Genomic DNA, 72,089 nt, shown 5'->3' on the forward strand with positions numbered 1-72,089 from the left:
CGGCACCATGGGATCTTAACGTGGTGTTGCAGTTCCTCCAATCGGACTGGTTTGAGTCTCTACAGGAGGTTGAGGTCAAGTTTCTCTCGTGGAAAGCTGTCACTTTGTTGACCTTAGCTTCTGCTAGACGTGTGTCGGAGTTGGGGGCTTTGTCCTGTAAAAGCCCCTACTTGACCTTCCATGAAGATAGAGCTGAGCTCCGGATACGTCGGCAGTTCCTTCCGAAGGTTGTGTCGGCTTTTCATATCAACCAACCTATTGTGGTGCCAGTTGCTACTGACTCCTCAATTTCATCAAAGTTCTTAGATGTTGTAAGGGCTCTGAAGATCTATATGAAGAGGACTGCTCGTCACAGAAAATCGGACTCTTTGTTTGTCCTGTATGATCCCAAGAAAATTGGGTGTCCTGCTTCTAAGCAGATGATCTCTCGCTGGATCAGGTTCACTATCCAGCATGCGTATTCTACGGCAGGATTGCCGTGTCCTACATCTGTTAAGGCCCACTCTACTCGTAAGGTGGGTTCTTCCTGGGCGGCTGCTCAGCTTTGCCGAGCGGCTACTTGGTCAGGGTCGAACACGTTTGCTAAGTTCTACAAGTTCGATACTTTGGCCTCAATAAGTCCTGCAGGAGCCTTCGCGCTCTCCTTCCCATTCTGGGAGCTTTGGTACATCCCCATGGTACTAATGTGGACCCCAGCATCCTCTAGGACATAATAGAAAATAGGGTTTTAATTACCTACTGGAAAATCCTTTCCTCGTAGTCCGTAGAGGATGCTGGGCGCCCGCCCAGCACTACTTCGTTATCCTGCAGTGGTTACTTTATTCAGTATGGCTTTGTTCTTAGTTAAGTACTGTGTTGTTACTTGGTTAAGTTGTTTTTTCAGCTGTTGCTGAGTTTCAAGTAGATATGTGCAGCCTCGGTTATCAGAGAACTGAACCCTACCGAACTTCACATATCAGGCCCGGATCCGAGTCAGGCTCGGATTTTCCCGCCTGACTCGGAAACCCGAACACGGCAAAACGTCATCATCCCACTGTCGGATTCTCGCGGGATTTGGATTCCATATAAGGAGCTGCGCGTCACGGCCGTTTTCACTCCAGTCTCAGAGAGTGTATTGAGAAGACGTGTCCTCAGTGTTCAGGGTCTGCGTGGAGGTGGAAAAGTGGGGTGGCAAGTCTTGTGCTGTGTTGTGCTGCTCAGTCCAGTCCAGTTTAGTCAGTGTATTGTGCTGCATCAGTCCAGCCAGTCACAGTGTTGGTGTCCTCTGTTGCCATATATCCAGTGTAGCTGTATAAAGTGGTGTTGTGCTGCATCAGACCAGTGGTAGTGTCCTGTCCATCAGTAATTTCAGTGACGATATACACTGCTGCTATATGTCCACTGCTGCCGTATAATAATTATAACAACCACAAGTCCCTTACAGTGTTGTTGTGTTGTGCTGCATTAGATCAGTGGTAGTGTCCTATCCATAAGTCATTCCAGTCATTCCTGTGCTGCGTATTGTCTTATATAACTCCCAAAAAATAATGGAGAACAAAAATTTTGAGGATAAAATAGGGAAAGATCAAGAAGAACCACTTCCTCCTAGTGCTGAAGCTGCTACCACTAGCCATGACATAGACGATAAAATGCCATCAACGTTGTCTGCCAAGGCCGATGCCCAATGTGATAGTAGAGGGCATGTAAAATCCAAAAAGCCAAAGTTCAGTAAAAAGAACCCCCAAAAATGTAAAATCAGCGGAGGAGAAACATAAACTTGCCAATACGCCATTTACGACACGGAGTGGCAAGGAACGGCTGAGGCCCTGGCCTATGTTCATGGCTAGTAGTTCAGCTTCACATGACGATGGAAGCCCTCATCCTCCCGCTAGAAAAATTAAAAGAGTAAAGCTGGAAAGAGCACAGAAAAGAACTGTGCGTTCTGAGATGGTATCACAAATCCCCAAGGAGAGTCCAAGTGTGTCGGCGGTTGCGATGCCTGACCTTCCCAACATTGGACGGAAAGAGTTGGCTCCTTCCACCATTTGCACGCCCCCTGCAAGTGCTGGAAGGAGCACCCACAGTCCAGTTCCTGATATTGGAATTGAAGATGTCACTGTTGAAGTACACCAGGATGAGGATATGGGTGTTGCTGGCGCTGAGGAGGAAGTTGACGATGAGGATTCTGATTGTGATGTGGTTTGTTTAAGTCAGGCACCGGGGGAGACACCTGTTTTCATGGGATGAAGAAGCCCATTGTGATGCCTGGGCAAACTACCAAAAAAGTCACCTCTTTGGTGTGGAATTATTTCTCCACAAATCCGGACAACAGGTTTCAAGCCATCTGTTGCCTCTGTCAATCTGTAATAAGTAGGGGTAAGGATGTTAACCACCTAGGAACATCCTCCCTAATATGTCACCTGCTGCGCATTCATCAGAAGTTAGTGACAAGTTGTGAAACTTTGGGTAAGAGCGTAAGCAGTCCACTGACACCTAAATCCCTTCTTCCTCCTGTACCCAAGCTCCTGCAAGACACACCACCAACTCCCTCAATGTCAACATCCTCCTCAGTCAGGAACGTCAGTAGTCCTGCAGGTCATGTCACTGTCAAGACCGAGGAGTCCTCTCCATACCAGGATTCCTCCGTAGGATCCTTGAGTGGTACGCCTGCTGTTGCTGCTGCTGAGAGTCGATGGTCATCCCAGAGGGGAAGTCGGAAGACCACTTGTACTACTTCCAGTAAGCAACTGACTGTCCAACAGTCCTTTGTGAGGAAGATGAAATATGACAGCAGACATCCTTTTGCAAAGCGGATAACTGAGGCCTTGACAGCTATATTGGTATTAGACGTGCGGCCGGTATCCACCATTAGTTCAGTGGGACTTAGAGAATTGTTTGAGGTACTGTGTCCCTGGTATCAAATCCCATCTAGGTTCCACTTCTCTAGGCAGGCGATACCGAGAATGTACACAGAAGTCAGAAAAAGAGTCACCAGTGTCCTACAAAATGCGGTTGTATCCAGTGTACACTTAACCACGGACATGTGGACAAGTGGAACAGGGCAGACTAAGGACTATATGACTGTAACAGCCCACTGGGTAGATGTATGGCCTCCCGCAGCAATAACAGCAGCGGCACCAGTAGCAGCATCTCGCAAACGCCAACTCGTTCCTAGGCAGGCTACGCTTTATATCACCGCTTTCCATAAGAGACACACAGCTGACAACCTCTTACGGAAACTGAGGAACATAATCGCAGAATGACTTACCCCAACTGGACTGGGGATTTGTGATATCGGACAATGCCACCAATATTGTGCATGCATTACATCTGGGCAAATTCCAGCATTTCCCATGTTTTGCACATACAATTAATTTGGTGGCGCAGAATTTTTAGAAAAATGACAGGGGTGTGCAGGAGATGCTGTCGGTGGCCCGAAAAATTGCGGGCCACTTTCAGCATTCTGCCACTGCGTGCCGAATACTGGAGCGCCAGCAAACACTCCTGAACCTGCCCCGCCATCAACTGAAGCAAGAGGTGGTAACAAGGTGGAATTCAACACTCTATATGCTTCTGAGGTTGGAGGAGCATCAAAAGGCCATTCAAGCCTATACATCCACCTACGATATAGGCAAAGGAGGGGTAATGCACCTGACTCAAGCACAGTGGAGAATGATTTCAGTCTTGTGCAAGGTTCTCCAACCCTTCAAACTTGCCACACGTGAAGTCAGTTCAGACACTGCCAGCTTGAGTCAGGTCATTCCCCTCATCGGGTTTTTGCAGAAGCAGCTGGATAAACTGAAGGAGCAGCTAAGACGGAGCGATTCCGCAAAAGTATGTGGGACTTGTGGATGGAGCCCTTCATTCGCTTTGCCAGGATTCAAGGGTGGTCAATCTGTTGAAATCAGAGCACTACATTTTGGCCACCGTGCTCAATCCTAGGTTTAAAGCCTACGTTGTATCTCTCTTTCCAGCAGACACAAGTGTGCAGAGGTGCAAAGACCTACTGGTTAGTAAATTGTCAACTCAAGCGGAACATGGCCCGTCAACAGCTCGTCCTTCAATGTCTCCCGCCACTCGGGCTGCAAGGAAAAGGATAAAGATTTCCTAGCCCACCCGCTGGCGGTGATGCAGGGCAGCCAGGAGCGAAAGCTGACATCTGGTCCGGTCTGAAGGACCTGCCACCTGCGACCGGCGTAGGAGGTTACTTCCACTAAATGTGGAGATGATGTTCATCAAAATGAATTATAAATTCCTCTAGGAAGACCTTTACCAGCAATTGCCTCCAGAAAGTACACAGGGACCTGTGATAGTGGATTCCAGTGGGGACGAATTAATACTCTGTGAGGAGGATGTACACAGTGAAAGGGGTGATTAATCGGAGGATGTAGATGAGGTGGACATCTTGCCTCTGTAGAGCCAGTTTGTGCAAGGAGAGATTGATTGCTTCTTTTTTGGTGGGGGCCATCCTGTCTGTAACTGCGGTGCCACTCCTAGATGGGCCAGGTGTTTGTGCCGCACACTTGTGTCACTTAGTTTGGCCATCCAGCTACCTCATTGCACCTTTTTCTTCTTTGCATCATGTGTTGCTAGGGGACTAGTTTTTTTAAGTACAATCCTGTCTGTAACTGCAGTGCCACTCCTAGATTGGCCAGGTGTTTGTGCCGCACACTTGTGTCGCTTAGCTTAGTCATACAGCTACCTCATTGCACATCTTTTTCTTCTTTGCATCATGTGCTTTTTGGGGCCTATTTTTTAAATCTGCCATCCTGTCTGCCACTGCAGTGCCACTCCTAGATGTGCCAGGTGTTTGTGCCGCACACTTGTGTCGCTTAGCTTGGCCGTCCAGCTACCTAACTGCACCTCTTTTTCTTCTTTGCATCATGTGTCATTAGGGGACTAATTTTTTTAAGTGCCATCCTGTCTGTAACTGCAGTGCCACTCATAGATGGGCCAAGTGTTTGTGCCGCACACTTGTGTCGCTTAGCTTGGCCATCCAGCTACCTCATTGCACCTTTTTCTTCTTTGCATCATCTGCTGTTTGGGGCCTATTTTTTAAATCTGCCATCCTGTCTGTAACTGCAGTGCCACTCCTAGATGGGCCAGGTGTTTGTGCCGCACACTTGTGTCACTTAGTTTAGTCATACAGCTACCTCATTGCACCTCTTTTTCTTCTTTGCATCATGTGCTTTTTGGGGCCTATTTTTTAAATCTGCCATCCTGTCTGTAACTGCAGTGCCACTCCTAGATGGGCCAGGTGTTTGCGCCACACACTTGTGTCGCTTAGCTTGGCCATCCAGCTACCTTATTGCTCCTCTTTTTCTTCTTTGCATCATGTGCTGTTTGAGGACTATTTTTTTTAAGTGCCATCTTGTCTGCAACTGCAGTTCCACTCCTAGATGGGCCAGGTGTTTGTGCCGCACACTTGTGTCACTTAGCTTATACCCCTTTTCCATTAGCCCAAAAAACACAGGCAAATGCATGGGGGCGCGCATTTAACCGTGTTTTTTGTAAGTGGAAAAGGGTCCCCCAGCAAAAACCCGGACCAAGTGACCCGTGACTCCTACCCGGGTATCTACCTGGGTAGGACACGGGAATGATCCGGGTAGGGTTGCAGTGTAAACGGGAGCCGTGTTTCCTGTTTACACTGTATGGAAGGGCGGCGCTGGATCCTTGCCGCGTCACTAGCAGCGTCACCAACCCGGCAATATGCCGGCTTGGTGACTGCTGATGGGAAAGGGGCTAAGCACGGGTCGCAGCCGGGCAGCTACCGTGTCAGGCTCCCGGCTGCGACCCATGCTCGTAGGTGGAAAAGGTGTATTAGTCATACAGCCACCTTGGTGCAACTTTTAGGCCTAAAAACAATATTGTGAGGGGTTCAGAATAGACTGGAAATGAGTGGAAATGAATGTTATTGAGGTTAATAATACCGTAGGAGCAAAATTACCCCCAAATTCTATGATTTTAGCTGTTTTTATGGGTTTTTTTTTTTTAAATCATCCAGATCCAAAACACGAAAGTGGAATTAGAACCAAAACACGATAAGTGCCAGCCGCACATCTCTAATATATATATATATATATATATATATATATATACACAATAGTAACAGGCGGCACTCACAGCATTGTAGAAACTGATGAATAAACGGTCAGACTCCGTATAGATAAATCAATGTTTCAATTTCATTACAAATTGTCGTCAGGATACAAATAAGACATTAGTATTCTCACCTTATATCCCCACCGCTGTGTGCATTTCTCCCGCCCGCCGCCAGCGCTGGACGCCGGAGCGGGACACTGTCCGATGACGTAGCGGCTAAACGCCGTCACATCCGCTCTGAGCCCCATCACCATGGAAAACATAAACACCTCCAAGTGCTGCAGTAAATTACAAGAACATACCGATAGAATCCATACTAAAAACATGTATATATATATATCTATCAGCTGAACCAACAAGCACATATATTACTTAATAGTCACTGCGCTGCTCAAACATGCACGGGAGATCATAATGTGTCAACTCTCAACAATAATAATAAAGTCAGGTGGATATATATATTGCATAATCAGTAAAATAGAACTAAACATACATATCAAATGAATGACTAGTTGAATGGGATAAGATTAATCAGTAGATATAGATATAATCGCCCTCAACAATTCTTACTACAATTAGTACTACTCATGCAGCCTTCTAGAAGCATGATAGAGGAAGCTTCTCATTCAAGCCTCGTGGGGACAGTACATCAAGTCTGAAGATCCATCTGGCTTCACACCTCAGAAGGGCTGCACCCCTATCACCACCTCTCAGGGATAAAGGGATGTGATCTATCATGCGGTACTTGATGCTAGCTACACTGTGCTTTAATTCAGCGAAATGCCTAGCTACTGGCTGATCGCTTGTGCCAGCAGTAAGTGCCTGTCTGATGGCTGATCGATGTGCTGTCATCCTCTCCTTGAACTTTCTAATAGTTTTACCTTTATAGGAGAGCCCACAGGGGCATATAATCTGATATACAACGTAAATGCTCTCGCACGTTAAGCGATGATGAATTTTAATCTTGGTTCCAAGATGAGGATGACAGAAAGTGTCACCACTGATTAAATATTTACATGTAGTACACGGACATTTATGGCAACCTGCTCTACCTACCATCAAAATTTTTTTTGATGGTGGTAGCCCTTTCCCTGTGATGTCCGTGTTGACCAAAATATCTCGTAGATTACTAGACCTAGAGAAGCAAGGCATCAGGTCTACTTCACTCAATCCCAAATTTTCATCTGACTTAATGAGATGCCAGTGTTTTTTAGTAATTTTACTGACCATTTCCGATCGTGAATGAAATTGATTTACCCAAGGGAATTTAGAGTTTTCTGTGGCCCTATCTCTTTTGACTAGTAAATCCTTTCTGTCCATAGCCAATACTTTTTTCTTATCAAGAAGTAATTTGTGCAATTTGTACCCCCTAGCTACAAACTTGGAAATTAAATCATCAATTTGGATGGCTGCTGTATCAACATCATCGTTGATCCTTCTAACTCTAATCATCTGAGAGTATGGCAGGCCATATTTCAGACTTCTAGGGTGACAACTCGTCCAAGGTAGAAAAGTATTGCGGTCAGTAGGTTTAGTAAAGACCGTAGTGGTAATCCTACTCTCCATAAGAGAAATTCTAACATCAAGAAAATCAAGCTTTAAATCAATCATGGAACTACATAATAGTTCCACTAGTCCTGTTAAATTTACTTTTAAGATGGACAGACAGGTCATTGATTTTCTTGATGTTAGAATTTCTCTTATGGAGGGTAGGATTACCACTACGGTCTTTACTAAACCTACTGACCGCAATACTTTTCTACATTGGAAGAGTTGTCACCCTAGAAGTCTGAAATATGGCCTGCCATACTCTCAGATGATTAGAGTTAGAAGGATCAACGATGATGTTGATACAGCAGCCATCCAAATTGATGATTTAATTTCCAAGTTTGTAGCTAGGGGGTACAAATTGCACAAATTACTTCTTGATAAGAAAAAAGTATTGGCTATGGACAGAAAGGATTTACTAGTCAAAAGAGATAGGGCCACAGAAAACTCTAAATTCCTTTGGGTAAATCAATTTCATTCACGATCGGAAATGGTCAGTAAAATTACTAAAAAAACACTGGCATCTCATTAAGTCAGACGAAAATTTGGGATTGAGTGAAGTAGACCTGATGCCTTGCTTCTCTAGGTCTAGTAATCTACGAGATATTTTGGTCAAAACGGACATCACAGGGAAAGGGCTACCACCATCAAAAAAAATTTTGATGGTAGGTAGAGCAGGTTGCCATAAATGTCCGTGTACTACATGTAAATATTTAATCAGTGGTGACACTTTCTGTCATCCTCATCTTGGAACCAAGATTAAAATTCATCATCGCTTAACGTGCGAGAGCACTTACGTTGTATTTCTCTGACGTCCTAAGTGGATGCTGGGGACTCCGTCAGGACCATGGGGAATAGCGGCTCCGCAGGAGACAGGGCACAAAAGTAAAAGCTTTAGGATCAGGTGGTGTGCACTGGCTCCTCCCCCTATGACCCTCCTCCAAGCCTCAGTTAGGTTTTTGTGCCCGGCCGAGAAGGGTGCAATCTAGGTGGCTCTCCTAAAGAGCTGCTTAGAGTAAAAGTTTTATTAGGTTTTTTTTTATTTTCAGTGAGTCCTGCTGGCAACAGGCTCACTGCAACGAGGGACTTAGGGGAGAAGAAGTGAACTCACCAGCGTGCAGGATGGATTGGCTTCTTAGGCTACTGGACACTAGCTCCAGAGGGACGATCACAGGTACAGCCTGGATGGGTCACCGGAGCCGCGCCGCCGACCCCCTTGCAGATGCTGAAGAGAGAAGAGGTCCAGAAATCGGCGGCTGAAGACTTCTCAGTCTTCATGAGGTAGCGCACAGCACTGCAGCTGTGCGCCATTGCTCTCAGCACACTTCACACCAACGGTCACTGAGGGTGCAGGGCGCTGGGGGGGGCGCCCTGGGCAGCAATGTACATACCTATACTGGCTAAAAATACATCACATATAGCCTCTGGGGCTATATGGATGTATTTAACCCCTGCCAGATTGTCAGAAAAACGGGAGAAGAAGCCCGCCGAAAAGGGGGCGGGGCCTATTCTCCTCAGCACACAGCGCCATTTTCCCTCACAGAACTGCTGGTGGGAAGGCTCCCAGGCTCTCCCCTGCACTGCACTACAGAAACAGGGTTAAAACAGAGAGGGGGGGCACTTATTTGGCGATATGATTATATATTAAGATGCTATAAGGGAAAACACTTATATAAAGGTTGTCCCTGTATAATTATAGCGTTTTGGTGTGTGCTGGCAAACTCTCCCTCTGTCTCCCCAAAGGGCTAGTGGGGTCCTGTCCTCTATCAGAGCATTCCCTGTGTGTGTGCTGTGTGTCGGTACGTGTGTGTCGACATGTATGAGGACGATGTTGGTGAGGAGGCGGAGCAATTGCCTGTAATGGTGATGTCACTCTCTAGGGAGTCGACACCGGAATGGATGGCTTATTTAGGGAATTACGTGATAATGTCAACACGCTGCAAGGTCGGTTGACGACATAAGACGGCCGGCAAACAAATTAGTACCTGTCCAGGCGTCTCAAACACCGTCAGGGGCTTTAAAACGCCCATTTACCTCAGTCGGTCGACACAGACACAGACACGGACACTGACTCCAGTGTCGACGGTGAAGAAACAAACGTATTTTCCTTTAGGGCCACACGTTACATGTTAAGGGCAATGAAGGAGGTGTTACATATTTCTGATACTACAAGTACCACAAAAAAGGGTATTATGTGGGGTGTGAAAAAACTACCTGTAGTTTTTCCTGAATCAGATAAATTAAATGAAGTGTGTGATGATGCGTGGGTTTCCCCCGATAGAAAATTATTGGCGGTATACCCTTTCCCGCCAGAAGTTAGGGCGCGTTGGGAAACACCCCTTAGGGTGGATAAGGCGCTCACACGCTTATCAAAACAAGTGGCGTTACCGTCTCCAGATACGGCCGCCCTCAAGGAGCCAGCTGATAGGAGGCTGGAAAATATCCAAAAAAGTATATACACACATACTGGTGTTATACTGCGACCAGCGATCGCCTCAGCCTGGATGTGCAGCGCTGGGGTGGCTTGGTCGGATTCCCTGACTGAAAATATTGATACCCTTGACAGGGACAGTATTTTATTGACTATAGAGCATTTAAAGGATGCATTTCTATATATGCGAGATGCACAGAGGGATATTTACACTCTGGCATCAAGAGTAAGTGCGATGTCCATATCTGCCAGAAGAGGTTATGGCCACGACAGTGGTCAGGTGATGCAGATTCCAAACGGCACATGGAAATATTGCCGTATAAAGGGGAGGAGTTATTTGGGGTCGGTCCATCGGACCAGGTGGCCACGGCAACAGCTGGAAAATCCACCTTTTTTACCCCAAGTCACATCTCAGCAGAAAAAGACACCGTCTTTTCAGCCACAGTCCTTTCGTCCCCATAAGGGCAAGCGGGCAAAAGGCCAGTCATATCTGCCCAGGGATAGAGGAAAGGGAAGAAGACTGCAGCAGGCAGCCCATTCCCAGGAACAGAAGCCCTTCACCGCTTCTGCCAAGTCCTCAGCATGACGCTGGGGCCGCACATGCGGACTCAGGTGCGGTGGGGGGTCGTCTCAAGAGTTTCAGCACGCAGTGGGCTCACTCGCAAGTGGACCCCTGGATCCTACAAGTAGTATCCCAGGGGTGCAGATTGGAAATTCGAGACGTCTCCCCCTCGCAGGTTCCTGAAGTCTGCTTTACCAACGTCTCCCTCCGACAGGGAGGCAGTATTGGAAACAATTCACAAGCTGTATTTCCAGCAGGTGATAATCAAAGTACCCCTCCTACAACAAGGAAAGGGGTATTATTCCACACTATATTGTGGTACTGAAGCCAGACGGCTCGGTGAGACCTATTCTAAATCTGAAATATTTGAACACTTACATACAAAGGTTCAAATCAAGATGGAGTCACTCAGAGCAGTGATAGCGAACCAGGAAGAAGGGGACTATATGGTGTCCCTGGACATCAGGGATGCTTACCTCCATGTCCCAATTTGCCCTTCTCACCAAGGGTACCTCAGGTTCGTGGTACAGGACTGTCACTATCAGTTTCAGACGCTGCCGTTTGGATTGTCCACGGCACCCCGGGTCTTTACCAAGGTAATGGCCGAAATGATGATTCTTCTTCAAAGAAAATGGACGATCTCCTGATAAGGGCAAGGTCCAGAGAACAGTTGGAGGTCGGAGTAGCACTATCTCAAGTAGTTCTACGACAGCACGGGTGGATTCTAAATATTCCAAAATCGCAGCTGTTTCCGACGACACGTCTGCTGTTCCTAGGGATGATTCTGGACACAGTCCAGAAAAGGGTGTTTCTACCGGAGAAGAAAGCCAGGGAGTTATCCGAGCTAGTCAGGAACCTCCTAAAACCAGGAAAAGTGTCAGTGCATCATTGCACAAGGGTCCTGGGAAAAATGGTGGCTTCTTACGAAGCGATTCCATTCGGCAGATTTCAAGCAACCCTGTCTCCAAGGACAAGGGTGTTTCTTCTGCGGTGGCTGCAGAGTGCTCATCTACTAAAGGGCCGCAGATTCGGCATTCAGGACTGGGTCCTGGTGACCACGGATGCCAGCCTGAGAGGCTGGGGAGCAGTCACACAGGGAAAAAATTTCCAGGGAGTGTGATCAAGTCTGGAGACTTCTCTCCACATAAATATACTGGAGCTAAGGGCAATTTACAATGCTCTAAGCTTAGCAAGACCTCTGCTTCAAGGTCAGCCGGCATTGATCCAGTGGGACAACATCACGGCAGTCGCCCACGTAAACAGACAGGGCGGCACAAGAAGCAGGAGGGCAATGGCAGAAACTGCAAGGATTCTTCGCTGGGTGGAAAATCATGTGATAGCACTGTCAGCAGTGTTCATTCCGGGAGTGGACAACTGGGAAGCAGACTTCCTCAGCAGGCACGACCTCCACCCGGGAGAGTGGGGACTTCATCGGGAAGTCTTCCACATGATTGTGAACCATTGGGGAAGACCAAAGGTGGACATGATGGCGTCCCGCCTGAACAAAAAACTGGACAGGTATTGCGCCAGGTCAAGAGACCCTCAGGCAATAGCTGTGGACGTTCTGGTAACACCGTGGGTGTAGCAGTCGGTGTATGTGTTCCCTCCTCTGCTTCTAATACCCAAGGTACTGAGAATTATAAGACGGAGAGGAGTAAGAACTATACTCGTGGCTCCGGATTGGCCAAGAAGGACTTGGTACCCGGAACTTCAAGAAATGCTCACAGAGGACTTATGGCCTCTGCCGCTAAGAAGGGACTTGCTTCAGCAAGTACCATGTCTGTTCCAAGACTTACCGCGGCTGCGTTTGACGGCATGGCGGTGGAACGCCGGATCCTAAGGGAAAAAGGCATTCCGGAAGAGGTCATTCCTACCCTGGTCTAAACCAGGAAGGAGGTGACCGCACAACATTATCACCACATGTGGCGAAAATATGTTGCGTGGTGTAAGGCCAGGAAGGCCCCACGAAGAAAGAATTGGCTTCAGTTCCTGAAGTTCAGAAGTTTGTCAAGGGAGTACTGCATATACAACCCCCTTTTGTGCCTCCAGTGGCACTGTGGGATCTCAACGTAGTTCTGGGATTCCTCAAATCACAGTGGTTTAAACCGCTCAAGTCTGTGGATTTGAAATATCTCACATGAAAAGTGACCATGCTGTTGGCCCTGGCCTCGGCCAGGCGAGTGTCAGAATTGGCGGCTTTGTCTCACAAAGCCCATATCTGATTGTCCATTCGGACAGGGCAGAGCTGCGGACTCGTCCCCAGTTTCTCCCTAAGGTGGTGTCAGAGTTTCACCTGCACCAGCTTATTGTGGTACCTGCGGCTACTAGGGACTTGGAGGACTCCAAGTTGCTAGATGTTGTCAGGGCCCTGAAAATATAGGTTTCCAGGACGGCTGGAGTCAGGAAAACTGACTTGCTGTTATCCTGTAGGCACCCAAAAAACTGGGTGCTCTTGCTTCTAAGCAGACGATTGCTAGTTGGATGTGTAGTACAATTCAGCTTGCACATTCTGTGGCAGGCCTGCCACAGCCAAAATATATAAATGCCCATTCCACAAGGAAGGTGGGCTCATCTTGGGCGGCTGCCCGAGGGGTCTCGGCTTTACAACTTTGCCGAGCTGCTACTTGGTCAGGGGCACACCCTGGCTGAGGAGGACCTGGAGTTCTCTCATTCGGTGCTGCAGAGTCATCCGCACTCTCCCGCCCGTTTGGGAGCTTTGGTATAATCCCCATGGTCCTGACGGAGTCCCCAGCATCCACTTAGGACGTCAGAGAAAATAAGAATTTACTTACCGATAATTCTATTTCTCGTAGTCCGTAGTGGATGCTGGGCGCCCATCCCAAGTGCGGATTGTCTGCAATACTTGTACATAGTTATTGTTACAAAAATCGGGTTATTATTGTTGTGAGCCATCTTTTCAGAGGCTCCGCTGTTATCATGCTGTTAACTGGGTTCAGATCACAGGTTGTACAGTGTGATTGGTGTGGCTGGTATGAGTCTTACCCGGGATTCAAAATCCTTCCTTATTGTGTACGCTCGTCCGGGCACGGTATCCTAACTGAGGCTTGGAGGAGGGTCATAGGGGGAGGAGCCAGTGCACACCACCTAATCCTAAAGCTTTTACTTTTGTGCCCTGTCTCCTGCGGAGCCGCTATTCCCCATGGTCCTGACGGAGTCCCCAGCATCCACTACGGACTACGAGAAAATAAGATTTTACTTACCGATAAATCTATTTCTCGTAGTCCGTAGTGGATGCTGGGGACTCCGTCAGGACCATGGGGATTAGCGGCTCCGCAGGAGACAGGGCACAAAAATAAAGCTTTAGGATCAGGTGGTGTGCACTGGCTCCTCCCCCTATGACCCTCCTCCAAGCCTCAGTTAGGATACTGTGCCCGGACGAGCGTACACAATAAGGAAGGATTTTGAATCCCGGGTAAGACTCATACCAGCCACACCAATCACACCGTACAACTTGTGATCTGAACCCAGTTAACAGTATGACAACGTAGGAGCCTCTGAACAGACGGCTCACAACAAGAACAACCCGATTTTTTTGTAACAACAACTATGTACAAGTATTGCAGACAATCCGCACTTGGGATGGGCGCCCAGCATCCACTACGGACTACGAGAAATAGATTTATCGGTAAGTAAAATCTTATTTTCTCTAAACGTCCTAGTGGATGCTGGGGACTCCGTCAGGACCATGGGGATTATACCAAAGCTCCCAAACGGGCGGGAGAGTGTGGATGACTCTGCAGCACCGAATGAGAGAACTCCAGGTCCTCTTTAGCCAGGGTATCAAATTTGTAGAATTTTACAAACGTGTTCTCCCCCGACCACGTAGCTGCTCGGCAGAGTTGTAATGCCGAGACCCCTCGGGCAGCCGCCCAGGATGAGCCCACCTTCCTTGTGGAATGGGCCTTGACAGATTTAGGCTGTGGCAGGCCTGCCACAGAATGTGCAAGTTGAATTGTGCTACAAATCCAACGAGCAATCGTCTGCTTAGAAGCAGGAGCACCCAGCTTGTTGGGTGCATACAGTATAAACAGCGAGTCAGATTTTCTGACTCCAGCCGTCCTTGAAATATATATTTTCAATGCCCTGACAACGTCCAGCAACTTGGAATCCTCCAAATCGCTAGTAGCCGCAGGCACCACAATAGGCTGGTTCAGGTGAAACGCTGACACCACCTTAGGCAGAAAATGAGGACGCGTCCGCAGTTCTGCCCTGTCCGAATGGAAAATCAGATATGGGCTTTTATACGATAAAGCCGCCAATTCTGACACTCTCCTGGCTAAAGCCAGGGCCAGTAGCATGGTTACTTTCCATGTAAGATATTTCAAATCCGCCGATTTGAGTGGCTCAAACCAATGGGATTTGAGAAAATCCAAAACTACATTAAGGTCCCACGGAGCCACTGGGGGCACAATCGGGGGCTGTATATGTAGTACTCCTTTTACAAAAGTCTGGACTTCAGGAACTGAAGCCAATTCTTTCTGGAAGAAAATCGACAGGGCCGAAATTTGAACCTTAATGGACCCCAACTTGAGGCCCATAGACAGTCCTGTTTGCAGGAAATGTAGGAATCGACCCAATTGAAATTCCTCCGTGGGGGCCTTCCTGGCCTCGCACCACGCAACATATTTTCTCCAAATGCGGTGATAATGTTGTGCAGTCACCTCCTTCCTGGCTTTAACCAGTGTAGGGATGACCTCTTCCGGAATGCCTTTTTCCCTTAGAATTCGGCGTTCAACCGCCACGCCGTCAAACGCAGCCGCGGTAAGTCTTGGAATAGACACGGTCCCTGCTGAATCAGGTCCCGTCTTAGAGGTAGAGGCCACGGATTTTCCATGAGCATCTCCTGAAGTTCCGGGTACCAAGTTCTTCTTGGCCAATCCGGAGCCACGAGTATCGTTCTTACTCCCCTTTGCCGTATAATTCTCAGTACTTTGGGTATGAGAGGCAGAGGAGGAAACACATACACTGACTGGAACACCCACGGTGTTACCAGAGCGTCCACAGCTATTGCCTGAGGGTCTCTTGACCTGGCGCAATACCTGTCCAGTTTTTTGTTGAGGCGAGACGCCATCATATCCACCTTTGGTTTTTCCCAACGGTTCACAATCATGTGGAAGACTTCTGGATGAAGTCCCCACTCTCCCGGGTGTAGATCGTGTCTGCTGAGGAAGTCTGCTTCCCAGTTGTCCACTCCCGGAATGAACACTGCTGACAGTGCTATCACATGATCTTCCGCCCAGCGAAGAATCCTTGCAGCTTCTGCCATTGCTCTCCTGCTTCTTGTGCCGCCCTGTCTGTTTACGTGGGCGACTGCCGTGATGTTGTCCGACTGGATCAACACCGGCCGACCCTGAAGCAGGGGTTTTGCCAGGCTTAGAGCATTGTAAATCGCTCTTAGCTCCAGTATATTTATGTGAAGAGACATCTCCAGGCTTGACCATACTCCCTGGAAGTTTCTTCCCTGTGTGACCGCTCCCCAGCCTCTCAGACTGGCATCCGTGGTCACCAGGACCCAGTCCTGTATGCCGAATCTGCGGCCTTCTAACAGATGAGCACTCTGTAACCACCACAGAAGAGACACCCTTGTCCGTGGCGATAAGGTTATCCGCTGATGCATCTGCAGATGCGATCCGGACCATTTGTCCAGCAGATCCCACTGAAAAGTTCGTGCGTGGAATCTGCCGAATGGGATTGCTTCGTAAGAAGCCACCATCTTTCCCAGGACTCTTGTGCATTGATGCACAGACACTTTTCCTGGTTTTAGGAGGTTCCTGACAAGTTCGGATAACTCCCTGGCTTTCTCCTCCGGAAGAAACACCTTTTTCTGAACCGTGTCCAGAATCATTCCCAGGAACAGCAGACGTGTTGTCGGGGTCAACTGAGATTTTGGGAAATTCAGAATCCACCCGTGTTGTTGCAGCACTACTTGGGTTAGTGCTACTCCGTCCTCCAGCTGTTCTCTGGACCTTGCCCTTATCAGGAGATCGTCCAAGTAAGGGATAATTAATACGCCTTTTCTTCGTAGAAGAAACATCATTTCGGCCATTACCTTGGTAAAGACCCGAGGTGCCGTGGACAATCCAAACGGCAGCGTCTGAAACTGATAATGACAGTTTTGCACCACGAACCTGAGGTACCCTTGATGTGAAGGGCAAATTGGGACATGCAGGTAAGCATCCTTGATGTCCAGGGACACCATAAAGTCCCCTTCTTCCAGATTCGCTATCACTGCTCTGAGTGACTCCATCTTGAACTTGAATTTTTGTATGTACAGGTTCAACGATTTTAGATTTAGAATAGGTCTTACCGAGCCCTCCGGCTTCGGTACCACAAATAGTGTGGAATAATACCCCTTTCCCTGTTGTAGGAGGGGTACCTTGACTATCACCTGCTGAGAATACAGCTTGTGAATGGCTTCCAATACCGTCGCCCTGTCTGAGGGAGACGTTGGCAGAGCAGACTTTAGGAACCGGCGAGGGGGAGACTTCTTGAATTCCAACCTGTTACCCTGAGATATTATCTGCAGGATCCAGGGGTCCACCTGTGAGCAAGCCCACTGCGCGCTGAAATTCTTGAGTCGACCCCCCACCGTTTCTGAGTCCGCTTGTAAAGCCCCAGCGTCATGCTGAGGGCTTTGCAGAACCCGCGGAGGGCTTCTGTTCCTGGGAAGGAGCTGCTTGCTGCCCTCTCTTACCCTTTCCTCTGCCTCGGGGCAGATATGACTGTCCTTTTGCCCGCTTGTTCTTATAGGACCGAAAGGACTGCGGCTGAAAAGACGGTGTCTTTTTCTGTTGGGAGGGGGTCTGAGGTAAAAAGGTGGATTTCCCGGCCGTTGCCGTGGCCACCAGATCCGATAGACCGACGCCAAATAATTCCTCCCCTTTATACGGCAATACTTCCATATGCCGTTTGGAATCCGCATCACCTGACCACTGTCGTGTCCATAAACTTCTTCTGGCAGATATGGACATCGCACTTACTCTCGATGCCAGAGTGCAAATATCCCTCTGAGCATCTCGCATATAAAGAAAAGCATCCTTTAATTGCTCTAAAGTCTGTAAAATACTGTCCCTATCCAGGGTATCAATATTTTCAGTCAGGGAATCCGACCAGACCACCCCAGCACTGCACATCCAGGCTGAGGCGATGGCTGGTCGCAGTATAACACCAGTATGTGTGTATATACTTTTTAGGGTAGTTTCCAGCCTCCTATCAGCTGGATCCTTGAGGGCGGCCGTATCAGGAGACGGTAACGCCACTTGTTTTGATAAGCGTGTGAGCGCCTTATCCACCTTAGGGGGTGTTTCCCAGCACGCCCTAACCTCTGGCGGGAAAGGGTATAATGCCAATAACTTTTTTGAAATTAGCACTTTTCTATCTGGGTTAACCCACGCTTCATCACATACATCATTCAATTCCTCTGATTCAGGAAAAACTACAGGTAGTTTTTTCACCCCCCACATAATACCCCTTTTTGTGGTACTTGCAGTATCAGAGATATGCAAAGCCTCCTTCATTGCCGTGATCATATAACGTGTGGCCCTACTTGAAAATACGTTTGTTTCTTCACCGTCGACACTAGATTCAGTGTCCGTGTCTGTGTCGACCGACTGAGGTAAAGGGCGTTTTACAGCCCCTGACGGTGTCTGAGACGCCTGGGCAGGTACCAACTGGTTTTCCGGCCGTCTCATGTCGTCAACTGATTTTTGTAATGTGCTGACATTATCACGTAATTCCATAAACAAAGCCATCCATTCCGGTGTCGACTCCCTGGGGGGTGACATCACCATTATCGGCAATTGCTCTGCCTCCACACCAACATCGTCCTCATACATGTCGACACACACGTACCGACACACAGCAGACACACAGGGAATGCTCTATTGAAGACAGGACCCCACTAGCCCTTTGGGGAGACAGAGGGAGAGTTTGCCAGCACACACCCAAGCGCTATAATATATATGGGAACAACCTTATATAAGTGTTGTATCCTTATAGCAGCTTAAATATATAAAATATCGCCAAAAAAAGTGCCCCCCCCCCTCTCTGTTTTACCCTGTTTCTGTAGTGCAGTGCAGGGGAGAGTCCTGGGAGCCTTCCTCACAGCGGAGCTGAGCAGGAAAATGGCGCTGTGTGCTGAGGAGAATAAGCCCCGCCCCCTATTCCGGCGGGCTTTTCTCCCGGAGTTTGAGATATCTGGCAGGGGTTAAATACATCCATATAGCCTCAAGGGCTATATGTGATGTATTTTTTAGCCATAAAAGGTATTATACATTGCTGCCCAGGGCGCCCCCAGCAGCGCCCTGCACCCTCCGTGACCTAATGGTGTGAAGTGTGTGACAACAATGGCGCACAGCTGCTGTGCTGTGCGCTACCTTCATGAAGACTGAAAAGCCTTCTGCCGCCCGTTTCTGGACCTTCAATCTTCAGCATCTGCAAGGGGGGTCGGCGGCGCGGCTCCGGGACGAACCCCAGGGTGAGACCTGTGTTCCGACTCCCTCTGGAGCTAATGGTGTCCAGTAGCCTAAGAAGCCAATCCATCCTGCACGCAGGTGAGTTGAACTTCTCTCCCCTAAGTCCCTCGATGCAGTGAGCCTGTTGCCAGCAGGACTCACTGAAAATAAAAAACCTAAAACTTTTTCTAAGCAGCTCCTTAAGAGAGCCACCTAGATTGCACCCTGCTCGGACGGGCACAAAAACCTAACTGAGGCTTGGAGGAGGGTCATAGGGGGAGGAGCCAGTGCACACCACCTGATCCTAAAGCTTTATTTTTGTGCCCTGTCTCCTGCGGAGCCGCTAATCCCCATGGTCCTGACGGAGTCCCCAGCATCCACTAGGACGTTTAGAGAAATAGAATTATCGGTAAGTAAATTCTTATTATCAGATTATATGCCCCTGTGGGCTCTCCTATAAAGGTAAAACTATTAGAAAGTTCAAGGAGAGGATGACAGCACATCGATCAGCCATCAGACAGGCACTTACTGCTGGCACAAGCGATCAGCCAGTAGCTAGGCATTTCGCTGAATTAAAGCACAGTGTAGCTAGCATCAAGTACTGCATGATAGATCACATCCCTTTATCCCTGAGAGGTGGTGATAGGGGTGCAGCCCTTCTGAGGTGTGAGGCCAGATGGATCTTCAGACTTGATGTACTGTCCCCACGAGGCTTGAATGAGAAGCTTCCTCTATCATGCTTCTAGAAGGCTGCATGAGCAGTACTAATTGTAGTAAGAATTGTTGAGGGCGATTATATCTATATCTACTGATTAATCTTATCCCATTCAACTAGTCATTGCTTTGATATGTATGTTTAGTTCTATTTTACTGATTATGCAATATATATATCCACCTGACTTTATTATTATTGTTGAGAGTTGACACATTATGATCTCCCGTGCATGTTTGAGCAGCGCGGTGACTATTAAGTAATATATGTGCTTGTTGGTTCAGCTGATATCTCCTATATAATAGCCCTATTCTGTGACTTTGTGACTCATTTGCTAACGCTAGGAGGAGTCACAACACTGGGCGGAGTTAGTCAAATGAGTCACAGATCTGGCCACATCTATAGGAGACTAGGAGCAGAAGCAGATGGTATGGGCATGGCACAGGCAGGGGTGCACACCGCCCAACTTTCTGCAGGAGCTTTCTTCAGGCAGAAGGAGGGACACACACTCGGCGAAAAGGGGGCGTGGCTTCACGGGAGGGCTCCCGTTTTCGTCAGTGAGGGGGCATGCCCAGCGCTCTGTGAGCTGCTGGCATGCCCCCAGGGGCTGATTATGAGTCCGGGGGGCCCAGGTCACTTGAGACAGGGGAGCCCTATCTCATTGCTGTGCCTGCTGTGGGGTTGGGGGCGTGGCCTAATCGCGGGACACGAGGCCACGCCCCCTTATGCAAATTCCAGGATTTATTTATTTTTTATGGAATTTTGGCCCCTCAGCTAGAGGTAAATCCAGAAGGGGTGGTCGCTCCCCCTACACACCCGCACAGGCAGAAGAAAGCAGGGAGACTGCTGCCTCCCTGCAACACCACAGACCTGCCAATACGCAGCAGCGTGTGCTGACTGTAGCACAATGCTGCCACTGTTGCTGGCAGGACGGGGGGGGGGGAGCTTCTGAGCTGGGACAGAGCTACTCCAGCCGGGGGCCCCCTAAAACTGTGGGGCCAACGGTACGTACCCCCTGCCCCCCCCCCCCCTTAATCTGGCTCTGCTGCTGGAACCCCCCATTAATCCGTACCCCGATGCCCCCTCTCCCTCTGTCTTCACTATTCACCGCTGCTCTGCTAAGCAGAACAGCGAGTACAGGAGCTTTCCAACTGCTCCCCCCCCCCACCACCGCAGGACACTGCGACCCGCGGGTGGGACAGACCCCAAAAAATGGGACTGTCCCGCGAAAATTGGGACAGTTGGGAGGTATGGCGGTATGTGAGGGGTATGTCATACAGACAGACGGGCACCGGCTCACTGTGGGGTCTATTTACTAAGCCTTGGATGGAGATAAAGTCGCTGGAGATAAAGTACCAGCCAATCACCTGGTAACTGCTATGCCACAGGCTGTGTTTGAAAAATGACAGTTAGGAGCTGATTGGCTGGTACTTTATCTCCAGCGACTTTATCTCCATCCAAGGCTTAGTAAATAGACCCCTGTGTGCTTAACCCCCCACATCAGCATACTCAGCAGGGTCTCTCTGGCGGGGAGGAGCGTCACTTTCTGGCACATTCCACGCTTCTTAGCTGCAGTTTTGTTGGGCACCAGCCGCTGTGCAGGTTCCGTACTGCCTCTGTTATCTCCAGCCCCAGCAACCCCACCGCTAGCTGCAGCGCTGCCACCCGCAGTGAGGTGCGCCCAGCTCCTTCGTACACTTTAGCCGGCGGGTAGCGCTGCAGAAGTCCGAGCTGCTTGCAGGCTCCGACCCCCTCCTCCCTCCAGCCGCAGCGTCTCCTGGCAGCTAACCAGTCACTCCCAGTCTCCCCTTACCACAGTGCCCAGCAGCCGCGAGGTCCGCGCCACGTGCATGCTATGACATCCTCCTCCCTCCAGCCGCAGCGTCTCCTGGGGGATAACCAGTCATTTCCAGTCTCACCTTACCACAGTGCCCAGCAGCCGCGAGGTCCGCGCCACGTGCATGCTATGACCCCCTCCTCCCTCCAGCCGCAGCATCTCCTGGGGGCTAACCAGTCACTCCCAGTCTCCTCTTACCACAGTGCCCGGCAGCTGCGCGAGGTCTGCGGTGTGTGACTGAGGAGGGATGCGGACGGGCAGAGGAAGCAGGACTCCAGCCTAAGAGAGTCAGCCATGCCAAGCCTCCACCAGCAGCAGATCCCAACAGGTTGGAGTGGAACAGCAGCAGTGACTCCGGTAAGACACATCTGTCTGTCACCACTGTTTTGTCCCTAATACCAATCTCTCCCGTGCCCTGTGTTCTGTCATGTCCCTGTCACCCCTGGCCTTGCCCTGCCACCCTTATCCTGGCCCTTTCACCCTTATCCTGGCCCTTTAACCCTCATCCTGGCCCTGTCACCCTTATGCTGGCCCTGTTACCCCTATCCTGGCCCTGTCACCCCTGTGCTTGCCATGTCAACCTTATACTGGCCCTGTCACCCCTGTCCTGGCCCTGTCACCCCTATCCTGTCCCTGTCATTTCTGTCCTGGCCCCGTCGCCCCTGTCCTGGCCCCGTCACCCCTGTCCTGGCCCCATCACCACTGTTCTGACCCTGTCACCCCTGTCCTGGCCCTGCTACTACATACCCTCCAACTACCTTTTTGGCAGGTACAGTACCCGCAGCGCCTCCAGACCTCTCCCCAATGCACCACACCTCCGCACCTTCCCCTCCACCACATGCGGCACTCCACCCCTCCTCCACACGCTGTGCCTCCAGACCCCCTACACCACCCGCGGCTCCCACTCCTCCGCCTCTTCACCACCCACAGCACCTCCAGGCCTCCTCCACCATCCACCCCCCTTATATGTCTCCCCCCACACCTGCCCCCCTCCACCCGCAGCATCTGCAGACACCCTCCTCCATCCGCGGTACCCCCCTCCGCCACCCCTCCCCCACCAATGGCACCCCCGCACCTGCCCTTCCACCACCTGCAGCACCTCCCCCATCCGGGCCCTACCCCCACTTCCGCCGCCCCTCCACACGCAGCATCTACAGACACCATCCGCAGTCCCCCCCGCACCCGCTACATTCTGTACATCGTGCCCTGCAGGTTCTGTTCACGCCATCGCAAGGGCTGCGCCTCCTTCACCATCGCACGCCCTTTCATTGTGCAATATTTAACCACTAACAAAGGAATGCAGGTAATACTCCATATAATACAAATATTGAACCCCAGAAAGGCATGCAAGGGTTAAGGGGGCGTAGCCCCTTGCGACGGTGTGAAGAGCGCCCGTAGGGCGCGATGAAGCACCTAGTATATATATATATATATATACATATTTTTAGTATGGATTCTATTGGTATGTTCTTGTAATTTACTGCAGCACTTGGAGGTGTTTATGTTTTCCATGGTGATGGGGCTCAGAGCGGATGTGACGGCGTTTAGCCGCTACGTCATCGGACAGCGTCCCGCTCCGGCGTCCAGCGCTGGCGCCGCGGCGGGCGGGAGAAATGCACACAGCGGTGGGGATATAAGGTGTGAATACTAATGTCTTATTTGTATCCTGACGACAATTTGTAATGAAATTGAAACGTTGATTTATCTATACGGAGTCTGACCGTTTATTCATCAGTTTCTACAATGCTGTGAGTGCCGTCTGTTACTATTGTATATTCGTTTCATCATGGCTGTGAGGGCACCGGGCGCAGTGTGATTGCTTGTTGGAGTGCCGGACACCTTTCGTACACCTATATATATATATATATATATATATATATATATAAATAACACAGCGCGGTCCTAGACCGGAGGAATATATCAGTATACTCGTACAATATATTCTGTAATCGGTACACTTCTTAACTAATGCTGTCTGTGTAAAGACATGTACAATATTCAAGTGTTTGTAAAGTTACAGAGCTGTATACAGATGGCTTTACAAGGGAGACCTTGCCCTGCAGTCCCGGAGACCAACCACAGCTACAGTATACCTAAGATGGCGCCCAGCGTCTCAGTCAGGGAGTGTGAGGAAGCTCCAGGGTGGGAAAATCTCAGATGTCGCCCTGGGCCGGGGAGGGGCTACAGGTCATGCACCAACTTTCCTATGCTGGGCCTCACCGCCGGTACTACGGAGCCTTATTAACAGGGGCGTTGGTACACACAACCTGTACTCCTATGCCCTGGCGGCTATAGTGGGGTCCCAGCTCGGAGACAGTGTCCACGCCAGCGTCGCAGTCCGTCTCCCTAGACATGCGATTGGAACGCGATTTAATGGCGGGTCCCGCCTGGGGAACCCGCTTACCTCCTCCCCGTAGCAGTCACATGAACCAGGAGAGCGTCTGCGACTGTGTGCCTACAGCCGGAGCGTCTCCGCCGCAAGTACCCAGGAACAGGCCGCGGGAGTATGCGACGCCGCTTGGGAGGTGACGGAGACGCAGCGCTGAATGTCAGTCTGACATAACAGTGCTGCGTCCCTTGAAGTCTTCTTCGAAAACATTTTCAGGGCTGCCCAGCGCAGCCCCCGTTAGGTGACCTGCTTCTACTAGCACCAACTCGAAACTGAGCTCACAGTTCCTGGAGGCGGGGTTACAGAGGAGGCCCCAATGTATCCTGGGACAGCCTAAAGCTTTAAGGTGCATACACACGGAGAGATTTTGACTGAGAGATTTCCCTTGAACTGGCTGTAGGAGATTTTGACTAACTTTTCCAGCGATTTTGACTATGAGCGATTTTGGCTAACTCATTTAAGCAAAGGGATGCTTTTTCTTTTCCAGCGACCTAGCCAAAACTGACTTGCCTGCACAGTGTATTTTTAGCAGCGATAGCGATCTGGCGGGGACGCGCATCGCTATCGCTGGCTGTGTACACATGGAGAGATATGCACTAACTTTCTGAGCGATTTTGACTATATAGTCAAAATCTCTCAGCTATATCGCTCCGTGTGTATGCACCTTTAGCCTGTTGGTGCCTCTGGATCAAGATCCATTCTACACACCAATGAATTCCCTGTGGAACAGTGTACCCTGCTGCAAAAATACATATATATATATACACACACACACACATATATATATATATATATACATACACACACATATATATATATATATATATATATATATAGCAGGTAGAAGGCGGCACTCCAAGGGCTTAGAAATCACTGAAAAAGGTGCTGCACACCATAAGCTGCAGCTTATGGTGTTCAGCACCTATCTTTTTCAGTGATTTCTAAGCCCTTGGAGTGCCGCCTTCTACCTGCTATTTCCATACGTTGCAAGACGTATTTTAGGAGGGCAACCAGGCATTTACTTTATGTTTGTGAACGAGTGCCAGCTTTTTTATATATATATATAAATTCCGGGGTAAGGGGTATAAAGGTCTGGTCATTTTGCCAGTCAAAGTTGTGGCTGTAGAGCGTGTCAGCATTTCCTGTAGTGTGGGTGAGTACTGCTATTACATTAGCATGAGTAGGTGGTAGATCTTTATCTTTTAGACTATTGGAGGAAGAACTGAGTGTATTGTTCTTACAGTGATCTCCTAGGTTGTCAGAGTTGCCTTGAGGTTGTGTGGCTAAGTAAGCACATGAGTAAGTATTGCAGTTTAAATTGTCTCACTGGTGGTAATTGGAATGAGGGATTTATTGAAGTCAATTGAGTATGTGGCTATGCACATGCTGTTGTGTAATTATGTGGGTGTATATATGCATCCACATATGTATGCATATTTATATGTATATATCCTTTTGCCTTATTTACCCCTACAGAAACCTGTTAGCATTAAGTCTGACCAAATCATACAGCACATTTTTTGTCTGAACATGAGACATTGATTCTCTGAGTAAGTGGATATTGTCTTGTTACCACAGCCAGTATACGGTTAAGAGAAATACCTTAGTACACACTGGTGTTGATTTTTCTGGACGTGGGACTGGTGAGCACGCTTGGCTAATATAAACATAGGTGTGATATTACATTTGAATCACATTGGGTGTCAGAGAGACCCTTGTATCCTAATATTGTTGGAGTGTGGCAGTCTATATACAAATGTTTTGTGTTTGTTCCTATAAGAGAGTTACTCTATCTATTGTCTTTTGTTTTTTGTAGTAATCAATTTAAGATGCTTTCAAAAATTGTATAAAAATCGAAGCTTGTCTTGAGAAAGATCCGCGAATGAGGATCGAAACGTCGACCAATTGAGCTGAATATATACTGCAATAAAGTTGTCGTGAACAAATCAAAACCGTTGACTGATTGAACCTGATGAGTGCACCTCCACATTGTTGGACTTTTTGGTTAAATATTGTGGATCCACCCTATTTGGGGAGATTTCCACTAGGGAGCACCCTACTGTTGTGAAAAGTACTGATGTGAGTGCAGGAATACACATGTTATATATATATATATATATATATATATATATATATATATATATAGAATTCCAAATCAGCCGGCACTCCCTGCTTACATACAGCTGGTCCCGGTGCCTGATGCAAATACACGTATTCCTCCAACAAGGCACGGCACTCACAGGGACTTGTCTCATCAACAGTTTAATCACGGTGTTCACATCTACATTTTTCGAGGCTATCGCCTCTTCCTCAGGACACACCAACAAAAATTTTTGTTGGTGTGTCCTGAGGAAGAGGCGATAGCCTCGAAACATGTAGATGTGAACACCGTGATTAAACTGTTGATGAGACGAGTCCCTGTGAGTGCCGTGCCTTGTTGGAGGAATATATATATATCCTGGACCCCCTATGTCACCCTTACTGCACCCCCATGTCACCCTGCACACAGCCATACTGCACCCCCATGTCACCCTGCACACAGTCATACTGCACCCCCATGTCACCCTGCACACAGCCTTACTGCACCCACTTGTCACCCTGCACACAGCCTTACTGCACCCCCTTGTCACCCTGCACAGCCATACTGCACCCCCATGTCACCCTGCACACAGCCATACTGCACCCCCATGTCACCCTGCATACAGCCATACTGCACCCCCATGTCACCCTGCACACAGCCATACTGCACCCCCATGTCACCCTGCACACAGCCTTACTGCACCCCCTTGTCACCCTGCACACAGCCATACTGCACCCCCATGTCACCCTGCACACAGCCATACTGCAGCCCCATGTCACCCTGCACACAGCCTTACTGCACCCACTTGTCACTCTGCACACAGCCTTACTGCACCCCCTTGTCACCCTGCACACAGCCATACTGCACCCACTTGTCACTCTGCACACAGCCTTACTGCACCCCCTTGTCACCCTGCACACAGCCATACTGCACCCCCATGTCACTCTGCACACAGCCTTACTGCACCCCCTTGTCACCCTGCACACAGCCATACTGCACCCCCATGTTGCACTGTGTGCAGGGGGAGAGATGGGGCCGGCGCTGTACTGTGTGCATGGAAGGGAGCGGCCAGCGCTGTGTGCACTTTGCTGTCTGAAGTTGAACTCGGTACGTCTCCACTGGTAACGCGGCCAGTGACGGATAATGAGACGCGCAGTAATGACGTCGGTGGCAGCGCGACTGTCGGCCTCGTCGCATTGCATGCCGGGAGGCCGGGGAATATTGCCGTGGTGGAAGACGCGGTGACACCTGCAGGTAATAGCTTCATGTGCACCCGCTGTGGTTGAGCGACCGATCCCCTGACCCGCGCTCCCGATCCCCTGACCCGCGCCCCCAATCCCCTTACCCGCGCTCCCGAAGCCCTGACCCGCGCCCCCAATCCCCTGACCCGCGCCCCCAATCCCCTAACCCGCGCTCCCGATCCCCTGAGCAGCCAGGACGCGCCTCTCGCTGAGGGAATGGCCTGTGGGAGGCTGTTGGTTGCTATGCGCCTGTCCCCTCAGGAGAGCGTAATCCCTGTTGGGAGTATCAGAGACATTGGGGGTAGGTGTAAGAGGAGGGGTAAGTGACCCAGTGCACCATAACCGCTGCTGTGTGACACGTATGGCGCAGTGTAATAGCTGTATATCGCGCTGACGGTACCGCCAGGCTCGCATACAAAAATCTTTGAGTCCAATGTGAGTTTGGGCCACTTGGAGGGCGTAGCACGTGCTGTGGCGCTATTGCAATCGACCTTATCGCAGCTAATTGCATTGACCAGTTACAGCGGACGCTGATATCTATGAAAGCAGATAAAAAAATTGCTTTTCTGCAAACATCGCCATACGGGATCATTCAAGTATTGTTAAAAACAGTAAGCGCAGTGTTGCTGCCTACCGGCAGCATAACTGAGGCGTGTGTGGCAGCTTCCATGTGGGTCTGACTGCGCAGGAGATCTGGTGCTCTTGGCGAGATCCCGCATGTGCACAGTTGGGCAGGCTGCCAGGTAAGACACAGCGCCTCAACACTAGGCTGAAGCCTTGTGGGTCTTGCACGTATTGCCAGAGGGGGCGGTTTTCTTTCCCCCCGCTTTGGTCGGCCGAGATATTAATACTTTTCTGCGTTATTGAGGCAGGGCGAGCTTATAGTGTCACGATAATTGCCGCTATAATCCATCTCCCTCGTTCCGGATGTTTTTGTTTCATTACACAAATCTTACCTAATTTCAAATCAAAACTAAGCTATTCATTTTGGGTAGAATTATATTTTGGAATGTGTCTATTATACCCCTTTTCCACTGACATGAAAGTTCCGGGTTATTGTACGTAAACCCGTAACTTCTGTCAGCCCGGGTCCAGTTATCCGAGAATCCAACCCCGATGAGACTCCATGTAAACGGGTAAACCGGTTCGATGGACCCATTTACAACACAGGAAGAGTCGGCCCTACACACATGGGCCGAGAAGTTGCCGACCTGCATAAAGCCAGGTCCTGCCACCAGTCTGAAAAGAGTCTCAGCTGGGTCACATCCGGGGTTGCAGGGGGGTTGGTATCGGGAGACCGGCGTTTGGGATCCCGGACGTCACCATACTGACCCTGGGATCCCGGTCTCCAGATTGCTAGCGGGGAGGGGCAAGCGCTAGTGATCCCCTTGCGGGCTACGCTCGCCACAGGCTCTGTTCCCACTGTATGGGTGTCGTGGACACCCACAAGTGGGAATAGTCCCTGTTAGTTGGCATGCCGACTGTTGGGCTGACCAGAGATCGGGATTCCAGTGTCAGTATAGTGACCGGCGAGATCCAGACCGCTGGTCACATGACTACATCCCGGTTGGAGCTGTCTACAAATTCCCAGGTGCAACTCCGCATCTTAACCTGAAAGGGGTATTATATTACTTAAACCGAAGATCATGGTGACTGATCTGAAATGGCAAGTCGAGCCATGTTTTCGTGTCCGCCCCATAGCTGAAGAGCTGTTTATAATCCATGCTTGTTTCTACAGAAGGTAGTGGATCTCTCATGTAGTTGGTCCAGCTTGCACTGTCAAGTATACAAATTGTTAGAGTAGTTCTATCCACAGCATTCATTTACACTTTACGGGCCAACACAGTAAAATATGCTTTAATTCTGCTAAACTTAACCAGGTACAGCTACAGAACACGTCTAAAATAAATGATGTAATAAAGACTATCAGAAGTCATAGATTTACATTTTTTCTTATCTCATATTTTCTCAGAAAAGTCCTCCAAAATGGTGGGAGCGCAGGAAATGGAAATTCAAACTTCGTCAATACAACAGCAGCCGCCTGTGCAGTCAGCAGAGACCAGTAGCCACCAGTACGAGTGTCATGAATGTGGCAAAGTGTTCAAGTGGTCTTCCAGACTTATTCATCACCAAAGAACTCATACTGGAGAGAGGCCGTACAAGTGTTCAGAATGTCCGAAGGCGTTTAAAGGCTCTTCAGCACTTCTCTACCACCAGAGAAGCCACACCGGGGAACGTCCTTATAAGTGTGGGGATTGCGGCAAAGCTTTCAAGCGCTCGTCTTTATTGCAGATCCACCAGAGCGTTCACACAGGGTTCCAGTCTTTCAAATGTAATGTCTGTGGAATGGCGTTCAAGTGGTCCTCTCATTATCAGTACCATATGAGGCAGCATACCGGGGAGAGGCCGTACAAATGCAACATCTGTGAGAAGGCCTTCAAAAACTCCTCCAGCTTAAGGCGACACAGGAATATTCACACAGGAGAAAGGCCTTATGTGTGCACCGTGTGCGGCAAGGCTTTTACGCAGTCCACAAACTTGAAGCAACACGAGCGTATACACACCGGAGAACGTCCCTACAAGTGCGGCGAATGTGGGAAATCCTTCACACACTCCTCCAACCTTCTCCTTCACCAGCGCACGCATAACGGCGGCATTACACACAAATGTGACTTGTGTGGCAAAGTGTTTATCTCTGACGCTTTCCTGCAAAAGCATTTGCAGTCGCACACGATTGAACAGACTTTTGTGCAAGCTGGCACGGAGGTTTTCCTGACCACTACAGAGGACATGGAGACGTTGGAGATGCTTTATAAATGTGGCACATGTGACGGGACGTTCAAGAATGAGGACTTGCTACTCGAGCACCAGCAGAGTCACGCTGAAGAGCAGATCTACTCTTGCATTTCTTGTGATAAGACGTTTAAAAGTGCCTCAGGGCTATCACGCCACCAGTATACTCACTCTAACGAAAGGCCTTATAAATGCTCCATTTGCGAGAAGACGTTTGTGCAGCTCTCCAACCTCTTGATGCACCAGAGGACCCACACGGAGGAGCAACAGCTGATACAAACAGAGGCAGAGGTCACATGCCCACAAACCATTGAAATTGTTCAGCCCTTTACCGCTACGGCCCCTCCGGAGACGGTAGACCGTCCATATAAATGTACGGACTGTAGTAAAGCCTTCAAAGGTTCCTCAGGGCTCCGTTACCACATGCGAGACCACACAGGAGAACGCCCTTACAAGTGTTCAGAGTGTGGAAAAGCTTTTAAGCGCTCTTCTCTGTTGTCAATCCACCAGCGAGTACACACTGGCGTGAGAGCCTTCAAATGCGCCGAGTGCGGGTTAACGTTCAAATGGTCCTCCCATTATCAGTACCACTTGCGACTACATACCGGGGAGAGGCCCTATAGTTGTACGGAGTGTGGCAAGACATTCAAAAACACCTCTTGCCTCCGCCGGCACCGGCAGCTGCACACGGGCGAGCGCCCGTTTGCCTGCGTCATGTGCGGCAAAACCTTCACTCAGACTTCGAACTTGCGTCAGCACGAGAGGACCCACACCGGGGAGAAGCCGTATAAGTGTGAAAAGTGTGACAAAACTTTTACCCATTCATCTAATTTGCAGCTACACCAGCGCACGCACTCTAGTGACAGACCTTACAGGTGCACCGTTTGCGGCAAAGGCTTTGTCATGTCCTCATATCTCCAGAGACATCTGCGTACCCATGCTACAAACACTGGAGGGGATGGGGATTTGGCTGCCCAAACACTGGCACCCCTGAATGGACAGGTCACACCCACCTCACAGAAAGTTCAAATGGTACAGGATATGCCTGCAACACTGAATTTTGAAGTCTGCAACCAACCTAACGCTTTAAATTCACAAACTTTTTTCCTGGTGCAAGTCCCACAACAGAACCCTCCAAAATTTATTCTGCTACCCTCTGCCCAAGTATTGCAGTCCCAGCAGAAGGTAGTACCCAATACTTCCAACGTAGTTACGATACAGAACAATACAGGTCAGAAAAATCAGCAGACCAAGGCTCCACGGAAGAGATCAAAGCAAAAAACAACCAATAGCCTTAATTTTACATCTCCAAACAAGAATGTTCTCATTATGCCGAATACTTGTCCGAAAATCCCCAATTTGCAGCCTCTTCAATTTCAAACGATTCAGAGCTATCCCAGAGCCCAAACGGTGCCCGTGGGTCAAAATTTCATCTTTTTACAGAATGTCTCAGAGCAAAACCCTTTGCAACTACCAACAATGCAAATAAACCCAAGTTCCGTACAGAAGACTGCAAACATACAAATTCAACAGGTACCCAATACACAGGATGTAACCATACAGAACATACCAAGCTCTCAGGAAGTGTCAAATATTCAGTTTAAAACTTTACCATCTTCAGAAGACCTGTCTAATATGCAGACCTTCTCTAGCTCCCCAATTATACCTAATGTCCATATCCACCAAGAACTATCCAATGTCCAGCTCCAGGCCAGCCCAACGACAACACACATTTCCGACCTTCACATACAGGCTCTCCCAGAATCCCAAAACGTCTCCAGCTTACAGGAGAGCCAGAACCTAATAGTTGTGCAGAATTCTCCAGGTGAGGAGCTTTTAAGCACCACGGAGAGCGTGGAAAGCTTGCAATCCATGGAAGAAGTTCAGGATGTCCACTTTGAAACCCTCCAGACGGAAGACGGTTTGCAGAACGTTTTGGTCTTACAAAATGCTGACGGGGAGCAAACACGGTTGTGTGTGCAAGGAGTGGAAAATATTCAGGGCATTCAAGATGTTTCTAATGTCCAACTTCAAGCCATGTCTACTATGCAGGAGTCTGGTAACGCTGCCCCAGAATGTCAAAAAGTATTTATTATCCAGGGCTCTCAGGGGGAGCAGACCCTCCAAGTGGTCGATAACTATCAGAGTGATCAAAATCTGCATCTAGTAGAGAACATTCAAGGATTGCAGGTTGGGCAGAACCAGCTTCAGTTGGGACCAAGCGTTCAGAGCCACAACACTGTGCAGCTTCCGCAGAACTTGCAGTTGAGGACTGTATCAAGCGGTCAAGGACTTCAAGCTGTTCAAAATGTGCAGAGCCTGCAGAATCTACAGTCCGTCAATGCAGGAAACCAGAACGTACAGACCATCCAGTTGGTCCAAAAGAATTCTGTTCAGGGAATGCAACATGTATTGCCATTTATTCAGATAGTGCAGGCTGCGCCAAAGGTACAGCTTGTCCATACGTTTTAATGTTGCCTACATTACAGTGATAGTAGCTGTTGGACAGTGTAACACCTGTATAGACAACCTAACATACAGCTGGCATCCTGGTGATCAGCAAAGATTTGGGATACGTACGTCTTGTTCGCATTCAAGATATTGACAAGCCATATGTAGACCACAGAACGCCGGCATCGGGCGAGCGACGAGTGAAATGCAACTGAAAACATTTCACGGGCAACGTCAGTACAACTATATAATAACAATAACGCGATTAACTGTCCACCTGTTGTTGACTTAGGTCTTGATGACATCACACATGTCGACAAGACCACTACATACCGAAGACTTCTCGCCTCTGCTACGATGTCCCTATAATCCCTTTCTTAAGAGTTGGCCTTGTGAAGCATGGAGGTGGTTTAAGGGATTTGAAGGAAATTTATTTAAAGCTACAGCCTCTGCTATAAAATGTAATATATTGTTTATAGTATGTGTAATGATAGAATTTTTAGCAATAGTTTGGTTGATGATATACATAAGTTTTGGTTTTTTTTTGTCAACCTACAAAAAAAACTTTATTGCACTTTCACGGGGAGGAGGGGTGGAGCCAATGCTCTGCTTTCTGTATCCCCTGACAACCTCTAATGTTACAGCAGGCGCATGGATTTTCCTGTAGAAATAGCCAGGAGTCGAGAACTAAGAACTAATACAAAAAAAAAGTGGAAATAATGTGTGTGGAGATAGATAGATAGAGATATATATATATGTGTGTGTGTTCCTTCTAGGAATGAAATAGGGCAGGGCACCGGACTCCGGGGGCATATCTGCGCGCGCGCGTCCGAAACGGGGGCGCGGCCATGTAAATTAGGGGGCATGGCTATGGAAACGTCATTTTAGTGGTCGGTGCGGCCCACAGACGTTGCTATAGGGGGCGTCTGTGGCCGGCGACGTCACTGTTGGGGGCGCGCCAGCACCGACGGGTTTGCTGGGCTTCCCCCAGCTCTCTCCCATAGCGTGAATGGATGCCGTGCGCATGGCATCTTTACATGCTGGGAGGGCAGGAAGCGGGTGGCTGTTCTAGCAGGGCGCCGCAAAAGGGGCAGGGCGGATTTTGCCTTTAAAAAATCGGGCGCGGCACCCTGCTAAAACAGCCTAGCGTGAACACTATATATATATATATATATATATATATATATATATATATATATATATATACTGGTAGATTATAAATAGTACTGTTACACCGGCAGATTTTCACATTTGCCGAAGTCCTTGAAATTTGCATGGCTTGCTTTGTTGGGAAAGTGATAATCCTGTACACAACTATAGGGGAGGTACGGTATACCAGACTATCTTGGATGTTTTTTTTAAAGCGGCAATCTTTTATAAGGCATGGTTTAGCCTTGTAAATGATTGCCGCTTTAATAAGACCTGCGACCGACATCCCGCACCTCTGACCAACTGTCTGACCCTATTAGGTATTTCCCCTTATGTACAACGTCTAATGTCTCGCATTCTGTGTAGGTATAATAGTGTGTAATGTGTACACACACATACCTAGGAATTCGGTATCTTTACCAAAGTTTTCCTTTAAGGCAAACAGGAATTTAGTCCTGTTTCGTTTGTCAGGGGAATCTCAGAAATCTATAAATGTTAACAAAACAATATTTAACTAGTTAAACTTATCAAATCTGCTTTTTGTTTGACTGACAACCGCGTCTATTTATTTAAACACAAAAAAAAAAATAGTAATTATATGTTGTAAAGATTATGCTCAAAATGAATTTGCATTGTGACATGTTTTCCTTAGTTTCTGATATTAAATGAGTGTTAAATCTAATTATTTTTTTCTGTAAACAGCCTTAAGAAAAAGCTAAAATAATAGCTCTAATAAGCAATGATTATGACCTTGATATTTAAACAAGGACTACACATTATTATTTTTGCAATTTGATGCAATGACTTACACTAGGATCCATATTCCTGCTACCTTCTGGCGGAAATAAATCATTTACTAAAGCTATTCTCAGCATATTGTTTAGCCAAATTGTATGAATTGAGGGCCCAATTCAGACCTGATCGTATATGTGCTAAATACAGTACCTCTACGATCAGTTACTCTGACATGCGGGATGACGCCCAGCACAGGGCTAGTCCGCCCCGCTTGTCAGGCCCTGCCCCCCTCCTCTGCAAGGTTGCAAAAGCATCGCACAGCAGCGATGCTCTTGCACCCGACGAGTAGTAGCTGCACTGGCGGGCGCTACCCGCCCTCGTCCCGTGACGTAATGGCTGCGCGTGATGTCACGCAGCTACCGTCACACGCCCTCCCCCCCCCCCCCCCGCGCAGTGCTCCGGACACGCCTGCGTTGTCCGGACCCCGCCAACGGCCGGTCAGTCAGGCAGAGGCGATCGCAGCCCTGAGATTCTGTTAGCATCTCACGAGCCTCCCCAAAGGGACTTTAGACTGCGATCGCTGCCGCCGCAGCGATCCAGTCTGAATTACACCCAGAATTAGGAAAAAATAGTCTGGATCGCAGACTCTCCCTTCTATAGTAAAACTATACACACAAGGACGATGGATCGGCCGCCTGGCTGATCTGCAGACCTATGTAATGATTGGTAAGTGAATATACACTTACCAATCGTCGGCCCGATGTGTTGTACCGGACGTCACAACTGTGCGGGCATTTACATGTACACACAGCACGATGCACCGATATATCTGCAGATTTTATCGGCTGTGCTGCACAGCCGTCGCGATGTCTCTGAACGACATGGTTCGCATATATGGTACACACCTGCCGACGCACCCATGATATATCGGCCAGTGTGTACCAAGCTTAAATTTATTGTTAGTTTTTCAGAAAAGTTGTTAGGTTTTTCTTGTGTCACAAGACAAATCTCCATGGTTTGAAGTTCTGGAGACAGGTTTTCCTCTACCGTGGTTTGAGCTCTCATTTTAAGTGTATTAACAATTTTGTTCCTTGTCAGCACTACAGAGTATTAGCGTTTGTGGTAGGTGTTTATAAGCTCCCTTTGTACTGCTACCCTAGTAAACGCGCAGGGACTTCCTGTTCTGTGTTTTCATGCCTTATATATTTATTCAAGCTCTTAAGAACAGAAACAGGAAGCTGGCGTGCACGGGAATATCGCCTCCCTACAGAGCAAGGCGTTTTAAACTGTAAACTGTTACAGACCTATATGTCAACATTACAGTGTCTCCATGTAGCTTTAGTTGTAACACATTAAACAGGTTTTATGCTGTAAATATGTACTATGTATGACCTGACAAGACCTGCAATTCTTTTGATTAAACCTTTGCACACGTTTTGAAGGATTTTTGTTCTCCGTCTCTTATAGTTATCCATTAATGAAGTTATGGGAAATACATATATAACTTGTGATTTCTGGGAACTGTCTGAGTGACGTCTCTGTAACTCTCCCCCCTATATTTATCCAAAATGCTTGACCCAAACAGGAGAATTTAACACTGCATGAAAATACTTGGTACCCTCAGAACATCTGTGCAGGAAGTGTGCTATTTGCAGATACTTATCTTGTGGGTACGTGGACAGCGTTCCCCGATACTTGTGCATATGGAGAAGGGAAGCCTGTTTTTCGGATCGATGTCTTCCCAAGATGGGGCTGGAGAAATTTTCAATACCAATGACTGTTGCTGCTGAGGACGGAGAAACAGATCCCACTTGAAGCCATGCAGATCCTCACTTTAGCCCTACGGAAACTGGCATTAGCATCAGGTAGTAAGTCCAGGCTTCCGTTGCATCACGCATACACAGCCACTTTGCGCCTGACGAGGAATCAGACACTTGCTGAGCTGTCAAAAGAGGGTATATGGTAGATGTAAAATTGTAATGTCAAGTCTCAACATTTTCATTTTCTCTAACGTCCTAAGTGGATGCTGGGGACTCCGTCAGGGTCAGGACCATGGGGTTTAGCGGCTCCGCAGGAGACAGGGCACAATAATAAAAGCTTTAGGATCAGGTGGTGTGCACTGGCTCCTCCCCCTATGACCCTCCTCCAAGCCTCAGTTAGATCTTTGTGCCCGGCCGAGAAGGGTGCAATCTAGGTGGCTCTCCTGAGCTGCTTAGAATAAAAGTTTAAGTTAGGTTTTTTATTTTCAGTGAGTCCTGCTGGCAACAGGCTCACTGCTACGAGGGACTTAGGGGAGAGAAGAAAACTCACCTGCGTGCAGGATGGATTTGCTTCTTAGGCTACTGGACACCATTAGCTCCAGAGGGAGTCGGAACACAGGTCTCACCCTGGGGTTCGTCCCGGAGCCGTGCCGCCGACCCCCCTTGCAGATGCCGAAGTTGAAGAGGTCCAGAAACAGGCGGCAGAAGACTTCCAGTCTTCATAAGGTAGCGCACAGCACTGCAGCTGTGCGCCATTGTTGTCAGCACAGTTCATACCAGCGGTCACTGAGGGTGCAGGGCGTTGGGGGGGGCGCCCTGGGCAGCAATGTATTATACCTTTTTTATGGCTAAAATACATCACATATAGCCCTTGAGGCTATATGGATGTATTTAACCCCTGCTAGATCTCACAAACTCCGGGAGAAGAGCCCGCCGTTTTAGGGGGCGGGGCCTATTCTCCTCAGCACACGGCGCCATTTTCCTGCTCAGCTCTGCTGTGAGGAAGGCTCCCAGGCTCTCCCCTGCACTGCACTACAGAAACAGGGTTAAAACAGAGAGGGGGGGCACTTATTTGGCGATATGATTACATATGTGAAAATGCTATAAGGGAAAACACTTGTATAAGGGGTTGTCCCTGTATAATTATAGCGTTTTTGGTGTGTGCTGGCAAACTCTCCCTCTGTCTCCCCAAAGGGCTAGTGGAGTCCTGTCCTGTATCAGAGCATTCCCTGTGTGTGTGCTGTGTGTCGGTACGTGTGTGTCGACATGTAGGAGGACGATGTTGGTGAGGAGGCGGAGCAAATTGCCTGTATTGGTGATGTCACTCTCTAGGGAGTCGACACCGGAATGGATGGCTTATTTAGGAATTACGTGATAATGTCAACACGATGCAAGGTCGGTTGACGACATGAGACGGCCGGCAAACAAATTAGTACCTGTCCAGGCGTCTCAGACACCGTCAGGGGCTTGTAAAAACGCCCATTTACCTCAGTTGGTCGACACGGACACTGACTTCAGTGTCGACGGTGAAGAAACAAACGTATTTTCCTTTAGGGCCACACGTTACATGTTAAGGGCAATGAACGAGGTGTTACATATTTCTGATACTACAAGTACCACAAATAAGGGTATTATGTAGGGTGGGAATAATCTACTTGTAGTTTTTCCTGAATCAGATAAATTAAAGTGTGTGATGATACGTGGGTTTCCTCCGATAGAAAATTATTGGAGGTATACCCTTTCCCGCCAGAAGTGAGGGCGAGTTGGGAAACACACCTTAGGGTGGATAAGGCGCTCACACGCTTATAAAAACAAGTGGCGTTACCGTCTCCAGATACGGCCGCCCTCAAAGAGCCAGCTGATAGGAAGCTGAAAAATATCCTAAAAAGTATATACACACATACTGGTGTTATACTACGACCAGCAATCGCCTCAGCCTGGATGTGCAGCGCTGGGGGGGCTTGGTCGGATTTCCTGACTGAAAATATTGATACCCTTGACAGGAACAATATTTTATTGACTATAGAGCATTTTAAGGATGCATTTCTATATATGCGAGATGCGCACAGGGATATTTGCATTCTGGCATCAAGAGTAGATGTGATGTCCATATCTGCCAGACGATGTTTATAGACACGACAGTGGTCAGGTGATGCAGATTCCAGACGGCACATGGAAGTATTGCCGTATAAAGGGGCGGTCCATCGGACCTGGTGGCCATGGCAACAGCTGGAAAATCCACTTTTGTTACCCCAAGTCACATCTCAGCAGAAAAGGACACAGTCTTTTCAGTCTCAGTCCTTTCGTACCCATAAAGGCAGGCGGGCAAAAGGCCAGTCATATCTGCCCAGGGTTAGAGGAAAGGGAAGAAGACTGCAGCAGGCAGCCCATTCCCAGGAACAGAAGTCCTCCACAGCTTCTGCCAAGTCCGCAGCATGACGCTGGGGCCATACAAGCGGACTCAGGTGCGGTGGGGGGTCATCTCAAGAGTTTCAGCACGCAGTGGGCTCACTCGCAAGTGGACTCCTGGATCCTACACGTAGTATCCCAGGTGTACATTGGAAATTCGAGACGTCTTCCCCTCACAAGTTCCTGAAGTCTGCTTTACCAACGTCTCCCTCCGACAGGGAGGCAGTATTGGAAAGAAATTCACAGGCTGTATTCCCAGCAGGTGATAATCAAAGTACCCCTCCTACAACAAGGGAAGGGGTATTATTCCACACTATATTGTGGTACTGAAGCCAAACGGCTCGGTGAGATCTAAAAGATTTGAACAATTACATACAAGGGTTCAAATCAAGATGGAGTCACTCAGAGCAGTGATAGCGAACCAGGACGATATGGTGTCACTGGATATCAGGGACGCTTACCTACATGTCCAAATTTTGCCCTTCTCACCAAGGGTATCTCAGGTTCGTGGTACAGAACTGTCACTATCAGTTCAGACGCTGCCGTTTGGATTGTCCACGGCACCCCGGGTCTTTACCATGGTAATGGCCGAAATGATGATTCTTCCTAAAAGAAATATGGACGCTTTCCTGATAAGGGCAAGGTCCAGAGAACAGTTGGCGGTCGGAGTAGCACTATCTCAAGTAGTTCTACGACAGCACGAGTGGATTCTAAATATTCCAAAACCGCAGCTTTTTCCGACGACACGTCTAATGTTCCTAGGAATGATTCTGGACACAGTCCAGAAAAGGATGTTTTCTCCCGGAGAAGAAGACCAGGGAGTTATCCGAGCTAGTCAGGAACCTCCTAAAACCAGGAAAAGTATCAGTGCATCATTGCACAAGGGTCCTGTGAAAAATGGTGGTTTCTTACAAAGCGATCCCATTCGGTAGATTTCACGCAAGAACCTTTCAGTGGAATCTGCTGGGAAAATGGTCCGGATCGCATCTTCAGATGCATCAGCGGACAACCCTGTCTCCAAGGACAAGGGTGTTTTCTTCTGCGGTGGCTGCAGAGTGCTCATCTATGAAAGGGCCGCAGATTCGACATTCAGGACTGGGTCCTGGTGACCACGGATGCCAGCCTGAGTGGCTGGGGAGCAGTCACACAAGGAAAAAATTTCCAGGGAGTGTGATCAAGTCTGGAGACTTCTCTTCACATAAATATACTGGAGCTAAGGGCAATTTACAAGGCTCTAAGCTTAGCAAGACCTCTGCTTCAAGGTCAGCCGGTATTGATCCAGTGGGACAACATCACGGCAGTCGCCCACGTAAACAGACAGGGCGGCACATGAAGCAGGAGGGAAATGGCAGAAACTGCAAGGATTCTTCGCTGGGCGAAAAATCATGTGATAACACTCTCAGCAGTGTTAATTCCGGGAATGGAAAACTGGGAAGCAAACTTCCTCAGCAGGCATAACCTCCACCCGGGAGAGTGGGGACTTCAGCGGGAAGTCTTCCACATGATTGTAAACCGTTGGGAAAAACCAAAGGTGGACATGATGGCGTCCCGCCTGAACAAAAAACTAGACAAATATTGCGCCAGGTCAAGGGACCCTCAGGCAATAGCGGTGGACGCTCTGGTAACACTGTGGGTGTACCAGTCAGGGTATGTGTTCCCTCCTATGCATCTCATACCAAAAGTACTGAGAATCATAAGAAGGAGATGAGTAAGAACGATACTCGTGGTTCCGGATGGGTCAAGAAGGACTTGGTACCCGGAACTTCAAGAGATGCTCACGGAAGAACCGTGGCCTCTACCTTTAAGAAAGGACCTGCTCCAGCAGGGGCCTTGTCTGTTCCAAGACTTACCGCTGCTGCGTTTGACGGCATGGCAGTTGAACGCCGGATCCTGAAAGGGCATTCCAGATGAAGTCATCCCTACCCTGGTCGAAGCCAGGAAGGATGTAACCGCAAAACATTTTCACCGCATTTGGCGAAAATATGTTGCGTGGTGTGAGGCCAAGAAGGTCCCTACAGAGGAATTCCAACTGGGTCGTTTCCTACATTTCCTGAAAACAGGACTGTCTATGGGCCTAAAATTAGGGTCCATTAAGGTTCAAATTTCGACCCTGTCAAATTTCTTCCAGAAAGAACTGGCTTCAGTGCCTGAAGTTCAGACGTTTGTAAAAGGGGTACTGCATATACAGCCTCCTTTTGTGCCCCCAGTGGCACCTTGGGATCTCAATGTTGTTTTGAGTTTCCTAAAGTCACATTGGTGATCCACTCACCACTGTGGAATTAAAATTTCTCTATCGTCCTAAGTGGATGCTGGGGTTCCTGAAAGGACCATGGGGAATAGCGGCTCCGCAGGAGACAGGGCACAAAAGTAAAGCTTTTACAGGTCAGGTGGTGTGTACTGGCTCCTCCCCCTATGACCCTCCTCCAGACTCCAGTTAGATTTTTGTGCCCGGCCGAGAAGGGTGCAATTCTAGGTGGCTCTCATAAAGAGCTGCTTAGAGAGTTTAGCTTAGGTTTTTTATTTTACAGTGATTCCTGCTGGCAACAGGATCACTGCAACGAGGGACAGAGGGGAGAAGAAGTGAACTCACCTGCGTGCAGGATGGATTGGCTTCTTGGCTACTGGACATGAAGCTCCAGAGGGACGATCACAGGTACAGCCTGGATGGTCACCGGAGCCACGCCGCCGGCCCCCTCACAGATGCTGAAGCAAGAAGAGGTCCAGAATCGGCGGCTGAAGACTCCTGCAGTCTTCTTAAGGTAGCGCACAGCACTGCAGCTGTGCGCCATTTTCCTCTCAGCACACTTCACACGGCAGTCACTGAGGGTGCAGGGCGCTGGGGGGGGGGCGCCCTGGGAGGCAAATGAAAACCTTTAAAAAGGCTAAAAATACCTCACATATAGCCCCAGAGGCTATATGGAGATATTTACCCCTGCCTAAATGTACTAAATAGCGGGAGACGAGCCCGCCGAAAAAGGGGCGGGGCCTATCTCCTCAGCACACGGCGCCATTTTCTGTCACAGCTCCGCTGGTCAGGAAGGCTCCCAGGTCTCTCCCCTGCACTGCACTACAGAAACAGGGTATAACAGAGAGGGGGGGCAAAATAAATGGCAATATATTAATATAAAAGCAGCTATAAGGGAGCACTTAATCATAAGGCTATCCCTGTCATATATAGCGCTTTTTGGTGTGTGCTGGCAGACTCTCCCTCTGTCTCCCCAAAGGGCTAGTGGGTCCTGTCTTCGTATAGAGCATTCCCTGTGTGTCTGCTGTGTGTCGGTACGTGTGTGTCGACATGTATGAGGACGTTATTGGTGTGGAGGCGGAGCAATTGCCAAATATGAGGATGTCACCTCCTAGGGGGTCGACACCAGAATGGATGCCTTTATTTGTGGAATTACGGGATAGCGTCAACTCGCTTAAGCAGTCGTTTGCCGACATGAGGCGGCCGGACACTCAATTAGTGCCTGTCCAGGCGCCTCAAACACCGTCAGGGGCTGTAAAACGCCCCTTGCCTCAGTCGGTCGACACAGACCCAGACACAGGCACTGATTCCGGTGGTGAAGGTGACGAATCAACCGTATTTTCCAGTAGGGCCACACGTTATATGATTTTGGCAATAAAGGAGATGTTACATTTAGCTGATACTACAGGTACCACTAAACAGGGTATTATGTGGGGTGTGAAAAAACTACCAGTAGTTTTTACCGAATCAGAAGAATTAAATGACGTGTGTGATGAAGCGTGGGGTGCCCCGATAAAAAACTGCTAATTTCAAAGAAGTTATTGGCTTTATACCCTTTCCCGCCAGAGGTTAGGGAGCGCTGGGAAACACCTCCTAGGGTGGACAAAGCGCTAACACGCTTATCAAAACAAGTGGCGTTACCCTCTCCTGAGACGGCCGCACTTAAAGATCCATCAGATAGGAGGATGGAAAATATCCAAAAAGGTATATACACACATGCAGGTGTTATACTACGACCAGCTATTGCGACTGCCTGGATGTGCAGTGCTGGGGTAGTTTGGTCAGAGTCCCTGATCGAAAATATTGATACCCTGGACAGGGACAATATTTTACTGTCGTTAGAACAAATAAAGGATGCATTTCTTTATATGCGTGATGCACAGAGAGATATCTGCACACTGGCATCACGGGTAAGTGCTAGGTCCATTTCGGCCAGAAGAGCTTTATGGACACGACAGTGGACAGGCGATGCGTAGCGGAGTTATTTGGGGTCGGTCTATCGGATTTGGTGGCCACGGCTACGGCCGGGAAATCCACCTTTCTACCTCAAGTCACTCCCCAACAGAAAAAGGCACCGACCTTTCAACCGCAGCCCTTTCGTTCCTTTAAAAATAAGAGAGCAAAGGGCTATTCATATCTGCCACGAGGCAGAGGACGAGGGAAGAGACAGCAACAGGCAGCTCCTTCCCAGGAACAGAAGCCCTCCCCGGCTTCTACAAAAGCCTCAGCATGACGCTGGGGCTTCGCAAGCGGACTCGGGGGCGGTAGGCGGTCGTCTCAAGAATTACAGCGCGCAGTGGGCTCACTCGCAGGTAAATCCCTGGATCCTGCAGATAATATCTCAGGGGTACAGGTTGAAATTAGAGACAGAGCCACCTCGCCGTTTCCTGAAGTCTGCTTTACCAACGTCCCCCTCAGAAAGGGAGACGGTTTTGGAAGCCATTCACAAGCTGTATTCTCAGCAGGTGATAGTCAAGGTACCTCTTCTACAACAAGGGAAGGGGTATTATTCCACTCTTTTTGTGGTACCGAAGCCGGATGGCTCGGTAAGGCCTATTCTAAATCTGAAGTCCTTGAACCTGTACATAAAGAAGTTCAAGTTCAAGATGGAGTCACTCAGAGCAGTGATAGCGAACCTGGAAGAAGGGGACTTTATGGTATCCTTGGACATCAAGGATGCGTATCTCCACGTTCCAATTACCCCTCACACCAGGGGTACCTCAGGTTCGTTGTACAAAACTGTCACTATCAGTTTCAGACGCTGCCGTTTGGTTTGTCCACGGCACCTCGGGTCTTTACAAAGGTAATGGCCGAGATAATATTTCTTCTTCGAAGAAAAGGCGTATTAATTATCCCATACTTGGACGATCTCCTAATAAGGGCAAGGTCCAGAGAACAGCTAGAGATGGGTTTAGCACTATCTCAAGAGGTGCTAAAGCAGCACGGATGGATTCTGAATATTCCAAAATCCCAATTAATGCCGACAACTCGTCTGCTGTTCCTGGGGATGATTCTGGACACAGTTCAGAAAAAGGATTTTCTTCCCGAAGAAAAAGCCAAGGAGTTATCTGACCTGGTCAGGAACCTCCTAAAACCAGGAAAGGTGTCTGTACATCAATGCACAAGAGTCCTGGGAAAAAATGGTAGCTTCTTACGAAGCAATCCCTTTCGGCAGATTCCATGCAAAGGGATCTGTTGGACAAATGGTCAGGGTCGCATCTTCAGATGCACCTGCGGATAACCCTGTCGCCGAGGACAAGGGTATCCCTTCTGTGGTGGTTGCAGGAGGCTCATCTATTGGAGGGCCGCAGATTCGGCATGCAGGACTGGGTCCTGGTGACCACGGATGCCAGCCTGAGAGGCTGGGGAGCAGTCACACAGGGAAGAAATTTCCAGGGAGTGTGGTCGAGCCTGAAAAAGTCTCTTCACATAAGCATTCTGGAACTAAGAGCAATCTACAATGCTCTAAGCCAGGCGGAACCTCTGCTTCAAGGAAGACCGGTGTTGATCCAGTCGGACAACATCACGGCAGTCGCCCATGTAAACAGACAGGGCGGCACAAGAAGCAGGAGGGCAATGGCAGAAGCTGCCAGGATCCTTCGCTGGGCGGAGAATCACGTGATAGCACTGTCAGCAGTATTCATCCCGGGCGTGGACAACTGGGAAGCAGACTTCCTCAGCAGACACGACCTTCACCCGGGAGAGTGGGGACTTCATCCAGAAGTTTTCCACATGCTATTAAACCGTTGGGTAAAACCAATGGTGGACATGATGGCGTCTCGCCTCAACAAAACACTGGACAGGTATTGCGCCAGGTCAAGAGATCCGCAGGCAATAGCTGTGGACGCGCTGGTAACACCTTGGGTGTACCAGTCGGTATATGTGTTTCCTCCTCTGCCTCTCATACCAAAGGTATTGAGGATTATACGGCAAAGAGGAGTAAGACTAGTGGCTCCGGATTGGCCAAGAAGGACTTGGTACCCGGAACTTCAAGAGATGGTCACGGACGATCCGTGGCCTCTACTTCTGAGAAGGGACCTGCTTCAGCAGGGTCCTTGTCTTTTTCAAGACTTACCGCGGCTGCGTTTGACGGCATGGCGTTTGAATGCCAGATCCTAAAAGGAAAAGGCATTCCAGCAGAAGTCATTCCTACCTTGATAAAGGCAAGGAAGGAAGTCACCGCGAAGCATTATCGCCGTATTTGGCGAAAATATGTTGCGTGGTGCGAGCAGCGGAGTGCTCCGATGGAGGAATTTCAACTGGGTCGTTTTCCTACATTTCCTGCAATCAGGATTGTCTATGGGTCTCAAATTGGGATCTATTAAGGTTCAAAATTTCGGCCCTATCAATATTCTTCCAAAAAGAATTGGCCTCAGTCCCTGAGGTCCAGAATTTTATCAAAGGAGTACTGCATATACAGCCTCCTGTGGTGCCTAAGGTGGCACCGTGGGATCTAAATGTAGTTTTAGATTTCCTCAAATCCAATTGGTTTGAACCACTAAAGAATGTGGATTTGAAATATCTCACATGGAAAGTGACTATGTTACTGGCCCTGGCTTCGGCCGGGAGAGTATCTGAACTGGCGGCTTTGTTTTATAAAAGCCCTTATTTAATTTTCCATTCGACATAGGGCAGAGCTGCGGACGCGTCCGCATTTTCTCCCTAAGGTGGTATCAGCGTTTCACCTGAACCAGCCTATTGTAGTGCCTGCGGCTACAGACGACTTGAAGGACTCCAAGTTGTTGGACGTTGTCAGAGCCTTAAAAATATACATTTAAAGGACGGCTGGAGTCAGAAAATCTGACTCGCTGTTTATACTGTATGCACCCAACAAGTTGGGTGCACCTGCTTCTAAGCAGTCGATTGCTCGTTGGATTTGTAACAAAATTCAACTTGTACATTCTGTGGCAGGCCTGCCACAGCCTAAATCTGTTAAGGCCCATTCCGCAAGGAAGGTGGGCTCATCTTGGGCGGCTGCCCGAGGGGTCTCGGCATTACAACTCTGCCGAGCAGCTACGTGGTCAGGGGAGAACACGTTTGTAAATTTTTACAAATTTGATACCCTGGCAAAGGAGGACCTGGAGTTCTCTCATTCGGTGCTGCAGAGTCATCCGCACTCTCCCGCCCGTTTGGGAGCTTTGGTATAATCCCCATGGTCCTTTCAGGAACCCCAGCATCCACTTAGGACGATAGAGAAAATAAGAATTTACTTACCGATAATTCTATTTCTCGGAGTCCGTAGTGGATGCTGGGCGCCCATCCCAAGTGCGGATTATCTGCAATACTTGTACATAGTTATTGTTAACTAATTCGGGTTATTGTTTAGGAAGCCATCTTTCAGAGGCTCCTCTGTTATCATACTGTTAACTGGGTTTAGATCACAAGTTGTACGGTGTGATTGGTGTGGCTGGTATGAGTCTTACCCGGGATTCAAAATCCTCCCTTATTGTGTACGCTCGTCCGGGCACAGTACCTAACTGGAGTCTGGAGGAGGGTCATAGGGGGAGGAGCCAGTACACACCACCTGACCTGTAAAAGCTTTACTTTTGTGCCCTGTCTCCTGCGGAGCCGCTATTCCCCATGGTCCTTTCAGGAACCCCAGCATCCACTACGGACTCCGAGAAATAGAATTATCGGTAAGTAAATTCTTATTATTTCACATGAAAGGTGAAGATTCTATTAGCCCTGGCTTCAGCCAGGCGTGTGTCAGAATGGGCGGCTTTATCATATAAAAGCCCTTACTTAATTTTTCATTCTGACAGGGCAGAATTGAGGACTCGTCCTCAATTTCTCCTTAAGGTGTTTTCTGTTTTTCACATGAACCAACCTATTGTGGTACCTGCGGCTACTAGGGACTTGGAGGACTCCAAGTTACTTGACGTTGTCAGGGCCCTGAAAATATATGTTTCCAGGACGACTGGAGTCAGAAAATCTGACTCGCTGTTTAGCCTGTATGCACCCAACAAGATGGGTGTTCCTGCTTCTAAGCAGACGATTGCTTGCTGGATTTGTAGTACAATTCAGCTTGCACATTCTGTGGCAGGCTTGCCACAGCCAAAATCAGTAAAAGCCCATTCCACAAGGAAGTGGGCTCATCTTGGGCGGCTGCCCGAGGGGTCTCGGCTTTACAACTTTGCCGAGCTGCTACTTGGTCAGGGGCACACCCTGACTGAGGAGGACCTGGAATTCTCTCATTCGGTGCTGCAGAGTCATCCGCACTCTCCCGCCCGTTTGGGAGCTTTGGTATAATCCCCATGGTCCTGACGGAGTCCCCAGCATCCACTTAGGACGTTAGAGAAAATAAGAATTTACTTACCGATAAATCTATTTCTCGTAGTCCGTAGTGGATGCTGGGCGCCCATCCCAAGTGCGGATTGTCTGCAATACTTGTACATAGTTATTGTTACAAAAATCGGGTTATTCTTGTTGTGAGCCATCTTTTCAGAGGCTCCTTCGTTGTTATCATACTGTTAACTGGGTTCAGATCACAGGTTGTACGGTGTGATTGGTGTGGCTGGTATGAGTCTTACCCGGGATTCAATATCCTTCCTTATTATGCACGCTCGTCCGGGCACAGTATCCTAACTGAGGCTTGGAGGAGGGTCATAGGGGGAGGAGCCAGTGCACACCACCTGATCCTAAAGCTTTTATTATTGTGCCCTGTCTCCTGCGGAGCCGCTAAACCCCATGGTCCTGACGGAGTCCCCAGCATCCACTACGGACTACGAGAAATAGAATTATCGGTAAGTAAATTCTTATTTTAACCAATTGATCCCAGATGCGCGTTGTGTTGTGTTTGCGGCGAGGTCCCAACAACGCAGGCGTGTCCGGAACATTTTGAAGCTGACTGCGTGGTATGGCACGCAGCCACTCTGAGAAATAAAAGGAGCCGGACTGCCTTCCAGTGCAGCCATGGGTCAACCTCAAATCGATGCTTTCGCAATTAAATTGTGAATGCATAGCAGGGCGGCGCCACAAACACGCTGGGTGGCCTTTCTCCGTGTTGGGCGGCCCTCAGCATGTGAGTAGATGGATCCAGATCTTGCTGCGGAAGCGAGATCTGCGTCCACCTCAGCCGACGTTCTTTGTTTATTTGGTGCACCGATGCAAAAATAGGGTTCATTTGCTAACTGCAACAAATGTTTGTGCCAAGTGCACCTGTCTGCCGAGTGCTCTCTCACCAGTCCTTTGCCAAATCAGTCTCCACCTTTGTCCTCTACCAATAAACCTGAACGTGAAGTACAGAGTGAGGACTAGTACCAATTACAACAAGTCCGCCCCATTCAATCATGTTATTTGGGCCTAATTCAGATCTGATCGCAGCAGCAAATTTGTGGGTTATTTTGTTTCTGTGCAGGGTAAATACTGGCTGCTATATTTTTACACTGCAGTTTAGATTTCCGTTTGAACACACCTCACCCAAATCTAACTCTCTCTGCACATGTTACATCTGCCCCACCTGCAGTGCACACGGTTTTATTTATTTATTAATATTTCTCTGACGTCCTAGTGGATGCTGGGAACTCCGTAAGGACCATGGGAATAGACGGGCTCCGCAGGAGACTGGGCACTCTAAAAGAAAGATTAGGTACTATATCTGGTGTGCACTGGCTCCTCCCTCTATGCCCCTCCTCCAGACCTCAGTTAGATTTCTGTGCCCGGCCGAGCTGGATGCACCCTAGGGGCTCTCCTGAGCTTCCTAGAAAGAAAGTATATGTTAGGTTTTTTATTTTACAGCGAGACCTGCTGGCAACAGGCTCACTGCATCGAGGGACTAAGGGGAGAAGAAGCGAACCTACCTGCTTGCAGCTAGCTTGTGCTTCTAGGCTACTGGACACCATTAGCTCCAGAGGGATCGACCGCAGGACCCGTCCTTGGTGTTCGTTCCCGGAGCCAGAAGCAAGAAGTGTTCCGGAAAATCGGCGGCATGAAGACTTCTGTCTTCACCAAGGTAGCGCACAGCACTGCAGCTGTGCGCCATTGCTCCTCATACACACTTCACACTCCGGTCACTGAGGGTGCAGGGCGCTGGGGGGGGGGGCGCCCTGAGCAGCAATAAAAACACCTTGGCTGGCAAAATAATCACAATATATAGCCCCAGAGGCTATATATGTGATAATTACCCCTGCCAGAATCCATAAAAAAGCGGGAGAAAAGTCAGCGAAAAAGGGGCGGAGCTATCTCCCTCGGCACACTGGCGCCATTTTCTCTTCACAGTGTAACTGGAAGACAGCTCCCCAGGCTCTCCCCTGTAGTTTTCAGGCTCAAAGGGTTAAAAAGAGAGGGGGAGCACTAAATTTAGGCACAATATTGTTTATACTAGAGATGAGCGCCGGAAATTTTTCGGGTTTTGTGTTTTGGTTTTGGGTTCGGTTCCGCGGCCGTGTTTTGGGTTCGACCGCGTTTTGGCAAAACCTCACCGAATTTTTTTTGTCGGATTCGGGTGTGTTTTGGATTCGGGTGTTTTTTTCAAAAAACCCTAAAAAACAGCTTAAATCATAGAATTTGGGGGTAATTTTGATCCCAAAGTATTATTAACCTCAAAAAACATAATTTACACTCATTTTCAGCCTATTCTGAACACATCACACCTCACAATATTATTTTTAGTCCTAAAATTTGCACCGAGGTCGCTGTGTGAGTAAGATAAGCGACCCTAGTGGCCGACACAAACACCGGGCCCATCTAGGAGTGGCACTGCAGTGTCACGCAGGATGGCCCTTCCAAAAAACCCTCCCCAAACAGCACATGACGCAAAGAAAAAAAGAGGCGCAATGAGGTAGCTGACTGTGTGAGTAAGATTAGCGACCCTAGTGGCCGACACAAACACCGGGCACATCTAGGAGTGGCACTGCAGTGTCACGCAGGATGTCCCTTCCAAAAAACCCTCCCCAAACAGCACATGACGCAAAGAAAAAAAGAGGCGCAATGAGGTAGCTGACTGTGTGAGTAAGATTAGCGACCCTAGTGGCCGACACAAACACCGGGCCCATCTAGGAGTGGCACTGCAGTGTCACGCAGGATGTCCCTTCCAAAAAACCCTCCCCAATCAGCACATGATGCAAAGAAAAAGAAAAGAAAAAAGAGGTGCAAGATGGAATTATCCTTGGGCCCTCCCACCCACCCTTATGTTGTATAAACAAAACAGGACATGCACACTTTAACCAACCCATCATTTCAGTGACAGGGTCTGCCACACGACTGTGACTGATATGACGGGTTGGTTTGGACCCCCCCCAAAAAAGAAGCAATTAATCTCTCCTTGCACAAACTGGCTCTACAGAGGCAAGATGTCCACCTCATCTTCACCCTCCGATATATCACCGTGTACATCCCCCTCCTCACAGATTATCAATTCGTCCCCACTGGAATCCACCATCTCAGCTCCCTGTGTACTTTGTGGAGGCAATTGCTGCTGGTCAATGTCTCCGCGGAGGAATTGATTATAATTCATTTTAATGAACATCATCTTCTCCACATTTTCTGGATGTAACCTCGTACGCCGATTGCTGACAAGGTGAGCGGCGGCACTAAACACTCTTTCGGAGTACACACTTGTGGGAGGGCAACTTAGGTAGAATAAAGCCAGTTTGTGCAAGGGCCTCCAAATTGCCTCTTTTTCCTGCCAGTATAAGTACGGACTGTGTGACGTGCCTACTTGGATGCGGTCACTCATATAATCCTCCACCATTCTATCAATGTTGAGAGAATCATATGCAGTGACAGTAGACGACATGTCCGTAATCGTTGTCAGGTCCTTCAGTCCGGACCAGATGTCAGCATCAGCAGTCGCTCCAGACTGCCCTGCATCACCGCCAGCGGGTGGGCTCGGAATTCTGAGCCTTTTCCTCGCACCCCCAGTTGCGGGAGAATGTGAAGGAGGAGATGTTGACAGGTCGCGTTCCGCTTGACTTGACAATTTTGTCACCAGCAGGTCTTTCAACCCCAGCAGACCTGTGTCTGCCGGAAAGAGAGATCCAAGGTAGGCTTTAAATCTAGGATCGAGCACGGTGGCCAAAATGTAGTGCTCTGATTTCAACAGATTGACCACCCGTGAATCCTTGTTAAGCGAATTAAGGGCTGCATCCACAAGTCCCACATGCCTAGCGGAATCGCTCCGTGTTAGCTCCTTCTTCAATGCCTCCAGCTTCTTCTGCAAAAGCCTGATGAGGGGAATGACCTGACTCAGGCTGGCAGTGTCTGAACTGACTTCACGTGTGGCAAGTTCAAAGGGCATCAGAACCTTGCACAACGTTGAAATCATTCTCCACTGCACTTGAGACAGGTGCATTCCATCTCCTATATCGTGCTCAATTGTATAGGCTTGAATGGCCTTTTGCTGCTCCTCCAACCTCTGAAGCATATAGAGGGTTGAATTCCACCTCGTTACCACTTCTTGCTTCAGATGATGGCAGGGCAGGTTCAGTAGTTTTTGGTGGTGCTCCAGTCTTCTGTACGTGGTGCCTGTACGCCGAAAGTGTCCCGCAATTTTTCTGGCCACCGACAGCATCTCTTGCACGCCCCTGTCGTTTTTTAAAAAATTCTGCACCACCAAATTCAAGGTATGTGCAAAACATGGGACGTGCTGGAATTTGCCCATATTTAATGCACACACAATATTGCTGGCGTTGTCCGATGCCACAAATCCACAGGAGAGTCCAATTGGGGTAAGCCATTCCGCGATGATCTTCCTCAGTTGCCGTAAGAGGTTTTCAGCTGTGTGCGTATTCTGGAAAGCGGTGATACAAAGCGTAGCCTGCCTAGGAAAGAGTTGGCGTTTGCGAGATGCTGCTACTGGTGCCGCCGCTGCTGTTCTTGCGGCGGGAGTCCATACATCTACCCAGTGGGCTGTCACAGTCATATAGTCCTGACCCTGCCCTGCTCCACTTGTCCACATGTCCGTGGTTAAGTGGACATTGGGTACAACTGCATTTTTTAGGACACTGGTGAGTCTTTTTCTGACGTCCGTGTACATTCTCGGTATCGCCTGCCTAGAGAAGTGGAACCTAGATGGTATTTGGTAACGGGGGCACACTGCCTCAATAAATTGTCTAGTTCCCTGTGAACTAACGGCGGATACCGGACGCACGTCTAACACCAACATAGTTGTCAAGGACTCAGTTATCCGCTTTGCAGTAGGATGACTGCTGTGATATTTCATCTTCCTCGCAAAGGACTGTTGAACAGTCAATTGCTTACTGGAAGTAGTACAAGTGGGCTTACGACTTCCCCTCTGGGATGACCATCGACTCCCAGCGGCAACAACAGCAGCGCCAGCAGCAGTAGGCGTTACACGCAAGGATGCATCGGAGGAATCCCAGGCAGGAAAGGACTCGTCAGACTTGCCAGTGACATGGCCTGCAGGACTATTGGCATTCCTGGGGAAGGAGGAAATTGACACTGAGGGAGTTGGTGGGGTGGTTTGCGTGAGCTTGGTTACAAGAGGAAGGGATTTACTGGTCAGTGGACTGCTTCCGCTGTCACCCAAAGTTTTTGAACTTGTCACTGACTTATTATGAATGCGCTGCAGGTGACGTATAAGGGAGGATGTTCCGAGGTGGTTAACGTCCTTACCCCTACTTATTACAGCTTGACAAAGGGAACACACGGCTTGACACCTGTTGTCCGCATTTCTGGTGAAATACCTCCACACCGAAGAGCTGATTTTTTTGGTATTTTCACCTGGCATGTCAACGGCCATATTCCTCCCACGGACAACAGGTGTCTCCCCGGGTGCCTGACTTAAACAAACCACCTCACCATCAGAATCCTCCTGGTCAATTTCCTCCCCAGCGCCAGCAACACCCATATCCTCCTCATCCTGGTGTACTTCAACACTGACATCTTCAATCTGACTATCAGGAACTGGACTGCGGGTGCTCCTTCCAGCACTTGCAGGGGGCATGCAAATAGTGGAAGGCGCATGCTCTTCACGTCCAGTGTTGGGAAGGTCAGGCATCGCAAACGACACAATTGGACTCTCCTTGTGGATTTGGGATTTCAAAGAACGCACAGTTCTTTGCGGTGCTTTTGCCAGCTTGAGTCTTTTCAGTTTTCTAGCGAGAGGCTGAGTGCTTCCATCCTCATGTGAAGCTGAACCACTAGCCATGAACATAGGCCAGGGCCTCAGCCGTTCCTTGCCACTCCGTGTGGTAAATGGCATATTGGCAAGTTTACGCTTCTCCTCCGACAATTTTATTTTAGGTTTTGGAGTCCTTTTTTTTCTGATATTTGGTGTTTTGGATTTGACATGCTCTGTACTATGACATTGGGCATCGGCCTTGGCAGACGACGTTGCTGGCATTTCATCGTCTCGCCCATGACTAGTGGCAGCAGCTTCAGCACGAGGTGGAAGTGGATCTTGATCTTTCCCTAATTTTGGAACCTCAACTTTTTTGTTCTCCATATTTTATAGGCAGAACTAAAAGGCACCTCAGGTAAACAATGGAGATGGATGGATTGGATACTAGTATACAATTATGGACGGACTGCCACGGTTAGGTGGTATAAAAAAACCACGGTTAGGTGGTATATATTATAATAATAATACAATTATGGATGGACGGACTGCCTGCCGACTGCCGACACAGAGGTAGCCACAGCCGTGAACTACCGCACTGTACACTGGTTGATAAAGAGATAGTAGTATACTCGTAACAACTAGTATGACACTATGACGACGGTATAAAGAATGGAAAAAAAACCACGGTTAGGTGGTATATATTATAATAATAATACAATTATGGATGGACGGACTGCCTGCCGACTGCCGACACAGAGGTAGCCACAGCCGTGAACTACCGCACTGTACACTGGTTGATAAAGAGATAGTAGTATACTCGTAACAATTAGGATGACACTATGACGGTATAAAGAATGAAAAAAAAACCACGGTTAGGTGGTAGGTATATAATAATAAATAATACAATTCTGGTCGGACGGACTGCCTGCCGTGTGCCGACACAGAGGTAGCCACAGCCGTGAACTACCGCACTGTACACTGGTTGATAAAGAGATAGTAGTATACTCGTAACAATTAGGATGACACTATGACGGTATAAAGAATGAAAAAAAAAACCACGGTTAGGTGGTAGGTATATAATAATAAATAATACAATTCTGGTCGGACGGACTGCCTGCCGTGTGCCGACACAGAGGTAGCCACAGCCGTGAACTACCGCACTGTACACTGGTTGATAAAGAGATAGTAGTATACTCGTAACAATTAGGATGACACTATGACGGTATAAAGAATGAAAAAAAAAACCACGGTTAGGTGGTAGGTATATAATAATAAATAATACAATTCTGGTCGGACGGACTGCCTGCCGTGTGCCGACACAGAGGTAGCCACAGCCGTGAACTACCGCACTGTACACTGGTTGATAAAGAGATAGTAGTATACTCGTAACAATTAGGATGACACTATGACGGTATAAAGAATGAAAAAAAAAACCACGGTTAGGTGGTAGGTATATAATAATAAATAATACAATTCTGGTCGGACGGACTGCCTGCCGTGTGCCGACACAGAGGTAGCCACAGCCGTGAACTACCGCACTGTACACTGGTTGATAAAGAGATAGTAGTATACTCGTAACAATTAGGATGACACTATGACGGTATAAAGAATGAAAAAAAAAACCACGGTTAGGTGGTAGGTATATAATAATAAATAATACAATTCTGGTCGGACGGACTGCCTGCCGTGTGCCGACACAGAGGTAGCCACAGCCGTGAACTACCGCACTGTACACTGGTTGATAAAGAGATAGTAGTATACTCGTAACAATTAGGATGACACTATGACGGTATAAAGAATGAAAAAAAAACCACGGTTAGGTGGTAGGTATATAATAATAAATAATACAATTCTGGTCGGACGGACTGCCTGCCGTGTGCCGACACAGAGGTAGCCACAGCCGTGAACTACCGCACTGTACACTGGTTGATAAAGAGATAGTAGTATACTCGTAACAATTAGGATGACACTATGACGGTATAAAGAATGAAAAAAAAACCACGGTTAGGTGGTAGGTATATAATAATAAATAATACAATTCTGGTCGGACGGACTGCCTGCCGTGTGCCGACACAGAGGTAGCCACAGCCGTGAACTACCGCACTGTACACTGGTTGATAAAGAGATAGTAGTATACTCGTAACAATTAGGATGACACTATGACGGTATAAAGAATGAAAAAAAAAACCACGGTTAGGTGGTAGGTATATAATAATAAATAATACAATTCTGGTCGGACGGACTGCCTGCCGTGTGCCGACACAGAGGTAGCCACAGCCGTGAACTACCGCACTGTACACTGGTTGATAAAGAGATAGTAGTATACTCGTAACAATTAGGATGACACTATGACGGTATAAAGAATGAAAAAAAAAACCACGGTTAGGTGGTAGGTATATAATAATAAATAATACAATTCTGGTCGGACGGACTGCCTGCCGTGTGCCGACACAGAGGTAGCCACAGCCGTGAACTACCGCACTGTACACTGGTTGATAAAGAGATAGTAGTATACTCGTAACAATTAGGATGACACTATGACGGTATAAAGAATGAAAAAAAAACCACGGTTAGGTGGTAGGTATATAATAATAAATAATACAATTCTGGTCGGACGGACTGCCTGCCGTGTGCCGACACAGAGGTAGCCACAGCCGTGAACTACCGCACTGTACTGTGTCTGCTGCTAATATAGACTGGTTGATATTTAAAGAGATATTAGTAGTATACAACAATACTATACTGGTGGTCAGGCACTGGTCACCACTCCTGCAGCAAAAGTGTGCACTGTTAATTAATATAATTGTACTCCTGGCTCCTGCTAACAACCTGCAGTGCTCCCCAGTCTCCCCCACAATTAATTATAAGCTTTTAATTTATACATTGATGACTGTGCAGCACACTGGGCTGAGCTGAGTGCACACAGACTGAGTCACACTGTGTGACTGACTGTGCTGTGTATCGTTTTTTTTTTCAGGCAGAGAACGGATATAGCAGAGAGAAGTGAACGGATATATTATATTAAATAAAAGTTAACTAGCAACTGCACTGGTCACTGACTGTGGTAAACTAACTCTGTCTGCGACTCTGCACAATCTCTCTCTCTCTATCTAATCTATCTCTATTCTAATGGAGAGGACGCCAGACACGTCCTCTCCCTATCAATCTCAATGCACGAGTGAAAATGGCGGCGACGCGCGGCTCCTTATATAGAATCCGAGTCTCGCGATAGAATCCGAGCCTCGCGAGAATCCGACAGCGTCATGATGACGTTCGGGCGCGCTCGGGTTAACCGAGCAAGGCGGGAAGATCCGAGTCGCTCGGACCCGTGAAAAAAAACATGAAGTTCGGGCGGGTTCGGATTCCGAGGAACCGAACCCGCTCATCTCTAGTTTATACAAGCAGCTATTGGGGAAAATTCACTCAGTGATAGTGTTTATCCCTACATTATATAGCGCTCTGGTGTGTGCTGGCATACTCTCTCTCTGTCTCCCCAAAGGGCTGTGTGGGGTCCTGTCCTCAGTCAGAGCATTCCCTGTGTGTGTGCGGTGTGTCGGTACGGCTGTGTCGACATGTTTGATTAGGAGGTTTATGTGGAGGCGGGGCAGATGCCGATAAATGGGATGTCGCCCCCTGTGGGCCGACACCAGAGTGGATGGATAGGTGGAAGGTATTAACCGACAGTGTCAACTCCTTACATAAAAGGCTGGATGACGTAACAGCTATGGGACAGCCGGCTTCTCAGCCCGCGTCTCAAAGGCCATCAGGGGCTCAAAAACGCCCGCTCCCTCAGATGGCAGACACAGATGTCGACACGGAGTCTGACTCCAGTGTCGACGAGGTTGAGACATATACACAATCCACTAGGAACATCCGTTACATGATCCCGGCAATAAAAAATGTGTTACACATTTCTGACATTAACCCAAGTATCACTAAAAAAGGGTTTTATGTTTGGGGAGAAAAAGCAGGCAGTGTTTTGTTCCCCCATCCAATGAGTGAATGAAGTGTGAAAAAGCGTGGGTTCCCCCGATAAGAAACTGATAATTTCTAAAAAGTTACTGATGGCGTACCTTTTCCCGCCAGAGGATAAGTTACGCTGGGAGAAATCCCCTAGGGTGGATAAGGCGCTCACTCGTTTGTCAAAAAAGGTGGCACTGCCGTCTTAGGATACGGCCACTTTGAAGGTACCTGCTGATAAAAAGCAGGAGGCTATCCTGAAGTCTGTATTTACACACTCAGGTACTAGACTGAGACCTGCAGATAGTGCTGCTGCAGCGTGGTCTGTAACCCTGTCAAACAGGCATACTATTTTGCGAACATAAGACGTTGTCTTATATATGAGGGATGCACAGAGGGATATTTTGCCGGCTGGCATCCAGAATTAATGCAATGTCCATTCTGTCAGGAGGGTATTAGAGACCCGACACTGGACAGGTGATGCTGACTTTAAAAGGCACATAGAGCCTTATAAGGATGAGGAATTGTTTGGGGATGGTCTCTGGGACCTCGTATCCACAGCAACAGCTGGGAAGAAATTTTTTTTACCTCAGGTTTCCTCACAGCCTAAGAAAGCACTGTATTATCAGGTACAGTCCTTTCGGCTTCAGAAAAGCAAGCGGGTCAAAGGCGCTTCCTTTCTGCACAGAGACGATTGAAGAGGGAAAAAGCTGCACCAGTCAGCCAGTTCCCAGAATCAAAATTCTTCCCCCCGCTTCCTCTGAGTCCACCGCATGACGCGGGGGCTCCACAGGCGTAGCCAGGTACGGTGGGGGGCCGCCTCAAAAATTTCAGCGATCAGTGGGCTCGCTCACAGGTGGATCCCTGGATCCTTCAAGTAGTATCTCAGGGGTACAGGCTGGAATTCGAGGCGTCTCCCCCCCCCGCCGTTTCCTCAAATCTGCCTTCCCGACAACTCCCTCAGGCAGGGAGGCTGTGCTAGAGGCAATTCACAAGCTGTATTCCCAGCAGGTGATAGTCAAGGTGCCCCTACTTCAACAAGGACGGGGTTACTATTCCACACTGTTTGTGGTACCGAAACCGGACGGTTCGGTGAGACCCATTTTAAATTTGAAGTCCTTGAACACATACATAAAAAAATTCAAGTTCAAGATGGAATCGCTCAGGGCGGTTATTGCAAGCCTGGAGGAGGGGGATTACATGGTATCCCTGGACATCAAGGATGCTTACCTACATGTCCCCATTTACCATCCTCACCAGGAGTACCTCAGATTTGTGGTACAGGATTGCCATTACCAATTCCAAACACTGCCGTTTGGACTGTCCACGGCACCGAGGGTCTTTACCAAGGTAATGGCAGAAATGATGATACTCCTTCGAAAAAAGGGAGTTTTTAATTATCCCGTACTTGGACGATCTCCTTATAAAGGCGAGGTCCATGGAGCAGTTGTTGGTCGGAGTAGCACTATCTCGGGAAGTGCTACATCAGCACGGATGGATTCTATACATTCCAAAGTCACAGCTGGTTCCTACCACACGCCTGCTGTTCCTGGGGATGGTTCTGGACACAGAACAGAAAAAAGTGTTTCTCCCGCAGGAGAAAGCCAAGGAGCTGTCATCTCTAGTCAGAGACCTCCTGAAACCAAAACAGGTATCGGTGCATCACTGCACACGAGTCCTGGGAAAAATGGTAGCTTCTTACGAAGCAAAATTCCATTCGGCAGGTTCCATGCAAGAACCTTTCAGTGGGACCTCTTGGACAAGTGGTCGGAATCGCATCTTCAGATCCATCGGCTGATAACCCTGTCTCCAAGGACCAGGGTATCTCTACTGTGGTGGCTGCAGAGTGCTCATCTTCAAGAGGGCCGCAGATTCGGCATACAGGACTGGGTCCTGGTAACCACGGATGCCAGCCTTCGAGGCTGGGGGGCAGTCACACAGGGAAGAAATTTCCAAGGACTTTGGTCGTCAGGAGTCGTCCCTACACATAAATATTCTGGAACTGAGGGCCATTTACAATGCCCTAAGTCTGGCAAGGCCTCTGCTTCAAAACCAGCCGGTACTGATCCAATCAGACAACATCACGGCAGTCGCCCATGTAAACCGACAGGGCGGCACAAGAAGCAGGATGGTGATGGCAGAAGCCACAAGGATTCTCCGATGGGCGGAAAATCACGTCTTAGCACTGTCAGCAGTGTTCATTCCGGGAGTGGACAACTGGGAAGCAGACTTCCTCAGCAGACACGACCGACACCCGGGAGAGTGGGGACTTCATCCAGAAGTCTTCCAACTGTTGGTAAACCGTTGGGAAAGGCCACAGCTGGACATGATGGCGTCCCGCCTAAACAAAAAACTAGATATTGCGCCAGGTCAAGGGACCCTCAGGCAATAGCTGTGGACGGTCTAGTGACACCGTGGGTGTACCAGTCGGTTTATGTATTCCCTCCTCTGCCTCTCATACCAAAGGTACTGAGAATAATAAGAAAACGAGGAGTAAGAACGATACTCGTGGTTCCGGATGGGCCAAGAAGAGCTTGGTACCCCGAACTTCAAGAAATAATATCAGAGGACCCATGGCCTCTACCGCTCAGACAGGATCTGCTACAGCAGGGGCCCTGTCTGTTCCAAGACTTACCGCGGCTGCGTTGGACGGCATGGCGGTTGAATTCCGGATCCTAAAGCAAAAGGGCATTCCGGAGGAAGTCATTCCTACGCTGATAAAAGCCAGGAAAGAAGTAACCGCAAACCATTATCACCGTATTTGGCGAAAATATGTTGCGTGGTGTGAGACCAGGAAGGCCCCAACAGAGGAATTTCAGCTGGGTCGTTTTCTGCACTTCCTACAGTCAGGAGTGACTATGGGCCTAAACTTGGGTTCCATTAAGGTCTAGATTTCGGCTCTGTCGATTTTCTTCCAGAAAGAACTGGCTTCACTGCCTGGAGTTCAGACATTTGTAAAGGGAGTGCTACATATTCAGCCCCTTTTTTGTGCCTTCTGTGGCACCTTGGGATCTCAACGTGGTGTTGAGTTTCTTAAAATCACATTGGTTTGAGCCACTTAAAACTGTGGATTTGAAATATCTCGCGTGGAAAGTGGTCATGTTATTGGCCTTGGCTTCGGCCAGGCGTGTGTCAGAATTGGCGGCTTTGTCATGTAAAAGCCCTTATCTGATTTTCCATATGGATAGGGCAGAATTGAGGACTCGTCCCCAGTTTCTCCCTAAGGTGGTATCAGCTTTTCACTTGAACCAACCTATTGTTGTGCCTGCGGCTACTAGGGACTTGGAAGATTCCAAGTTACTGGACGTAGTCAGGGCCTTAAAAATTTATATTTCCAGGACGGCTGGAGTCAGGAAAACTGACTCGTTTTTTTATCCTGTAGGCATCCAACAAAATAGGTGCTCCTGCTTCTAAGCAGACTATTGCTCGCTGAATTTGTAGCACAATTCAGCTGGAGCATTCTGCGGCTGGATTGCCGCATCCTAAATCAGTAACAGCCCATTCCACGAGGAAAGTGGGCTCATCTTGGGCGGCTGCCCGAGGGGTCTCGGCTTTACAACTTTGCCGAGCTGCAACTTGGTCAGGGGCAAACACGTTTGCTAAATTCTACAAATTTGATACCCTGGCTGAGGAGGACCTTGAGTTCTCTCATTCGGTGCTGCAGAGTCATCCGCACTCTCCCGCCCGTTTGGGAACTTTGGTATAATCCCCATGGTCCTTACGGAGTTCCCAGCATCCACTAGGACGTCAGAGAAAATAAGATTTTACTCACCGGTAAATCTATTTCTCGTAGTCCGTAGTGGATGCTGGGCGCCTGTCCCAAGTGCGGATTGTCTGCAATACTTGTATATAGTTATAGCCTAACTAAAGGGTTATTGTTGAGCCATCTGTTGAGATGCTCAGTTATATTTCATACTGTTAACTGGGTATAGTATCAAGAGTTATACGGTGTGATTGGTGTGGCTGGTATGAGTCTTACCCGGGATTCAAAATCCTTCCTTATTGTGTCAGCTCTTCCGGGCACAGTATCCTAACTGAGGTCTGGAGGAGGGGCATAGAGGGAGGAGCCAGTGCACACCAGATAGTACCTAATCTTTCTTTTAGAGTGCCCAGTCTCCTGCGGAGCCCGTCTATTCCCATGGTCCTTACGGAGTTCCCAGCATCCACTACAGACTACGAGAAATAGATTTACCGGTGAGTAAAATCTTATTTTATTACCAGTTATTTATATAGTGCACTCATATTCCGCAGCGCTTTACAGAAAATATTTGCTCATTGACATCAGGCCCTGCCCCAGTGGAGCTTACAATCTATATTCTCTATCACATGTACACACATTCACGCTAGGGTTAATTTTGTTGGGAGCCAATTAACCTACCAGTATATTTTTGGATTGTGGGAGGAAACCCACGCAAGGCGGGGGAGAATATACAAACTCCACACAGTTAGGGCGATGGTGGGAATCAAACCCATGACCTCAGAGCTGTGAGGCAGTAATGCTAACCACTACACCATCTGTAATGCCCATTACTGTAGCTAACAAGTTTGCTGCTGCATTCAGATCTTTATTTTTTTTTTCAGTTTATCTTCTGAAATGCTCCTTTGGTTAATCATAAGCGTGAGGGGACTGTCTCTTACAGCATATACTGTATATATTATGCGCTTTGTAATATTCGTATTACACTGGCCGAAGTGCGCCCAGCTTTTCCGCAGAAATGCAACTGGAGTTAGAACGGATCCTGGTCTCCGCCATCACATACTGTAGGTGGTGGAGAAATCAAGGGATAAAGGTTGTTCCACCTGTCACCAAGCAGAGAAACTCCTCAATGTGTCCCCTCCACCCTTTTATCATTTAAATAACAAAACCTTATTTCTACGTGTGCCTGTAAAACGTATGTGCCCTCAGCTCTGATTTTCACAGGCTCGTCCAACTCCGTCACAAAACAGCTTTGGCGCCGTAAGTACTTTGTAAGACCTAGCACCCAATCTTGTACAGCATACTCAAGACGTGGTTTTATTATAGCTTCATTAGAGGCAGAGATAATCTGTACTCAGAAGAATTTACACCCTTTTTAATGCAATAGAAATTGTCTGTGTCTTCAGCTGCTATATGTTGATACTGGGTATTACTGAGAAAAAATACACCTGAAATAACATTACACATGACTAAGTGAGGATTGTAGGAAGATGTGTAATACAGACTACAATGATTTATGTAGATAAATAATACTGGCGAAAATATATTTCTCTGACGTCCTAGTGGATGCTGGGAACTCCGTAAGGACCATGGGGAATAGCGGCTCCGCAGGAGACTGGGCACAAAAGTAAAGCTTTAGGACTACCTGGTGTGCACTGGCTCCTCCCCCTATGACCCTCCTCCAAGCCTCAGTTAGATTTTTGTGCCCGAACGAGAAGGGTGCACACTAGGGGCTCTCCTGAGCTGCTTAGTGAAAAGTTTAGTTTTAGGTTTTTTATTTTCAGTGAGACCTGCTGGCAACAGGCTCACTGCATCGAGGGACTAAGGGGAGAAGAAGCGAACTCACCTGCGTGCAGAGTGGATTGGGCTTCTTAGGCTACTGGACACCATTAGCTCCAGAGGGATCGAACACAGGCCCAGCCATGGAGTCCGGTCCCAGAGCCGCGCCGCCGGCCCCCTTACAGAGCCAGAAGCAAGAAGAGGTCCGGAAAATCGGCGGCAGAAGACATCAGTCTTCATCAAGGTAGCGCACAGCACTGCAGCTGTGCGCCATTGCTCCTCAGCACACTTCACACTTCGGTCACTGAGGGTGCAGGGCGCTAGGGGGGGGCGCCCTGAGCAGCAATAAAAACACCTTGGCTGGCGAAAATACATCACATATAGCCCCCAGGGCTATATTGATGAATTTTAACCCCTGCCAGATTACACTGAAAAACGGGAGAAAAGGCCGCCGAGAAAGGGGCGGAGCCTATCTCCTCAGCACACTGGCGCCATTTTCCCTCACTGCTCCGTTGGAGGGAAGCTCCCTGGCTCTCCCCTGCAGTCACTACACTACAGAAAGGGTTAAAAAAGAGAGGGGGGCACTAATTAGGCGCAGTATAAACAATACAGCAGCTATAAGGGGAAAAACACTTATATAAGGTTATCCCTGTATATATATATATATATATATATAGCGCTCTGGTGTGCGCTGGCAAACTCTCCCTCTGTCTCCCCAAAGGGCTAGTGGGGTCCTGTCCTCTATCAGAGCATTCCCTGTGTGTGTGCTGTGTGTCGGTACGTTTGTGTCGACATGTATGAGGAGGAAAATGATGTGGAGGCGGAGCAAATTGCCTGTAATAGGGATGTCACCCCCTAGGGGGTCGACACCTGAGTGGATAAACTGCTGGAAGGAATTACATGACAGTGTCAGCTCTTTACAAAAGACAGTGATTGACATGAGACAGCCGGCTACTCAGCTTGTGCCTGTCCAGACGTCTCATAGGCCGTCAGGGGCTCTAAAGCGCCCGTTACCTCAGATGGCAAATACAGACGCCGACACGGATACTGACTCCAGTGTCGACGGGGAAGAGACAAATATGACTTCCAGTAGGGCCACACGTTACATGATTGAGGCAATGGAAAATGTTTTACACATTTCTGATAATACGAGTACCACCAATAGGGGTATTATGTTCAGTGAGGAAAAACTACCTGTAGTTTTCCTGAATCTGAAAAATTAAATGAGGTGTGTGATGAAGCGTGGGTTTCCCCCGATAAAAAACTGATAATTTCTAAAAAGTTATTGGCATATATCCTTTCCCGCCAGAGGTTAGGGTGCGTTGGGAAACACTCCCTAGGGGGGATAAAGCGCTCACACGCTTGTCAAAACAAGGGCTCTACCCTCTCCTGAGATGGCCGCCCTTAAGGATCCTGCTGATAGAAAGCAGGAGGGTATCCTAAAATGTATTTACACACATACTGGTGTTATACTGCGACCAGCAATCGCCTCAGCCTGGATGTGCAGTGCTGGGTTGGCGTGGTCGGATTCCCTGACTGAAAATATTGATACCCTAGATAGGGACAGTATATTATTGCCTGTAGAGCATTTAAAAGATGCATTTCTATATATGTGTGATGCACAGCGGGATATTTGCCGACTGGCATCAAGAGTAAGTGCGCTGTCCATTTCTGCCAGAAGAGGGTTATGGACACGACAGTGGTCAGGTGATGCGGATTCCAAATGGCATATGGAAGTATTGCCTTATAAAGGGGAGGAGTTATTTGGGGTCGGTCTTTCAGACCTGGTGGCCACGGCAACAGCTGGGAAATCCACGTTTTTACCCCAGGTCGCCTCTCAACATAAGAAGACGCCGTATTATCAGGCGCAGTCCTTTCGTTCCCATAAGGGCAAGTGGGCAAAAGGTTCCTCATTTCTGCCCCGTGACAGAGAGGGAAACGGCTGCAGAAATCAGCCAGTTCCCAGGAACAGAAGCCCTCCCCCGCCTCTGCCAAGCCCTCAGCATGACGCTGGGGCTTTACAAGCAGACAGGGAGGCAGTGTTGGAAGCCATTCACAAGCTGTATTCCCAGCAGGTGATAATTAAGGTACCCCTCCTGCAACAGGGAAAGGGGTATTACTCCACACTGTTGTGGTACCGAAGCCGGACGGCTCGGTGAGACCGATTTCAAATCTAAAATCTTTGAACACTTACATACAGAGGTTCAAATTCAAGAGAAGGGGACTACATGGTGTCTCTGGACATCAAGGATGCTTACCTTCATGTCCAAATTTACCCTTCTCACCAAGGGTACCTCAGGTTTGTGGTACAGAACTGTCACTATCAGTTTCAGACGCTGCCGTTTGGATGGTCCACGGCACCTCGGGTCTTTACCAAGGTAATGGCCGAAATGATGATACTCCTTCGAAGGAAGGGAGTTTTAGTTATCCCTTACTTGGACGATCTCCTGATAAGGGTAAGATCCTGGGAACAGTTGGAGGTCGGTGTAGCACTATCTCAGGTAGTGTTGCGACAGCACGATTGGATTCTCAATATTCCAAAATCGCAGCTGGTTCCGACGACTCGTCTTCTGTTCCTAGGGATGATTCTGGACACAGTTCAGAAAAAGGTGTTTCTCCCGGAGGAGAGAGCCAGGGAGTTATCCGAGCTAGTCAGGAACCTCCTAAAACCGAGCCAAGTCTCAGTGCATCAATGCACAAGGGTTCTGGGAAAAATGGTAGCTTCCTACGAAGAAAAGCCATTCGGCAGATTCCACGCAAGAACTTTCCAGTGGGACCTGCTGGACAAATGGTCCGGGTCGCATCTTAAGATGCATCAGCGGATAACCCGGTCACCAAGGACAAGGGTGTCCCTCCTGTGGTGGTTGCAGAGTGCTCATCTTCTAGAGGGCCGCAGAGTCGGCATTCAGGACTGGGTCCTGGTGACCACGGATGCCAGCCTGCGAGGCTGGGGAGCAGTCACACAGGAAAGAAATTTCCAGGGCTTATGGTCAAGCCTGGAGACATCATTTCACATAAATATCCTGGAGCTAAGGGCCATTTACAATGCTCTCAGCTTAGCAAGACCTCTGCTTCAAGGTCAGCCGGTGTTGATCCAGTCGGACAACATCACGGCAGTCACCCATGTAAACAGACAGGGTGGCACAAGAAGCAGTCAATGGCAGAAGCTGCTAGGATTCTTCGCTGGGCGGAAAATCATGGGATAGCACTGTCAGCAGTATTCATTCTGGGAGTGGACAACTGGGAAGCAGACTTCCTCAGCAGGCACGGCCTCCACCCGGGAGAGTGGGGACTTCACCCAGAAGTCTTCCACATGATTGTAAACCATTGGGAAAAACCAAAGGTGGACATGATGGCGTCCCGCCTAAACAAAAAATTGGACAGGTATTGCGCCAGGTCAAGGGAACCTCAGGCAATAGCTGTGGACGCTCTGGTAACACCGTGGGTGTACCAGTCAGTGTATGTGTTCCCTCCTCTTCCTCTCATACCAAAAGTACTGAGAATTATAAGACGGAGGGGAGTAAGAACTATACTCGTGGCTCCGGATTGGCCAAGAAGGACTTGGTACCCGGAACTTCAAGAGATGCTCACGGAGGACCCGTGGCCTCTACCTCTAAGAAGGGACCTGCTCCAGCAAGGACCCTGTCTATTCCAAGACTTACCGCGGCTGCGTTTAACGGCAGGGCGGTTGAACGCCGGATCCTGAAGGAAAAAGGCATTCCGGATGAAGTCATCCCTACCCTGATCAAGCCAGGAAGGATGTAACCGCAAAGCATTATCACCGCATTTGGCGAAAATATGTTGCGGGGTGCGAGGCCAGTAAGGCCCCGATGGAGGAATTTTCAACTAGGTCGATTCCTGCATTTCCTGTAAACAGGAGTGTCTATGTGCCTAAAATTGGGGTCCATTAAGGTTCAAATTTCGGCCCTGTCAATTTTCTTCCAGAAAGAACTAACTTCAGTTCCTGAAGTTCAGACGTTTTGTAAAAGGGGTACTGCATATACAGCCTCCTTTTGTGCCTCCAGTGGCACCTTGGGATCTCAATGTAGTTTTGGGGTTCCTAAAGTCACATTGGTTTGAACCACTTGAATCTGTGGAGTTAAAATATCTCACATGGAAAGTGGTCATGTTGTTGGCCCTGGCCTCGGCCAGGCGCGTGTCAGAATTGGGGGCTTTATCCTGTAAAGGCCCTTATCTGATCTTCCAGACAGGGCGGAATTGAGGACTCATCCTCAATTTCTCCCTAAGCTGTTTTCAGCGTTTCACGTGAACCAGCCTATTGTGGTACCTGCGGCTACTAGGGACTTGGAGGACTCCAAGTTGCTGGACGTAGTCAGGGCCCTGAAAATATATGTTTCCAGGACGGCTGGAGTCAGAAAATCTGACTCGCTGTTTATCCTGTATGCACCCAACAAGCTGGGTGCTCCTGCTTCTAAGCAGACTATTGCTCGTTGGATTTGTAGCACAATTCAGCTTGCACATTCTGTGGCAGGCCTGCCACAGCCAAAATCTGTAAAAGCCCATTCCACACGGAAAGTGGGCTCATCTTGGGCGACTGCCCGAGGGGTCTCGGCTTTACAACTTTGCCGAGCAGCTACTTGGTCAGGGGCAAACACGTTTGCTAAATTCTACAAATTTGATACCCTGGCTGAGGAGGACCTGGAGTTCTCTCATTCGGTGCTGCAGAGTCATTCGCACTCTCCCGCCCGTTTGGGAGCTTTGGTATAATCCCCATGGTCCTTACGGAGTTCCCAGCATCCACTAGGACGTCAGAGAAAATAAGAATTTACTTACCGATAATTCTATTTCTCATAGTCCGTAGTGGATGCTGGGCGCCCATCCCAAGTGCGGATTGTCTGCAATACTTGTACATAGTTATTGTTACAAAAATCGGGTTATTGTGGTTGTGAGCCATCTTTCCAGAGGCTCCTCTGTTATCATGCTGTTAACTGGATTCAGATCACAGGTTGTACGGTGTGATCGGTGTGGCTGGTATGAGTCTTACCCGGGATTCATAAATCCTTCCTTATTGTGTACGCTCGTCCGGGCACAGTATCCTAACTGAGGCTTGGAGGAGGGTCATAGGGGGAGGAGCCAGTGCACACCACCTGATCCTAAAGCTTTACTTTTGTGCCCAGTCTCCTGCGGAGCCGCTATTCCCCATGGTCCTTACGGAGTTCCCAGCATCCACTACGGACTATGAGAAATAGAATTATCGGTAAGTAAATTCTTATTATTACTGTGTATGACCATTAGGGGAACATTTACTAAGCAGTGATAAGAGCGGAGAAGTGAGCCAGTGGAGAAATTTCCTCATCAACCAATCAGCAGCTCTGTATCATTTTATAGTATGCAAATTATAGATGTTACTTCAGTGCTGATTGGTTGCCATGGACAACTTCTCCACTGGCTCACTTCTCTGCTCTTATCACTGCTTAGTAAATGTCCCCCTTACTCCGCTATCTGGAATCTGTTAGACAATTTAATATGAATCTTTACAGCCACAGAGCAGGTCCCTCTTTTTTTAAGGCTCATGTCTCTGAACTATAGATCACAGAAGTTCTGTTTACATGTATTTGTCCGTTTTGTTTTATGGGTATTTATTTTACATCTTCAATAAAGAATAAAGGACAAAGAGGGGGTGGGTAACATAGGCAAGGGGTCAGGCCGGGAAAAATAGGGAAACAAAGGAGAAAAGGGGATACAATTAGGAACCTTACCTATCCTCCTCCAGGCCAAGTAGAGATTATCGGCAATAAAAGAATATATTGAGAACCATGGGGCATTTCCATAATTTGTCCTCATCCTATTCTTAAATGGGCTTATTGTATTCTAAAGGGCCCTACACACTGGCCGACATGACTGCACGATATGAACGATCTCGTTCATTAATGAAAGAGATACCGTTCATATTGTGCAGTGTGGAGGCTCCAACGATGAACGATGCGCGGTCCCGCGCTCGTTCATCGCTGATCCCCCGTCGGCTGTACATGCAGGCCAATAGGGACGATCTCGTCCATATTTGCCTGCACTTCAATGCAGCCGGGTGACGGGGGGGGGGGGGGGGGGTGAAGAAACTTCACTCCCCCCATCACTGCCCCCCTGCCGCCGGGTTGTCCGTATCCGCCGTCGGGCAGCTCGGCGGCGGATCGGCCAGTGTGTAGGGCCTTTAATACAGCAAGCCGATGTCAGACGTTTGAACCTCATAGGCAATGAATAAACCTGATGTGAACAGCAAAGTCTGTGGTGGCCTATCCTGGCGGGATCCCGGGATTTAGGGCCAAAAATGGCCGGGATTGGAAGCTTCAATCCCGGGGATTGAGGGATCAGCGTTTAGCGTCCACAGACGCTGCCCGACGTCCTTCCGGCTCCCCAGCGCAGCGTGAGAGGTCACGCTGCGCCGTCAGCCACTGCTGGGAGACGCCAGCAACGATCAGGGGTTGTTCCCTGCCCGCCCCTGGTATACGGTGAGTTATGTGGGCGGGGTGGGGCAAGGGTGCGGCCACATAGCTAAAGCCAATCCCGGGAATCCTGGGATTGGCCATTTTTCAATCCCGATACCCGGGATTGAAAAAATGGCCCGAGGTTGGCTTCCCTAGCGAAGTCACTGAATAGTCTATAGCTGACATTCGCTGTCACTGACCAGGTGAACAGTACGCGGTATGCATAAGGGTGACAGAATTTCCACACGGCTGAAACGTTGACATGTAGCGTGTCTATATGGATGACATTTCAACATGATAGAATGTTCTCTTAATATCACTAGTGGCCCGGTGGCATTGGCGTTTCTATAATGGGTGAAATGTGTCCAGGGGAGGGGCCACGCTGCACCCATGTTGTAATACTTACCTTTCCGGAGTCCTGGGTCGGGTGCTGCAGCTGCGGCAATAACCACAGCCAAAATGGCTGATGTGCTGTAGTGAAATTAGTCTCCGGAACGTGGCGGTCTCCATGTTTCGGGAGACCTACGCATGCACAGTAGACTCCAGCACAATACCAATGGTCGGTTACCTGGGCTTGGCGACAGCGGTGTCTTCCAGGTCCCGGTGTTCATGTGACCAGCGGTTCTGATGCAGACGTCTGATCAGTGGCGGATATGGTATTTGCCTCCAAACCTCCTCCTTGTACCTAACCCTCCCAGTACTTCCAGCTTCCTTATTCACGTGGAGCATTAGTGTCTCTCATATTTGCACTTAAAAAGTTCCTTCATCGCGGAATAGTGTTATTTAGGGGTCTATTCAATTACTGTCGGATCGAGGAGCCGACAGTTCAGTATTCAATTTGCGGCCAAATCTGACTGGTTTTGGCCGTTTTCGACAATGCCAATCCGACTTTTTTTAAAGTTGAATTGACATTGTCGAAAAACGGGCCAAAAACCTGTCGGATTTGGCTGCAAATTCGACAAAACACGTGGATCCGCGGCTAATCTGCCGATCTACGTGTTTTCCGACAAGTCGGAAAAATGGCACCAGAAATTAATAGGTCGAATCAAGAGTCGACCTAAAAAAGTTGGAATTTGCAATTTTTCCGACAAGTCAGAAATTCCAACTACAATTGAATAGACCCCTTAGTGGTACAGCTGAGTGAGTGAAGAGACTCCATAATGAGGGATTCTAGATCAGATAGCTCACACGTGATAGGGTGCTGTCCAAACCGAAATACTGTATAGACAAATGGTTCTGCTGGGCAATTTATAAATCTCTTTAGGGGGGGAAATTCAGTTAGCCCCATTAATTTAACAGAGGTGAAAACGGGGGTCGCCCCAAGCTTTTTCACACTTTTTAGCTTCACGCTATTCAATTACAGCCCATATTTTGTGCCTGTTAAATTATCTATTTCCGAGTGTTAACGCGTAGAATCCATGATAATTTCACGGACCTATGTGTTAACACTGACACGAAAACATGCTACTCAATGTGGGGGGGATTTTCCAGAGCTTGCTGATGTCTCAATAATAAATTCCTGATAAGTGTAGTCTGCAGGCTGCATTCTGGGCTAACTGGATAGCCCTGAGGGATCAATCAGCCAGTGGTAAATTACAGCGGCTAATTGAATGCCCCCCTAAGTTGTAATGAATTAGTTAGTTGTGAGACAAAGGGGGTCATTCCGAGTTGATCGCACGCAGCAACTTTTTGCTGCTCGTGCAATCAACTTGATGCCGCCTATGGGGGAGTGTATTTTAGTATAGCAGGGCTGCGATCGCTTGTGCAGCCCTGCTATGCTAAAAAACTTTCCTGCAAAACAAGACCAGGGTCAGACTTGCTTACCCTGTGCGACGGATCCAGCGACGAAGGTCCCGGAATTGACGTCAGACATCCGCCCTCCAAACGCCTGGACACGCCTGCGTTCACCTCACCACGCCTTGAAAACGGTCAGTTGACGCCCCGGAACGCCTCCTGCCTGTCAGTCTTCTTGCGATCGCCGCTGCGATCACTTTTTCTGCTGGCGGCGCTGCTGCTCGCTTTGCAATGACGCGCAATGCGTCTGCTGCGCATGCGCATTTCTGACCCGTTCGCAGCGAAGTGATGAACCGCTGCATGCGAACGGGTCAGAATGACCCCCATAATGTATTCCATTTTTCTCATACGTCCGAGAGGATGCTGGGGTCCACTTCAGTACCATGGGGTATCGACGGTTCTGCAGGAGCCACGGGCACTTTAAGACTTTTTCAGAGTGTGAACTGGCTCCTCCCTCTATGCCCCTCCTCCAGACCTCAGTTTAGAAAATATGCCCAGGCAGACTGGTCGCACTCCAGTGGAGCTCTACTGAGTTTCACTGAAAGACTTTGTTAGGTTTTTTATTTTCAGGGAGACTGCTGGCAACAGTCTCCCTGCTTCATAGGACTTAGGGGGAAGAAGTAGGAACCAACTTCCTAAAGAGTTTCATGGCTCTGCTTCTTGCTGACAGGACACCATTAGCTCCTGAAGGGTACTGAACACTAGCTGCGGCTACGCGCTCACTCCCACAGCACGCCGTCACCCCCCTAACAGAGCCAGAAGTCAGAAGACGCGTGAGTATTATTACCGGAGATCTGCAGAGAGGGATCTCCGGTCATCGTGACGGCTCAAGGTACCACGCAGCGAGCGGGAACGCTGCGCGAACATGCTATCCATAACACAGTGCACAGCGGGGAAAGGGGCACCCTGGGCAGCATGAAACCTACTCTCACTTGCAAAAGGTAGCATACTTTGTATTTACACTGTCCTACACCCCCGCCAGTATAAATATCTATTCTAAAGTTAAGGGATTTTGTCTCTGTGTACAAAGTACGCAACACGGGGATTTTGTCTCTGTGTACAAAGTACGCGACACAGGGATTTTTTCTTTTGGCGATGAGTTGTGAACTGGCAATTCCTTTCTGTGTCCTTCTGACAGACTTTACTGTGGGTCTGTCCCCATTAAGCCCCGGAGTGTCTGTGGTGTGATTGTGCACGTGTGTGACATGTCTGAGGCAGGGAGCTCTTCCCCCTTAGGGAGCCATTTTAGGGACACAGAGTTGTAATGTGGTGGCGCTGCCGGCACACCACGAGCCTGAATGGGTGAAAGAATTACGTGATAGTGTGAATCATATCAGTAAGAGATTGGATAAGTCTGAGTCTCATGCAGAAAACTGGAGAAAATCTGTCGAATATGTGATTTTTAAAAAGTTCTGCCTTTTCATCCACAGGGGACCCCTCTGGGTCACATAAAAGGTCATTTACACAAGTTGTACAGATTGATACCGACACAGACTC

General features: G+C 48.6%; 1 protein-coding gene across 4 annotated transcripts; it reads left to right on the forward strand.

Moving 5' to 3' along the window:
- Window positions 1-21,852: 21,852 nt before the first annotated feature.
- On the forward strand, window positions 21,853-35,927 carry ZNF628 (zinc finger protein 628). 4 transcript variants are annotated; one of them, XM_063936286.1, is made up of 2 exons: window positions 21,853-22,002; window positions 29,328-35,927. In XM_063936286.1, exon 2 carries the CDS (start codon window positions 29,342-29,344, stop codon window positions 32,618-32,620), a length of 3,279 nt encoding a protein of 1,092 aa, XP_063792356.1. In that variant the 5' UTR covers window positions 21,853-22,002; window positions 29,328-29,341; the 3' UTR covers window positions 32,621-35,927. The 4 variants fall into 4 exon arrangements, with proteins under 4 accessions (XP_063792356.1, XP_063792354.1, XP_063792353.1 ...); XM_063936284.1 differs by lacking the exon at window positions 21,853-22,002 and adding an exon at window positions 27,091-27,368; XM_063936283.1 differs by lacking the exon at window positions 21,853-22,002 and adding an exon at window positions 27,412-27,656.
- Window positions 35,928-72,089: the final 36,162 nt, after the last annotated feature.

This window comes from Pseudophryne corroboree, chromosome 8, assembly GCF_028390025.1.
Source record: "Pseudophryne corroboree isolate aPseCor3 chromosome 8, aPseCor3.hap2, whole genome shotgun sequence".
Classification (NCBI taxonomy): domain Eukaryota; kingdom Metazoa; phylum Chordata; class Amphibia; order Anura; family Myobatrachidae; genus Pseudophryne; species Pseudophryne corroboree.

Coding starts and splice junctions, on each gene's coding strand:
- ZNF628 (XM_063936285.1), top strand. CDS start 27,572: ATGGCCTGTGGGAGGCTGTTGGTTGCTATGCGCCTGTCCCCTCAGGAG. Junction 27,675..29,327: donor GGGTAGGTGTAAGAGGAGGG/GTAAGTGACCCA, acceptor ATATTTTCTCAG/AAAAGTCCTCCAAAATGGTG.